At 43.9% G+C, this 72,089-nt stretch overlaps 3 pseudogenes; 1 reads left to right on the forward strand and 2 right to left on the reverse strand.

The window, feature by feature from the left end:
- The first annotated feature begins 13,464 nt into the window (after positions 1 to 13,464).
- Positions 13,465 to 18,239, forward strand: LOC136510827 (RNA polymerase II C-terminal domain phosphatase-like 4; annotated as a pseudogene).
- Positions 18,240 to 24,756: 6,517 nt separating this feature from the next.
- On the reverse strand, positions 24,757 to 27,455 carry LOC136510828 (uncharacterized; annotated as a pseudogene).
- A 33,231-nt stretch (positions 27,456 to 60,686) lies between these two features.
- On the reverse strand, positions 60,687 to 61,921 carry LOC136512340 (uncharacterized; annotated as a pseudogene).
- Positions 61,922 to 72,089: the final 10,168 nt, after the last annotated feature.

The raw sequence follows: 72,089 nt of genomic DNA on the forward strand, positions 1-72,089 counted from the left end.
GAAGAAAAAGGAGAGGGGAAGGAGGGGGAGGGTCTAGTACAGGAGTGAGGGCGGGGATCGAGAGCCGACAGGGTTCCAGGAAAAGGGGAAGCGCACAGTGCATGAGTACGGTGGATGCGGCATAATGCCGTGGTTATGCGAGGACGGAGTGCTAGTGGTCCCTAACACTAATGGTGTCCATAGGGCATGCGACAATAGTGACCGACGTGCATAGCGTGGTCGAGCAGGACACAAGGCTTGTGACATGACGTCCACTCAGGCTTTTCGAATCACTCCCGACTACCCATGGCTAACTTTTCTTTGTTGTTCTTCTTTTCCTTCCCTTCCTTGACCACAATAGGCACCAACCTTTTGTATGAACTGAGATCGCGACATACATGCTTCCTCCAAAACCACATTCTCTTGTTTACTTTGAGGGAACACAATTTCATCAACCCATTGTGGATTTCCCGTTCGAACACCCGAATATTTCCAAGAAGAGTATTTTGTATCAAGAGCGGTATGGCGGTGTAACTTAGTAAAGGTACTTGGTCAACAACCTCAATACTAGTAGGTGCCGAGCAGCGTCACCATGTGGCAGCTGTTCCACAGGGGCCCTAGGTTTCGTTGTAGCACCATAAGCTATTAACCAAGCAACTATTACCAACTTACATGCAATGAAGGCAGTGGGGTCATAGACCACAGAATCACAGGAGTATTGCAAGGGAAGATTTAGACAACAAGGGTTCCTTTCGCAACAAGGGACAAGGAATTCAAATCCCACAATGAATTTGATTTAAGAGATTCAAGTGTTCTGCTGGAACATCCATAATTAGTCGATACAGTGACCTATGTTATCCCATCATGGCCAGTCTTCTCGTACCTAAATAGTAACTTCTCTTGTAACCCACTTAACATCGCCCTTGAAAACCCTAAGCACATCTAATGAGACCTAAGGGAAAATGGATGCAATAAACATAATGAAATAAATAAAATGCACATTCCAAACGTCCTTATACTAGTACAACGTACAAGCACTTCCTCTCCCACTCTCGACACATTGCCTACCCCTATGACCAGATGATCATAACAACTACGGACAAAATACAATGGAAGGATTACACACTGGAGGATAGCGATGAAAGGCACTACGAGTACATCTCCCCTAGGACGACTAATCTACTTCGTCAGACCACACAACCTCACTCCTAGGCTCGGTGGTTTCTTCTACTGCCCGGCTATGGATCTGCCTCCTCTCTTGGCAGTGCCTGAGTGAGGGGAAGCAAGGGCTCTCCTTCTGACACCTCTGAAGGTGGGGGTGCTGGCGGTACTGAAACACCGATTCTCTGTCTTTCCAACGGGTAGACATGGATTCCCTCCAATATCAAGGGATCCTGCCTTTCTATGGCAATCGTCCTATGCTTGGCCCTTGTGACAAGATAGACATCCTCTAGCTGCTAGATGTGCTGATCTTCGGCGTCCTTCAGAGCTTCCGCTTTGGCAGTTTCATGACTCTCTGCGGCTGCCACACCGGCATGTGCTTCAGCGAGTTGCACCTAGAGCATCCTGGAGAAGATCTCGGCTTCCTCGGCTCACCGGAGGCACTTCCTTAGCTCCAAGGCTTGCCGGTCATATTGCTCATCCAGAGCAAGCAGGTACTTGGTCAAGTGCACCATGGTTGGGCTCTCTTCTTGCGCATCCTACCCTTGCAAAGCCTCCATGCAAGCCCTCCATACCCGTTGATTCTTTTCCAAAGGTGGAAAGAACCTCTTGGGGGTACGAGCAATGGACTCTTCATAGATCTAGCAAAGGTGCCGCAAGGCTTTGCGGGCCATAACTTGGTAGGTGTTGACAAAGCGAAACCCGGTTGCGGTCACATTCCAGGCCTCAGTGATGTCGGGGAACTCCTCACTCTCTCCAATATAGACAGTGACCTCACATCGCTCAGTGCCATGCTTCTCATACTCATGGCCCTCATACTTGGGACAATCTTTGACTCCAAACTTTTGCAGGGTGGCATATAGAATTTTGGGAAACCCCTCAGTGTTCAGGTAGTAATTATTAACCCAGGCTCCTGCCATCCCTGGTGGGTGGTTTCAAGGGAGGATTGAGCGGAAAGCTTGCTCAAAAGGAAAAGCTAGGCGAGTTGGAGTGCACCGAGTGATGGTACCAATGGTTAGGCCAGGCCCTGCTTATAATGGCAGAGCGATCAGTGATCCTAGCATAGTCCACCTTCGGTTCCTGCGTGGGGGCCACTACAAATGAATCGACCGAATTTTTTGCACGTTCGAGGCGAGCGATGTCCAAGGCCATTAATGACTAGTACGACTGTAGGGCAAGGGTCCGACAATAACGTAGAAAGGAGTACGGGGAGACGTGGGTCACGGCAGGCGTGAACCACCGGCAAATGCGAAGTACGAGGCCACAGTTCAACAGTAATTCCCAAACAAGGGCCGATCAGTCGTGCATAATACGACTCGCATGACATCTATGAAGGGAGCATCTACCACCAATATAGTCACGATGACTAAGGCATTACTAGCATGACTGACTTAAAGATTGTATACTATGCAAGAGTCAGTCCACCAGAAAAAACCTAGTTAAACCTATTCCGGATGCTTAACCATAGCAATAGGGCTACTTATATATTTCATAGTTAACGCCCTAACTTTTTGCAAAAATAGGTTGTCAAATTTTAGTTTAGAAAAGAATTTTGAAGCTTTATTTCTTTATTTATGCTCTAATACCACCTATGGCAGAACTGCCTAATCTAATGCCCTCCTAAGAGTACTTGTCTTCCATTAGACACTAAGTACCCAAGAGAGTGCACTAAATCGTATTGTTCCATCGAGCATACCCCAAGGGAGAACTCAAAAATCCATATTTTTCCATCAGGTTTATAAATGAGAGAATAAAGCTTACAATATTCTTAAGCCATTTCTTGCATCACTTTATTACAGTAACAGAATATTACCTCAGTTGATTATAATAGTGGAATATAAAAATGTTATCAGAGTTATAGAGGAAGCAAAGATTAATTTAATGACATGGTGGAGCATTTTTTATACAAGAGATGCTAGCAGATTTTACATCTTTTCTTATAAAAACATTTAGTGAGGGTTATAAATAAACACTACGATCGTAGCATGAAAGGAATCCTCTCTGAGCCCACTAGAAGGTTTCCACACACAAGAGTCAGCTCTAAGTATCCTCCAATCACCTGCAACAGGGGGAATAAAACCCTGAGTACTCGATTGTACTCAGCAAGACTTATTCGATAGGAGGAAAATAAAAGACTCCAAGGATATGCAAGGCTTATTTGGCTTGTGGGTTATTACATCTATGGAAGCATTACTAAACGTGCGTCCTTATATTCAAGTTTATTAGCAGTCATCATTAGTTCATTAACTAACCATTCTATGTAAGCTCCTATGCTACTTTCAAGCAGGTGGTAAGCAATTAGAACCATTTTATCACCTTTTAAGTTCCAGTTCTTACTATGGTGCTAGACCATAGCCAAGTCGTACCATCTCACAGAAATGGTGATTCACGAACCAATGTATCCCAGCTGGGTACCCCGAAACACACGCCACGCTTGTACCCCAGGCACAAACAAGACCAACACATTCCACTCCTGTCACGGGGTCTAGGTCCCCGTCCAAACTTGGACTCCAAGCCCCCACACTTGAGACCCGATCTCAATATGGTGCTTAGACCTCCATCTTTCACCACCTCCAATCAGCCGGTCCGGAAAGAGCCGAAACCCACGACAATAGTGTAACGAGCCTTCCCGCTCCCATAAGCAAGTATGTGCTCAGGATAATAAGTCTATGACCTGACTACCATCCACAACAACGGACGGTCCTCAATCGACACATGCGGAACAAGTGCAATTTGAGCCTCGCTCGAATGCCTAACCAAGTCCAGATCCAAAGTACCATTCCGCCCGGTCTCCAATTATCCTCCATATATTTTCCATGTGATAGTAATATAATAACAATAATAATATCTTTCCTATCTCTCACGAGTGACAGGTAATCACTCGACTTCTACCGGATCATATAGCATAGCAATCTATACGATCCTAACATACTAGTAGGACTCATAGGATAAGAATATATATATGCAAGTGGTTTCATTCAACTCCTTAAAACTTAATGCACAAGCATAAAATAAAGTGCAGAATAATAGGGGTTATGCACCGGGGCTTGCCTGGGTAAGATATAACCAAAAGTTAGCATTCCATCATGGTGACACGATCATCAAGGCACCATCTTTTCCGCTACTTTGGTCGACTCCATGATCCATCGTTGTTCCTATTACAATATATGTGGATGCAACGTAGAGACGTAATTAATCAACGGTGACCGCAACTCTTAAAAATACGATTACGCCTCTCAAGCCAATGAGCTAGCTCAAATGACCAACGTACTAGGCTACATACCACGTTATCGAGCAAGGCTTTGTCTCCGGAAAATGTTCTAGTTTTAAAATCCCAAGGTGTTTTAGCATTTTATTGATTAAATATATATTTTCAGTGAGCACCTAATAATGTTAGGAATTTACTGTGAAAATGCTTAGAAAAGGAAAAAGGGCCGGCGGTAATCAATTTGACCCGGCAACCCAGCGTCCCAGCGTGGGCGTGGTTGCGTGCGCATCACGGCGACCCAGTACGGCCCAAGGCCGAGGGCGCTCACGTGCGGCGGCAGTTTTGTAGAAAAGCCCCTGGGCTTTCAGAGATTAATACGACTACTATGTGCACTATTCCTACCGTCACAGTTGAAGCAGGGGAGCGCTGCGATGGTCTGGACACATGCGAGCCGCCAGGGCGATGGTGCTTCGGGATGGACACCCTTGCGTCACCATGTCGCCGACGAGTTCCCTGCCAAAATAGTGTGAGCCCTGGATGGAGGGAGTCAAGGCGAGTTCGGGGTTACGATCAATTGAACTGCTGTTAACCCTATGGGCCTTACCCCCAAACCTACGGCTCGACGGCGCACATGACCAGCGGCGAGCAAAATGCCCAATTTCCGGTCGGTAGTGCTCGGGCGGGCTTGAGGAGGAGGGGATGCCTAATTAATTTCTTGTACTACTTTATGGCATGAGGGATTGGGCTGGGAGCCCGAGCTATGGATTTAGAAGGGGATGGTGCGTTACCGCTACTACGTCGTGACCCACGGCCTCGACTTAACGTGGGTCAGCCAAGACATGACGAGGGCACAGCCATGTGGGGACATGGCCGTGCGAGCATAATAGAGGCGCGTCGGTTAGTGAGGGGATAAGGACGGAAACAGGACAAACAAGAGCGCCAGGCATAGCGTGCTAAGGCGACAATGGCGCGTGGGCAGCAGGGCAGCGGTGCTGAGATGGTAGTGCTACAAGGCAACCAAGACTTCGGTGACTCGGCGAGTAGGTAGAATGAGTGGCGAGACGGGTGCCACAACGATTAGACGACGACTGTCGTGGCGTTGGCTTGGCCCCGCACATGGCCCCGCCGACAGCGCGCACATGGTAGCCATGCAGCAGCAACACCGTACAGACCCACGAAAGACGGTTGGGGTCGACACAGCCCGATGTGCGGCCGGTAGCCAACGAGGTCGGCCAGCAGAACAGCGTCCACGACTAGGAGCGTCCCAGCAGCAGCGGCGTGCTCACGTGGTGACCGTGGGGCTCAGACCGAGAGACTAGGAACGATGCCATGCACGCTTTTCAAAGCAAACCAAAATCCACATACTAATTCGATGAAAGCTCAACCAAGTCCACGAACCCAAAACCGGCACTAATGGCTAGCTAACGACGCAATTCCTTCCACAAGAGGATGACCAAAGAGGAAGTTGGAGAGACGCCAAGATAGGTTCGTCGCGCCAAACGCCGGTTCGCGAACCAAGCACCAAAGCATGGTTCACAACGCGTTCTAAGGAGATTTGGACAATTTTTTACGAGTGCAACGTGACACCTAACACAACAACCACCTATACCATGCCCAAGTACTCACTTTGATGCAATCAACAATACCAAAACATGCAACTAGTGTTTAAACATTTTTGTTAAGAATTAAATACCAAAATAACATTGTCTTACTACTTTTCTCATACTTAGAAAAGTTAAGGTTTAGTTTGAACTAACAACCATTAACATTTTTGTTACAATTTTTAAAAGGCCTAAACCCTATTAACTCCAACCCACAAGTATTTCATTCAATGGTCCATACTTCATACTAACCCATATGAATAAAATATTTAAGCATTAATTAATTAATCATTTCGCCCACAATAAATCGCCAAAAATATAGTATTTTAAACGTAAGTTCAAGTGTTTGACGCCTTAACGAAAAGAGCTTATCTTAACTTTAAAATTGATTTTTGAGCTTCCAAGAGCACTAGTTAACAACATTTGTTTTCACAAATTAAAGTTACATCTTCAACTATACCACTTGCTCGTCATCTTTACTTAAGTATTACACACAAGTTATATTTTATTTTTGTTTATATAAATTGTTTCTCGTGCCTAACAATTAAAATGATTTATCCCATGTTTCTCGTTAGGATTTTCATTAGCACTTTTACGCACCAAGTTAACTTGGATATTTATTTGAGTCCACAAAAGTGAGTCACATAAGATTCACTTATCATTTCACGTGCGTTATAAATTTTTAAAATCCAAAAACTTGTTTGGTTAATCCCTCTCGGACCTAAATCTCGGTGCTAAGCAAGCTCGTAACACCAGGGGTGTTACAGCGTGGCTAGCGTCTAGACGTCTGAATGCTAGCCCCTGTCCGGACACCCACGCCTGTCCTATCATACCGTTTGTCTTAACTGCTGCGCCTCACCACTTCCTATGTGTCCGCCCCAGCGTCGAGCTTGCACGCCCTACTCCGAGCACCCTCTCTCTACTGATGCAGCTGTAGGAGTGGCAACAATTTTTCCTCCATATGCACGGTTCCCATGTGAATGCGCTCTAGTCATGAAGAAATGGAACGGCGCCTGCCCCACCTCCAACTATTGTGCTTGCACACTTGTCTTCGCATGTCGCATGCAACTGGTGCACCTGCACACCTTGCATGTACGCAGATGAAGTTGCGTGTCACATGCATGTTGATGCGCATGCAGGTGGGGACCGCACCACATGCCTGCTGACGTGCCACACGCCCGCTTCGCTTGCCGCGCACGTGGGGACCGCTACGTCCGTGGGGACTGCATCTGCATGCGACCGCTTCCTACGCATGATAATGTTGCAACATGAAAGCACTTCGGCAACATAGGACTAAAACAGGTGAAACATTTACAAACATACATTTACAACATATGTGTATAGCAACTACAACATCTAGATAAACACACTTGCAATATACGTTTGAAACATATAAAACATTTTGAATAAACACCTGCAACATATGTCTAAAACATATGCAACATCCAAATAAAACACTTGCAATATAGGTCTAAAACAGGTGAAACATTTGGAATGGACACTTGCAACATACATGGATAGCCACTGCAACATATGTAATATCTAGATAAAACACTTGCAACATACGTTTGAAACAGCTGAAACATTTGAAACATACAATTGCAACATACGTGTATAGCCGTTGCCACATATGCAACACCAGATCTACTTTTGCAACATCCAGATAACATTTGCAACATACATCTGAAATGCATGAAACATACGATTGCAACATGTGCTCATCTACTTGCTGCCATCCAATGGACTCTAGTTGACGCGGCGTGAGGCAAGAGCAGGGGCGCGAGGTGCGGACGGCGCGAGGCACGGCTGGGTGCGCGGCACGAGGCACGGGGCGCACGCGGCGTGAGGCAGGTCTGCTGCGACCGTGCTGACGCGAGGTGCAAGGGCGCACGACACGAGGCGGGAGGCGCAGTGGCACGCGGCACGAGGCGGGTCGGTTCCATCCGGACAGACGTTCTGATAGGAGCATTAGCGTTTTTTTGAGGGTAACATAACACATGAGCTAATGCGGTAGTACTGCTATAGTCCATTGTCCAAAGTTTCGAACTATCATCCAAACATTAAAATGGATCACTGGATCACGCCACAAAAACACCTAATTCTAACAGTTCACAGAAGCTCCTTTTTATGGCTAATATTTAAGCTAAATCGAACGAATAAGGCTAGTCTCAGTGGAGAGTTTTATGTCGTGTAGAATAAAATGAAACATGGATAAAGTTCCCACTCTCGATTGAGAGTTTCATTCTATAGTTTTATAAACATTTAATTTCATGACTTATAAAGAGTTGATAATCGTGTCAGAGAATTTTCTTCTCTCTTCTTAAAAATCTTACCACATCATCAAAGCGCTTATGTAACAGTTTACTAAATACAAATAAAACTCTGATAAAACTCTCACTGAGACTGACCTTAGGCTACTTGTACCTGTTTTTTTTTCAATCGGCGATCATTCTGGTTTTGTATTGTACGGTCCAGACACCATTTCCAGCAAAAGCAACAGGTCGGACAAGAAAATCTTTATGCGCTTGCTGACTAGCCTGTTGCTTTTTGTCGATCTTGGTTGGTTCTTCCATGCTTAGAGCGCCTTGCTGAGAAAAAGAATAAGATGTTAGGTGTGGTACCGTATCAACTCAGAATAGGGAGCACTATGATTTTGTGCTTAGAATACGGACCATGAACAAACCTGGTGAACTTGCGCAGGAGCCACGAGAGAGGCACAACGGGCTGGCAAAAGGCGAAAACATATGGGGTTCCCGCGTCACGTCGTTGGAATTCTTCCCATGCCTAACTCCACTGCCTCCCCGGCCGCTTTCTGTGCTCGGGTGGGGCGGGATCTCACGGCGATCTCGTGTGTGTCGGACGCGAGCGTGCTGCAACCGTCTGCCCTGCTCCGCTGTACACTCCGCACGGGGCAAGGCACGGTCCGGCGAGGTCTGGCGGGCTGGAGAGGAGAGCGACCGCGCCATGCCAGGAGCTAAAAGCGAGCGAACGGCTGAACACGGCTCCGGCGGGTGTTCACGGGATTCAAATCCAGTGAATGATGAAGCAGCTTCGCAACGGAAGGTTAGTTATACCCATAACTTTTATCTATAATTTATTATCATAACTTATATTCACAACTTTAATAATATAATAATTTTGTACATAAACTGTGTTTCATAACTTTGGCCATGTTCGGTTTACCCCATATTCGGCTTGTTCGGCTTCTTTTTTCAGCCGGAACACTCACAACAATTCAGCCGGAACAGTGTTTTCAGCCAGTTTCAGCTAAGTTTCAGACCAGCGAACGGGGCATTTGTGTTTTCAAGTTTTGGCATGAGTAATAAGTTAATTTATTCTTTTGTGTTTAATAACTTTTGTGTTTGTAAGTTTTAACATAAATTATAAGCTAATTCGCTCATTTGTGTTTAATAATTTTTTTTCGTAACTTTCTTTTTTAAAAAGTTACTAAGTTATACACATAATTTATTACCATAACTTATATTCACAACTTTGACAATATAACCATTTTTACATAAGTTGTGTTTCATAATTTTTTGTATTTTCAAGTTTTGACATAAGTTTAAGTTAATTTGTTCATTTGTGTTTAATAACTTTTGTGTTTTCAAGTTTTGACATAAGTTATATGTTATAAGTTCATACACATAAATTGCTAAAAAAATATATTTTTTAAAATATATGTAAGTGTGGTCTAGTTTTGTTCGCCTCGTCACGTGTAACACATAGGTGTAAAATAGAATTAAAAAAATAATACACCGTTCAGAAGTTATAGCAATTCTAAATAAATATTTTGTTTTTTTCTCGCTTACGTCAGGTGGCGTCAAAGTTGGCCATGCAGCCCGAGCCCGTCGGCCCGGCCCAAGACCCGTTTTTTGGCCCGGCCCAAGCACGGCCCTGCCCGAAGGAGCTGGCCGTGCCCAGGCCTTACCCCAGGCATGTAGGTCGGCACGGCACGGCCCGCTGGCGGCCCAGCCTACTCGTCTGCCATAGCCGCAGGCCCGTAGCCTCCTCCCCCGTCCCCCCGAGGCCGCGAGCCCCACGCTCCTAGAGTCCCAGACTCCCAGTTCCCAGTTCCCAGCTCCAGCTCCCCCTCCCCGCGTAGCCCCGAACCGGCGAACCCTAACTCCCTTCCCCTCTCTCTCGGCGCAACAACGGCGCCCGCGCCCCTCTCCCTCCCTCCCAACGGCAGCCCCTCTCGCGCGGCCCCTGCAGCGGCGCTCCACGGTGGAGCTCGCGCGGCCCCTGCAGCGGTGCTCTACTGCTCTAGCGAGGAGGCGGCTAGATCTGGCGCTCCCCTATAGCGGCTCTCCTCCGGCGGAGCTCCCCTGCAGCGGCGGGATCCGGCGCACCCCTGCAGCGACGGAGCTCACGCGGCCCCTGCAGCGGCTCTCCTCCGGCGCGGACGTCTCCGGGCAGGGGCGCGCGCGGATCCAGCACGGGACGCCGCGGATCTCCTCCTCCGTGGCGGATCCGCTCCCCATGTCCTCCCTCCCTCCCTTCTCCGACGGATCCAGTGAACAACGGCGGTGGCGCGTGGATATGGGCTCGGGAGCGGCGGATCCGGCACCGGTGCAACGACGGCGAGCGGATCCCCTTCGCGCTTCCCCTCTCTCTTTGTTGGCCGCTTGCGAGCGGCGTCGCCCTTCCCCTCTCTCTGTCTCTCTGTCGGCAGCCAGTGGGCCACGGGCTGGCACGACCCGTGATTCTGGCCGTGCCTCGCGGGCCGGCACGGCACGAAAATCGGCCCATAGGGCCATGCCTGGCCCGAAGGCTAGACCCGTGGCCCGGTGAGGCACGGCTCGGGAGGCATGGCGTGCCGTGCCGGTCCGTTGGCTATCGGGCCATGCTTTCACGGGCCCGCGCCGTGCGGGGCCAGCCCGTTGGCCATCTACGGGTGGCGTCACAGGCTCACAGCTAGTTGGGAAGGGCGCATGATGCAGTGGGTGCATGCAGGGGAGCGCAGGATGGGCATGTCCATAGAGGGAAAGGGGTGAGGATTTTTTTTTCCAAAAATGAAAACTGCTACATATCGAGAAATCATTCACTGCTTTTGAATTGGATGAGCGTTCGTGAATTAGTTGTTCTGCCTGCTACCGCCTTTATTTGAACGTAGAACTCCAGCAGCTCTAATAAGGAAAAACAACTTCACTCTATCAATTTCAAGACAAAACACTAGGGATTTCTTTGAATTGGTACCATTACAATTTTACAAGTTTGGAGAAGTATCATTACTATTCATTTATTTGGAAACTTGTCATTATAATTCTTCGTCAGCTTCCAATCGTGTCATTTTCTACGTATTCGACAGCGTTAGACTCACGTGCAGATGACTAAAGGCTAGTGTATTTTTGTATGACCCAAAATACCCCTACAGCTATGACCCTTCCTCTACTCGCTGACCTATGGGCCCCACACTTCAGCTTCTCCTTCGAGTTGTTGCCGACCTCGCCTCTGGTTCGGCCGCAAGGGGGCCGATTGGCCTTGGCATCTCTGAGATAGCCCTTGCAGCACCAGTAGATGCCCTTGGAGCCACCCAGATTCGAGCACAAGTAGGTGCACCTGAGTGGCTGCAGTCATGTCACACATTTCCTAAAGCAGCTTGACTGCATGAGCTCCGCCATTTCTCCCTGCGGACGAGATTGCCATGGCCGCAAGCGCAAACCAGATTGAGGTGCCCGTGGTGTCCTCTAGCTCTAAAGTACTTGTTGCCGACCACGAAAGCGCCGCCAGAGGGGACGGCGTCGAGCCCCGCACGCGCATCCGCTGGAGCCTGTCCTCCCCGCCGTCTCTCGTCATGGCCCGCGACCGCTCGTGCCTCACCACCGGAGCCGCGGCTCCTGCTCGCGAGCCTGGCCGCCCGTTGCAGCCGCTCGCGCTGGCAAGCCCGGCCTCTTGACATGGACGCGTGGGAGCTCCGCGCCGCCATGCTCAGGCCACGCCGCGCCTACCGCCCTGCTGCTCCGTGCCACGTCGCCCCACAGCGTGCTGCCGGGCGCACGACATTCGTTGCCACGGCTTGGCATGGCACCGCCGTCGCCGAGCAGTCGAGTACCGGGAGGTGACTGTTGAATGTTTACCGTGGCTAGTGGTCGAACGAGAAGCTGATGTGTGGCCCTATGTCAGTTGAAGGGAGAGAGAAGCAGCAGGGTATTTCGGGCCATTCGAAAATACACTTGCCTGTGTTTGGGCCTAGTGCTGTTAATAAGTATAAAATGGTAAGTTTCCAAATAGACTAATAGTAATTGTACTCTTCAAACTTGCAAATCATAATGGTACCTATGAAAAAAACTCAAAAACACTGGCCTCGTTCGTTTGGCTGGTATCGAGGCTGGGAACTATTCAACTAATCTATATCTATATCTAATAATAAAGAGACAAAATTTTAGCCTATTTTTTGGTCATCCAGTTTTTTTTTCTGTCTCCATCTAACTAGCTAACGAAGAGTTTCTTCCGTCCCGACTTATATATATAACTCGTGCTCGTACGAGTTAGAATAGCTCATTTCTAGCGCGTGATACGAAGTTCGATTCCAAAATATATTGAGTAAAAGCTAAAAAAAATTGTCTAACCGAATTTTTTATCAAGTCCAATCCTTCTACCCGTCTATATATCAAATATTAATTAACAAGGCAAAAAATCTCTCCAAATTTTTTTCTCGCACCATCAGTCACTCTTTCCCGTGTGAATGTAAGCCTCAAGAGTACAAGAAAGGAAGACATGTGTACATGCAAAATTTATTGCCCGGGAAAAGATGCTCACAAATAAACTTATTGTCCGACTAGAATACATAGTTTGGATTATGAATTCTAATCAAACAGATCTCTCCGATCCTAAACAACTTCAATTGCAATCCTAATCCAACAGAAAAGGAGTTTCCAGTTCCTTCTCTATTTTGTAATCCACGGTGGTTTCCTATTCTTTTTTATTTTCTGTTTTCCCCCCAATAGCACAGCCTTTTCTGTTTTCTCCAACACCAAATCTCTTATTTCAGATTTATTTATTTTTTCCACCGACAAATTTTTCTTTTCCTGTTTCAGATCTATTTTGTGTTTATTTTTTTCAACAGCTTCCGTGATTTTAGATTTGGTTTTTGTTTTCCGTTTTTCTTCCAACGGCAAGTTTCCTTTTTCTATTCTATTTTTTATGTTTTCTTTTGTTTTTATCTTTCTTCCCAGCAATGTTATTGAATCTAATTTCAATATGTTCATTGAAACAAGTGATTATCATTGAATAAATCTTATAACCACAAATCATTTAGCTAACCGCACAATGTTTCCCGTTACAATGTACGAGTACATTCGCTAGTTAATACAAATAAGCCTGTCAGAACAATTCCACGGCAACTATTCCAGATTAAACGAACGGGCCCTAAGGCGCATCCCGCGCAGAAACGGAGCCGTCTTGGCTTTTTTGGAAGCCCAGCTAATTTACCCGGTACTGTCTGCAAGAAAAGCCCAGCTCGATTCTAATACAGAAATGGTCCTTCCATTTTTGGTTCCCCTCCCTTCTCCCAACTCCCAAGCGCTCTTCAGCCCCACCCACCCCCTTCTGCGGTTGTGCCCTCGGCGCCGCGCCCATGAGCCTCGCCGAGTCTCCGTCGCCGTCGTCGTCAAGCGGGAGCGACGACTTCGCGGCCCTCCTCGCCTCCGAGCTCGAGCTCGCCTCCGGTGCTGATTCCGCCTTCCCTAGCGACCCCTCCTCCGCTTTCCCCGCCACCGACGACGAGGACGAGGATGAGGATGAGGATCCGGAGGAGCTAGAGGTTGAAGCCATAGAACAAAACGGGTACGTGCCGCCTTCCTGCTCCTCCCTCCTCTTAATTCACTGCTAGACGACTCCATGGGTTTGGCGGCTTCGGCCGCGCGATTATAACCTTGAATTCCACGCGCATTTAGAGGCGCGTTTAGAGTTGGATGATCGGCCTTGCTGTTGGATTAGGGTGAGCAGATTTTCCCCGATTCAAGCTTATTAGGGTTTCGTGCTTCATCATCGGGTAAACCATATGCTTCAGGGTTTTTGCTTGCTTTTTACATGCCTCGTGGTTTATTGGACAATGTGGATCCTCACTGCAGCAGTTGTGATTCTATAAGGATTTTAACACCCCCCCGCCCCCCCTCCTAGAATTTACTGAAGTTCCTACTGCTCCTGTACTGAGCGCACTTGATCATATTGACTCGTGAATCGACTGTTCTATTATGTGAAATGCCAAATCTGAAATTCGTAGAACCAATGGATTTGATAGTACTGCTCTAATCTTCAATCCCCATTTATAGAGTACCGTGAAGGCATCCATTCTCTTGTGTTATGCAAGTTTGATGTCTAGCATGTGCTGTAGATCCTCTCTGTTGTGGTAAATGAATAAATGATAGAATTCTTGCACTCATGTCTGTCATGTTTTCATATTCAGCTTATGGATACAGGCTGAAATTAGGACAAGACATGCGAGCATGTGCCGTAGCTTATCCTCTCTGTTGTGGTAAATGATAAAATTCTTGCACTCTGTAGCTGCAAGGCCTATTTAACCTTCTATTTCAGATGAAAAGAAAAGGAAAATGACAATCCTAGTGAGAAATGTGAATCCTAGTCAATTAGAATCCAAAAGCAAACAAACTTTCCAGTGTTCCTAGCTACGTCTGTTCCATCTTTTGATTCTTTTCCTTTAAGAAGTGTGTACCCTGCTTGATTTATTTATTTGGCTTATGTAAACTTGTGTTCCTTCATAGACCCCTTCCCTTGCCTTTGATTTTGGGGCGTAGTAATTGTAATATTGAGAATACATTTTTTCAGGTGCATCTAAAAATGTTCAGGTCGGGGCATGTCCACATCTTGGATACATAAATGGACTTTGCTATACATGTGGCAATCCACAAGACGAGGAAGATGTTTCAGGAGTTGCTTTAGATTACATCCGCAAGGTACTCTCAAACCAAATAAAACAAATAATTTTAGGATTATTTAACATAGACTTCAGGATGTGGTGTTCCCTTATGTCACCTCGCTCATATAACACACATAATTGCAAATTTGTGGGCGCTGTATTGCCATTTAATTTTTCATTTCCAGTTGCACTTGCACATTGCCTTGTCTCTAAGCAGTTTTACAAATTTAGGAGGATTATTAAAATGCAGGGCTTGAGGCTAGGTACCTCAGAAATTGACAGACTTCGTTGTGCTGATTTGAAGAATCTGTTGCGTGAAAGAAAATTAGTACTCATTTTGGACTTGGATCACACACTGATCAACTCGACCAAACTCCAAAATATTTCTTCTGCTGAAAAAGATTTGGGTATTCAGACTGCTGCTTCAAAAGGTAATATTGTATAATTGTATTTTAAGTTTTGAGAACTTGTAGTCATCTTTTGTTGAAGTTATATTTTGCTACCATGAGCATAAGGTACCACCTCTGATTGCAACTCTATAGATGCTATTATGTTGTCATGATATATTTTGTCAACTTTCGATTTTTACACGATTTTATTTGAAAGTATTAGAGGTCCCAGGAAAATGACATGACTAACATTTTCTCTTCTAAGTCTACTACATCATAAAATTTCTATTTGTTTACAGAATTATGTTTGAAAATAGAGTACTGGGTAGTGACCAATGTTGCCTCTTTTGCTAGACAATGGAAATAAAAAGATGGCATGTATGTTGGAATGTGGACTGGAATGCATACAGTTTACTGAGCGAAGGGCAGAGCCAATATGTTTGTATAAGCAGCTAGCATTTCACGATAGAAAATAGAAGTTGAATGCCACTGCTCATGGCATGTTTATATGCTTTAGTCTCTTCCTGCATAATGTGGTTTTAGTTACAGATTGAAATTATTAAGAACTTTTGGACCCTCTACTCCCTCTATCATTCGTTCTCAGACAAACATTTTTATGGCTCAGTGCAGTTAGCATCAGTTGGTATTACCCATAAGTGAACTTTATATCTTTTCTAACTTCTATCCTATTATGCAGAGTAATTTTTTTAGGGTTATTAAGCAGAGTAATAATGATTAACAACTTTTATATAATTACAACTGATTATTTCCTTGCAATTGTCTATATTTCATGTCCTTTGACCATTGCTGAAACTGTTGTTGCTTATCTACGAATGTATATAACATAGCAAGTGAACCCCTCATTTTCTAAATGCAGATGATCCAAACAGAAGCATCTTTGCACTAGAATCAATGCAGTTGCTCACAAAGTTGAGACCATTTGTCCGAGAATTTCTGAAAGAAGCAAGCAATATGTTTGAGATGTATATATACACCATGGGTGACAAAGCTTATGCAATTGAAATTGCGAAGCTTCTTGACCCTAGTAACATCTATTTTCCTTTAAAAGTGATTTCAAACTCAGATTGCATTCAGCGGCACCAGAAAGGTCTTGATGTGATTCTTGGAGATGAAAGTGTTGCAGTGATTCTTGATGACATTGAGTTTGTAAGTGTTATTGTTAAATGACTGTTTTCAGAAGTATGTGCCTTTTCTATCCAATAGGGCAAGCTGATTCAGAACAATTTTATTTTATGCAACCAAAAGTCACATTATTTGACATGAATTCATTGGCCAAGCTAGGTCTTAATGTCTCATTATAGAATACTCTGGTCAAGTGTTCCTGGTCAGTAACTGCTCTTTGTTTCCGGTTTGCTTCCAACATACAGATTTAAAAATTGAAACATCTATCCTCAATTATCAAAGCATAATGATTATCCTCAATGTGTAGAAGCTGGTAGGACCCTGTTATCTGTGCTTAGAGTGATCAAAATTTCTATTTTCTCTTGTCATTTGTCATTCATGGCTGGCCAGCCTGAAAATGGAATTTTGTTTCAGGTATGGAAGAAGCATAAAGAGAACCTGATTCTGATGGAGAGATATCATTTCTTTGCTTCAAGCTGCCGCGAATTTGGTTTTGGTGTTAGGTCTTTCAGAATCGATGCAAGATGAAAGGGAGAGTGATGGTGCTTTGGCTACCGTTTTAGATGTCTTGAAGCGCATACACACGATTTTCTTTGACATGGTTGGTTTCTTCAGTTCAAAGTTTTATCACATTTTATCACTCTGTTTCTTTCTACCGTCTATTCCTCACAGTGGATCGGAATCTTGTAAGAACAAAAGTTTTTCATTTCTAACCATTTGTCCTTGTACCTCTCTTATGTAGGCTGTTGAAACTGATCTTTCTTCACGGGATGTAAGACAGGTAGGCTTTGCATATACCCTTCATGCTGCCTTTTATGCTTTAATAATTATTTATGTTTTTCTGAAGAGTAGATGAGTTGTGTTTATCAATTTTAATATAACTGAACTATAGCTTGCTTAATACATCTTCTACGTGGCGCGGCTTATAGATTTCATTTGTAATTGGCTGTTTCTTGTGTTTGTATGCCCACTATACAGGTGATCAAGGCAGTACGAAAGGAAATACTGCAAGGTTGCAAAATAGTCTTCAGTCGGGTGTTCCCAAACAATACACGCCCACAGGAGCAGATGATCTGGAAGATGGCCGAGTATCTGGGTGCCATTTGCTCTACAGATGTGGATTCCAGTGTCACCCATGTTGTAACTGTGGATCTGGGAACAGAGAAGGCCCGGTATACGATCGTGGATTATAAGCTGGAGCAGTAAATAATCCACGATTGTTTACGACGAAATAAACAGGCTGAAGAAGTTCTTGGTCCACCCACGCTGGATTGAAGCAGCAAATTTCCGGTGGCATAGGCAACCGGAGGAAGATTTTCCTGTCACTGCCCCGAAGGAAAAGGGCGAAGAGAAAGGTAATGCTGTGGCTGGCAAGAAGGAAACGAGCAAGGATAAGGAGAATGCTGCAGCTGGACAGAAGGAAACGATGAAGGACAAAGAAGAAAATGATGTGTCTAGCCAGAAGGAAACGAGGAACGATGAAAGAAGTGTAGCCGGTCAGGAGAAAGATGATGCCAAAGAAAACGTTGTGGCCACATCTACAACAGGCCCAGCTGACTCGTAATCTTTGTTGGGCTCCAAAGGTATCTGACACATAGTGTAGGCGTGCAGGCCCAGGACGTTAGCTCTGGTCCATTGCAAATTTTGCTGCTGACCTCAAGCTGATTGGGCCTCCGGCCATATAACTTAGGCTACGATGAAACTATAGGAGTTCAAGCAAAATGATGTGGTTATTATGGCACAATTGTAGGTGAATCTATGCGACTATGTGCGCAGATGGACTTTAGCTTGTATACCTGCTTCTGTAGGTACTGCCCCCTGATTGAACTACAGTGAACATTCGTGATAGCTAATGGAACTACGGATTCTTTAGTTGAAAATGGTCCACATGAATTAATTCTTGTGCACTGGAAAAGGTATAGGTGTAGGCCGCTATGATGGTGCCATACATTGAGTACGACGTGATATGTTATCCGATGGAGTCGTAGGTCTTTTCGTTATAGTGATGATGATGGATTGATGATGACAAGAATAAATCCCGGCATTTCGTTTGTCGTCAAAGGAGCAGGAAAGAATCTCTTCTGCTTTTCCCGTGATTTTCGTGTGATTGTGACGTCAAACCTGCATTATCCGGAACTCTTTTCGTGACCTGATGTCCCATAATTAAAGCCTACGCCCTAGTTGAAGGGCCTAGATAATTTTGCTTCCATCAGAGCAATGCCATTTTTTTTATTAGAATTTTCATACAAAATTGATCAACTATGCAGGGATCAGAAAGAGTTTGAGCACTTGAATGGGCAGCTCCAGTCCAGTCCTGGTGCGTGCCACTGCCATCCATCGGGCTCCGGCAGCTGCTGCGTCTCGTCGGGCCGACCGACGACGGACCCCAGCAGCCCTGCCTGCCCTTGCCTTGCGGTTGCCTCCGAGTTCCGCCGGACGCCCCTCCCGCCGCGTGCGCGCCGCACACATGCATGCATATGTCATGTGACCGCCCCACCTGCCCGGGCCGGCCGGCACATGCGGCTGCCTGCGGAGCATCTTGGTTCTCGGTGCCCAGGTTCGTCGCTGGGGGTTCAGAAGCTCGCGTGGCTGCCTCGTAGCCTTGCGCGCCGCTCGGAGCGACCAAGGCGGCCGGGCGGCGAACCTAGTCGGTTCGGCTTGCGCAGGGGAACCTAGGCGGGTTTTAGCTGATGTCGTCCACACGTCACCCGGCTCTCCTTTTCATTCTCTTCCGAGCCGGCTGGGCTGGGCATATGACCACCACAACCGGGAAGTTGGGTAGTTAATGATGAGTGATCCAGGGAGGGGAATGCCGCCGCGCCAGGATCATAAGCCAGCAAACGGTGGTGGTCGGCGTTGCCTTGGATCCTTCGACCATGCATGCATGCACTCTGCACGGTGAGTCGGTGACGGATGGAGGTGGGAGATCAAGAGCATCACATTGCGCACCGGTCGCGTATGTAGGAATGGGTACAAGCATGGTGTTGGCGGCACATGCGAGATCGAGTTTGGCCAGGGCAAACACAACCTTGGCGCTCAGGATCATCATCAGTATAACCTGTTTTGTTTTTTTCCAATCTTGTTTTCTAGACCGAATATCAAACCTGCGGCTAGGCAGATAGCTTGGTCTATGGAGTTAACTTATATGGGCTATATGGCACGCACTAGGAAAAAAAAAGCAGGAACAACACAAAAAGGGCTTTTATCCTTTTTTTAGGAAAGCCATGTGACGCACTTTATTGATTATCAAACATGATTATATCGTTTACCATAGCTTCAAAAAGAAAATTTGGGGTTCATCGACCCAAATACAATTATCTTTCAAAGATAAAGCCACTCTAGCTATTTCGTGCGCCACCATATTCGCTTCCCGATCACAATGCTCAATGGAGATAGCTTCAAAGTCTTGCCATAGGAGGAAACAGTCATCATAAATTGGTGCACCTGTAGCAGACGAGATCCCAAGTCTTATAGTTTCCACGACTTCCATGCAGTCTAAGTGTATGATGAAGCCGTTACATCCAATCCGTTGTGCTAACAAAAGTCCCTCCTTTAATGCCATTACCTCTGATGTTGGGGCGTCCACCACATGTTCCATATAGTTACAAGATCCTGCAATGAATGTTCCTTTTGAGTCTCTGATGACCACGCCAGTACCTCCACTGTTGCTTTCCTCTCTGAAACTTCCATCTATATTTATCAATAACTTTCTTTCTGGCGGTCTCTTCCATCCCTCTCTTTGTTTGATAGACTTCTTCATAGCAGTTTTATAGTTTGTCATCAGAGAAGCAATTGAGAGAGCTGACTGCATCGGTTGCTGGATGGCCTCACCGTGGACGAATTTCCTACGTTCCCACCAAATATACCAACCTCCTGTCAGTATTAGTTCAGCAAGACCAACCTGATTTAGATTCATAACTGGTCTAGAGTTATTAATGAAATCTGCTAGTAAAAAATGAAATCTGCTAGTAAAACAGACCCCGATCTATCTGATGCCAGAACTCTCTCCATCTTGTTCCAAACACCAAGTCATTGCCATATCCCTTTGACACGATTGCAGGTGAACAGAAGGTGTTTAATATCTTCACATCCCTCATGACATGCTGGACAGCTGCTTGAGTTCTCTATATGTCGGTTTGCAAGAATCCCTTTGCATGGTATAGCGCCATGCAGGACCTTCCAACCAAAAATTTTGATCTTGCTCGCAACTTGCAATTGCCAGAGTTTTCCCCTAACAACAATATCACCCACACCACTTGCATGCACCTGTAGCGTGTTACCACCAAATTTACGTGACCATTGTATATGATATGCTGAACGGACTGAAAACAAACCATTTCGGTTATAATGCCATGCCACAAGGTCCTCTCTACCAATAGATAATGGTATTTGTAGGATCCGGTGAACATCGACTGGCCAGAACAAATCTTTGATCAGGTCCTCATCCCAGTAACTTGTCACTGGATTGATTAAGTCCTCCACAGTGGTGACAAATTGTTTTCCCTTGGTGTCAAATTTTAAGATTATGGCTTGATGGAATCCAACAGTCCTCCCATATATTAATCTGAGAACCATCCCCCACTCTCCAAATATATCCATGTTTAAAACACTCCAATCCCGCCAGGATACTTTTCCAAGTATATGCCCACTCTTTAATTTTACATTTAACAATTTTCCATCAGGATAGCATATTGCTCTTAGCACTCTAGCACAAAGTGAATCCGGTTCAAGCAACAGTCTCCAAATCTGTTTGGCCAGAAACGCAATATTAAAGCTCTCCAAATCTCTGAAACCCATACCTCCTCTCTTCTTAGGAATGCAAAGCTTCCACCATGCCTTCCAATGAATCTTCTTATGGTCATCTTCATCACCCCACTAGAACTGTGATATGGTGTCTGAAATCCCTTTACAAATGCTTTTTGGGATTTTGAAAAACATCATTGCATAGATTGGCACGGCTTGAGCGATAGGCTTTATAAGAATTTCTTTTTCGCCCATACTCAACAACTTTTCCTTCCAACCCTTTGTCTTGGCTCGGACCCGATCAATTAGACGTTGGAAGCAATCACTATGGTCTACCCCTACCAACGTCGGCAGACTCAAATACTTGTCATTCAATGATTCTATCATGATATTCAAAGATTGACATACCTCCAGCTTATCTGATACAGGAGTATTTTCACTAAAGAACACACTAGACTTTGCATCACTCACCATTTGGCCTGAGTTTATGCAGTATCTATCAAGGATGCTCTTCAAATTATCTACATTCCTTTTGTCGGCGTGCATCAATATCAGTGAGTCATCTGCAAAGAGTAAGTGAGAAACCTCTGGTGCATCCTGACATACCCTCACTCCTTCTATTTCTCCCCTTGCTTTAGTTCCTTTTAGCAAACTTGAGAGTCCTTCAGCGACAAACAAAAACAGGTAAGGAGACAGAGGATCCCCCTGACGTATACCACGTGTTGGGGTAAACACTTTCGTCTCCATGGAGTTAAACCTGACATTGTATCTGATTGAAGACACGCAAGCCATGATTAGCTGGACCCATCTCTGATGAAAACCCATTTTAAGCATAATCATCTCAAGAAAATTCCATTCAACTTTATCATAGGCTTTATGCATATCTAGCTTTATAACACAGAGACCTCTTTTACCACACTTCTTTATTTTATGGATGCTTTCATAGGCAATGAGAATGTTATCCAGGAACAAAGGCACTTTGGTGATTGCTAATAATATCAGGTAGGATCCCTCTCAATCTATTGGCTAGCATTTTAGAAATGACTTTGTAGACCACATTGCATAAACTTATTGGACGGAATTGAGATACCATAGTGGGATTGTTTACCTTGGGGATCAAGACAATTGTTGTATCATTCCAACCATCCGGAATTTTACAATTGTTGACTGCATCCAAGACCTATGTCACATGGCTATCGCCCAAGAGATCCCAAAATCTCTTAAAAAATACTGCATGTAGACCATCCGGCAACGGTGCTTTAAGGTCTCCTATTTGAAATAGAGCTTTTTTAATTTCCTCATGCGAAAAGGGAACTAGCAGCCCCGTATTCATATCCTGTGACACACATCGTCTAACATCAAAGAGAACGGCCAGATCAGGTTCGCCTACCTCAGAAGTAAACAGGTTACCAAAGTATTCCTAAACAATGCTACGCATCGCTTCCCCCTCCTCCTGTATTACTCTATTTTGATTGGCTAACCCTTTTGTTGTACTCTTCTAACTCCGCTTTGTTGCATAATTGTGAAAGAATCCGGTGTTTCTATCCCCATGTTTCAACCAATTCGCTCGCGCCCACTGAACCCAACGGATTTCTTCTTGTTCTAGCAACAATTCTATGCGGATCATGACTTCCTTCTGTGCCGCAATATTATTATCATTCATTGGGCCCCTCCGCAGCTGCTCTAGGTCCTTTTCAAGAGCTTGAATTCTCATTGAAGGTCTCTTTAGAAGCTCCTTATCCCATCTATGCAACTCTACATGCACTTCTGAAACTTTATCCATCAGCCTGGGCCCTTCTCCACGAGATGATGCTCTTGCCCAGGTCGTTTTGATGATTTCTTCAACCATCTCCTCCTGCAACAATCGAGCCTCAAATCTCCTCTTTACTCCGCTATCACTTCCCTGAGTTCCTCAAAAGTAGCTCATGTCTAGCAAGATCGGTTTGTGATCAGACCTGGGCATCTCGCTATTTATCAATGCTGCATGAGCGAACATGTCAACCCACTGAGGATTAGCCAAAGCTCTATTAAGACTTTCTCTGATTTGTCCCCTCCGCCATGTGAATCTATCCCCCACAAAACCCATATCATTTATATTGCATTCTGATAATACATCATGGAACGCCTGCATTTGTCTTTGTGGCCTTAGCCTGCCACCTTCCTTCTCTATATTATACAGAATTTCATTAAAATCCCCCATAAGAAGCCATGTAGTACTAAGATCACCTTTGATTGAACGCAGAGCCTCCCAAGTCACATGTTTCTGGTTCCACTCAGGTTCACCATAGACTCCTGTAAATCTCTAGGAAATTCCATTCTCAATAATGACATCAATGTAGTTCCTCCTCACACCTTGAACTCGAACATTAATATCATCCCGCCACATCAACACCAGCCCCCCGCTACGACCGTCACTTTCATGAACAATCATACGGTCAAAGCCAGCTCGTCTTCTCGCATTTTCTGCCTTAGTTGTATCCAAATGTGTTTCAGACAAAAACCACACATCTGGCTGCAAGCGCCTTCAGACTTCCAGAAGCGCGCGAACTGTCCGGGCTAAACCCAGCCCGTAGCAGTTCCATGCTAAGAGTTTCATTGTTCCCGGCGACCCTCCTCGAGGGAGGACGCCGATAGAGAGAGTTGCTTCACCACTTCCTTCACCTTGCCAATGCTCGCCCCATCCTTCCTTTGCCTCTTCTTTTCTTGAATTTTCTCTATACTGTCAATAACCCCAGCCGATGAACTCGGTATGCGCTAAAGGTTGGTATTGGTCATCTTGTTCTCATATATCTCCATATCATCCCCTTCTACATCATCCTGGGCCGAGCCCCTTCCTCTTCCTCACCCTCGATTAGCTGCACCATCTTTGCTTCCCCCTCCACGACCCGAGCCTCTTCCGACGCTATTTCCTCCAAATTTCACCAGCAGCCAATCTCCCCACTTGCACTTTGTGATATCATGCACACCATCCCCACATTCAGTCATCTTATGTCCCATGAGTCCGCAAAAATAGCAGAAGATGGGTAGTTTTTCATATTGAACCAAGTAGCGTTTGCTCTCCTTTATTGTAACTAGGTAGCGTGCCTGTGCGTTGCTACGGAATAGCTAATATTTTGTACTAAAAACACATGGATCGCATGATAAGATAACAATACTGTAAAAATTAAATACCAATATTAAAGTGACATTTAATCCAAAAAGCAAAGTTTATGAAATTAACATAGTCACGGAGAGCGCGGCGTCGCAGGCTTACAAACTCTACTTTATAGACCTTTCCGTGATGCGCCTAAGATAATGTTTTATATCGGCAGGAAGAAATCTCCGATATCCATTTCTTTCGTGCGCCAATAAATCCACGAATAAGTTCCGCAGTATCTCCATACCATCCTGTACACAGGCTCAAGTATATATGTCAATATTAGTGCCTATTGCATGGGTAATACTGCGTCTCTTAAAAAATGTTCCACAAAAACTTAAAACAAAGTGTTATACTCGCCATATAAATATGTGTAGCTTTTGGTCTATTCCACGTATACATATACTGTAGAATAAAATATCCACTTAAGTGTCTGTGACAAAATTCACGATCAACAATATATAGAAATAGTTAAATTATAGGTATTATTATTGCAAGCCACAATGACTCTGAGTTAGTTACCTATCTATGTCCTCTGCAATGTTTTCTTCTCGTCTGAATTTCCATTTGAAGACATCCTCTTTCTATCCAGGAATATGTACATTCACTGCGGTCGTGTACTGCAAGGTAAATCCAAAAGTGTACCTGACATACATCAGCACTGTCTTTACACCACTCTTCAATAGGTCTAGGTAAGCATCTTCTCCTTCTGATCGAAAGCATAAAGCATATATTTTCGAACATGTAGCCATGATAAAAGAAACTGCAAACATGGTAGGGTTTAGAATAGTATATAAGAAACAAGTAATAAAAGCAGGAGAAAGCGACTTACGTATCTGCATTGTGGTAAGTTGTATTCTATATCCTCACATACACCAATCGCAACAGCCATTTCTTTCGTAGTGTATTTTTTACGGAATTCTAGCATTTTTATTAAAACACACATTTTCTGAAAGAGAAGGATATCGACAGTCAAGATTAGTATAACTTGGCCTACTTTATATAATTAGGAGAACAACAAATAAGACAATATAATATAGCACAATAAGAATTTTAAAAATGTGCTTAATTACACATAATCTTAGGTCCATGTGATGCTTCGTAATACTATTGTATTTTTTCATTGTATTGTACTCTCAAGCTGCCTGAAAACAGACACCTAAGTTGAAACAATTCTCAGAGATGTCTCGATTGTTCATTAACAACTCTTGTAGGTCCTTGACATTTAGGGCAATCATGAAGGGATGAAAACCTTTAACCCAAGGCCTCCTACAAAGCATTAGACACAGATGATAGTTTTCGTCATATAAGATAGCACACTATTATTAGTAAATAAAGTAATTAAAAATAAGCATGTAGCTTACTTCAACGTCGCTTCATCCTGAATTGACATGACGTAATCACACAGTAACTCAGTCATCTCTTCCTTATTTATTGGCATATCTTTCATGACCTCAAATGCCCAAAACTCATCATGGTCTTGGTTGGCATGGACTTATGAGGATTTATTCTGAGTTTGTATGTGTTGAGGGGTGTCCGTTTGAACCACTAAGCATTCAGCCTCCTCAGAATGTTTCCTCTTTTTTGTGGACGCTTGATCAGTTATCTTTGGATTCTCTATTATGGTACAGTCACTCGGGCTTCCAATATTTTCATCCATATCAAGATATGGAGCACCCTTTTGTTTATTTAACTCTGACGATAGCAAGATCGCCTTCCAATATTTTATTCCTATCAAGATATGGAGCATCCTTTTGTTTATTTAACTCTGACGATAGCAAGATCGTCGCAAGCTTCAATCTACATTCTTTCATATCATCCAGCACGATAGTATGAACCTAGTTAATTATTAATTAAAAACTCACAGCTAGTGCACACTCATGACTTGTGGTAAGGCGCATAGTTTACCTGATTGAACTCGTTTGACAAATTATTCCTGGTCCAATACTCCATAAAGGTTATTAAGAATAAACCGCATGAAAAACTACATACAACATTAATAGAGGTTCAGGCACACATTAGATCAAAAAGGCAAAGACACACAAAATTCAACTTACATGACGCCACTATTTCTGACGTACCCATCTTTTTATAATAATTTGCTACGGAAAATCTCCCTAACCGACCAGGTATCAACCTCAACATCTGGCCACTTGTGGTCTTTCCGGCCTGTCTCCTCCAATATGAAATCTATCTGTTTCCACAATCCACCTCACTATTTATTCATAGAAGAATGAATCAATTAGCATTTCTAAAAATATAAAATGTGTACAAATAGATGTGCTAGAAAATATCCATAATTTTATTGAGGTCAGCACGTCCGAACATCTCGCCCAAAGAGTCTAGCACCTGGATCTCACGTTTCTCGACGTTTATAACAGCAAGGTACCAATGTGTATATGTAAGATTTATTGGAAGGGACACCTATCAAAACAAATAATAAACATTTTGTTAGGCATAAAAAATTGATAATAAAAGACCAATAGATCGTTTTAAAAAATTGTTACCATATCATGGTTCAAATAAGCTAGCACCCTTTGAACTAAATTAGGACGCTGTGAAGTGCCACAGTTAGGGTAATTGGATTCAATGGTCTCATTCTTTTTCTCCATCCTGCTTCATGATTGCAGCTAAGCACACATTTTTCAAGATAGACTGTACCTCCTGACCTCTTTTTTCAAACCCTCCTGAGCCTTCAGCAGGTTAATATAAGCATCTATGACCTTCATACATTTCACCATTAGAGAGAAAGGACATTGAAGTTGCTGATGTTTGATTGAGTATTATGACTTGCATCTATTACCTCGTTAGACAAATATTCATATGGCCGAAAAAGACATTCCATGTAGTTTCTCGACACCGGAACATCATCTATGAGCACAAGCTCCTCCTTCCCAGGTGAAGATGGAATTTTTTTTACAGATTCAATTATGGCTCTATCAGTTTCGGTACAAACATAATCTGAAAAAGAGAATTAAAGTATACAACAATAGTTAGGAGTTTTTCTAGTTTAATCCATCATAGAGAAAATACCAATACCTTCTTAGGCAACCGGTGACGACATAGATTTTTTAAGTTTATTTTGTACGATTATGATTTCCGGAAGTCCCTTTTCTCCCGTCAGATCTACCCGAGAAGTTGATAGGGCTTTTTCATCATGGGTCGTGCTAAAGCCCTGGTCATCTGGTAGAGCTCCGTGGGTAACTTCTGTACTCATGCTCTCTTGCAACCATTCAAAATCATCCGTAGGCTGAGAGGAATTTTCTGTTTGTACAAGATCTTCTAAGGGGCCTCAGTTTTCCTTCGAAACCTTTGCATTTGAATTATCCATCGAGACCTAAAAGACGAACATATTATTTTTTTTTGAAATAATTAAGGTATATCAAACATGGATGTCATTAATTCAGAATTGAAATGATATATAGGTATATAAAATTGTATTGTCTTTGTTCTACTTTGTTTTCTAAAAAAGTATTATATACTCTCAGTTTAGTTTTGTAAGCACTAATAATGAAATCATTTAGAATTGTTCTGTTCAATTGAATAACCAAACAAAAATAGTGATAATTATTTAGCTGATTTAATCAAACCGTAATTATGATGTATTTTTGTATTTGTACATGAATAAATTATATGCTGCTACACACACACACACACACACACATATATATATATATATATATATATATATATATATATATATATATATATATATATATATATATATATATATAAGAAACAATTCTTATGGTTTTTATATCCGGTTAGAATAATAAGAAATAATCAAAGTCCAGGTTGGTTGGTGAGCCTAGTGATAGGAGACTATCTAGCTTGGTTCGGAGAGCACTTGTTGGGTTTAAGATTAGTTTTTTGCTAAATGTTACGGCCTAAATGCTGAACTATTGACCCTACTTGTTCGGATGGGTGTTCACCCCAAAGTGTTCCCGGACTGCATGCATACATCTGTAAGTAACTTAGTGCAACATGGCAAATTTCATTGAGAGGAATCAGCAAAGAAAAGAAATCTTCTCCGGGTGACTGGATCGCCCCGGAACCACAAGAATCTCTAGAATGAGATTCCAACTCAGCACCTTTTGTTTTGATATATATATATATATATATATATATATATATATATATATATATATATATATATATATATATATATATATATATATATATATATATATATATATATTGTGCAAATATGGTTTATAGCCCCAATATAACAACCAATTCTGGCAGCCCACAAAGGAACCAAGCCCAAAAAATAGAAATCATCACGTTTCCATGTGTCCCGTGACTCTCGTCGTCGCTGAGTCGCTCGCGTGCAGCCCAAAAAGGTGAGCTCCTCTGCTTGACTTTGATTGGGATTTCTAGATTAGTATTGTGCAGCCGTGAACGTGAAACTGTGGCAGAGATACTCCCAGGATCTGCGTAGGCTGCAAAGCACTCCAACATGAAGTTTAGTTCGGTTCAGCCTTCTAATCTGAACCAGACACCTAGTTAGTGCTTGTGAAGCGTTACTCGTATGCTTGTGCTGATACTCCTAGGCTCCCGAAATCGGATATCTAGGAGCAGTGCTCACACCAGGCAGCTTTGCCTCCCCGTAAAGCAGACAACTCCAAAATAAATAAGAACGGTTTGGTTCCAAATTAGTATGAATGGTTAACTGATTATCGAACTAAATAATTTAGTTGAGGAATATCAAACATGGATATCTACCTTAATTAATTAAAAACATATTCAAAAATTTTAAAACTGCAATCATGCCATGTATATAGTATCAGGTTTTTTGATAGAGAAAGGAATGGTAAGGAGGCAGATCTGGACTGCAGGTAGCCTTGGCCAATGGTGTCGTGACCAGCCCTGAACGACTTGCTAGCTGCTGATGCACCGTTGCCAGCGGTAGGTTCGTGGATGGCGAGGCTTGCATTGGAGACGGCGCAGTGATGAACCAGAACCGCAGAGCCTGCAAATCTGGGACCTTAATATATTAGAAATCACACGGCTGATAGATTATATAAGCAAACAAAAAAGTCCTGCAATCCGAAATTCAGATGCCATTTCTCCAATTAACATCTCATTACCATGACTAATGGTAATTTCAGATTATTATATATAGTGCATATACCAAATCACCACATTTTTAAATAAAATATCTAAAACATCATCAGAATACTTTGGCGGCATTATAAGGAAATAAGGTACATATGAAAACAATTTTCCAGCGCACAAGTGAACACATGTGAGGAAAATAAATAAAAGTGAAAATCCCTGGCTGGCTGTTCCACAGACGGTCAGCTTTGCTATTGCCAAAAGGTTCATACCACATGAAATCCAATAGAATTCCAACCCTATCAGAACCAACTGCTCAGGTTCCTACCAACTGCAGGCGCGCTAATATTCAGATTGTAAAATAATAAGACAAATACTCTGTTTCTAGCATATACATAGCACACACCCTATCATAACCAACTGCAGGTGGGGTAACAGAATATATATTGAAATGGCTTAACCCGTACACAAATAATGGTTAGTTCAGTGTAAATAAAATTTCCTCAAAACTGAAGTACACAAAAGCTAATAATAGACTTTTTAGTTGTAGAGACTTGGAAACATGCAGCTACTACTATCTTTTCAGGCATGCTCTATTATAGTACTCCCTCCAGGCAAACAAAGCCCAAGTGCACAGAAAATTCGAATGAATCGTCTTACCTAATTCATCAACAAACAAATTGAATAGATTACCAAGAGCATAGAAAATTCGAATAAGAAAACGTTCAAGACTCTTAAAGAGGCAGTATTCCAGATCACACAAGCATGAACTGGAGGCAATAACAATTAAAGAAGATTCACTAACAGGGTGGACGTCCGTGGAAGACAGAAGATGTTGGAAGCTCCTCGTGGCAGTCCGCAGTCCTCCTCGAGGGCACAGCAAGACAACGAAGGTGATGGCGGCAGGCGACGACGATGGCGATGCGCTATGGCGAAGCACAGCCGGTGCGCGAGGGAGGGCATGAGGGCGGAGGCCGGTGCGAGCGAGGGGGAGGTCAGCTGGCGAGGGTGGGTGCTATTGCGAGGCCATATGATTTATAGCGGAGGATTGATAGCAGTCTCTCTCTTTCCTTTTGTGTTGGGGGCGGCCGGGCGGGAGTGCAAGACCGGGGTCATCGGGGGATTGATGATTCAAATTCTCTTTCCTTCTGTGTTGGAGCAAGGCGCAGGGAGCCAGGAGAGGCTCGTTGCCATGTATGCTGGTGCCGCTGATGCTGCTTGGCGTCCATGCATGTTAGCCATCCGACGACACGCCACAGTTGTTGTGCATGCAAACATGCAATCTGTACGAATAACACAATAATTTCCTACTTCCAATTTTACCGTGATCGACTCCGTTAGTTTAACATTTCTAATGCCAGGTGGGGATCGCACGCAGATCCCATTTGGTCGATAGAGATTGCGAGATTATGATTTGTGAACACCTATGTTTTTTTTTTGTAAACAAAGCGCTAGCATGCGCCATAGACTGCGAGCGATGGCCTGTAGCGCATCATTTGTTGGGCGCTTGTCGACGACGGCCGCGACTGCAAGCGATTGCCTGTAGCGCATCATTGTTGCGAGCTTGCCGCAGTCCACATAGTTTTTTTTAATTTATTAATCTCACACGTAGTTGCCATCAAGCGTTCAGATGAGCGCCATGCACAAGCGGCCATATATACAAACTTAAATGTAATATTCGAGTAAATATAAACGTGTTACATGACATTTTTCTTAAAATGTAAATCTAACAAGGAATATGACTCAAAATCACATGGAACATAAATGATCATTTTATTATTCTCTAGCCAATAATCCTGTGATTGAGTCCTACGCAAAACCGGAGGATTAGAATATGTTTTAGTTCAGGAATGATGAGACCCGCGAGAAGAACCCAGAGTACTCGTGCCTAATCCTGTAGCCGTCGCTACAAAAGACAGCGCAGCCGCCGGTCCATCCTTCCGCCACGCCGCAGCCGCAGCCCTTGCAACCTACCTCCGGCAGTGGCACAGGCACTAGGTCCATCATTCCATCCACCCTCCATAACACCTCTCGGACCGCGTCGACAGCTTGCTCATGGCATCACGCACTCTCGGTTGGTCCTGTTGGCCTCCGGCTTGCACCCGTGGGCGACGCCCTCGCCCTCCACCTTCCTAATGTACTGCTCGGCCTCGTTGTCCCCGTAAAGGAGGACGCCGAGCACGTAGGCTGCCACCTTGTGGTCAGCGGCGGCCGCCTGTTTGAGGCAGGCAGTGCCGACGGGGTCCATGCGGCACTGCGCGAAGATGATCCTGAGCCCGAGCACGAAGCAGGCCTCCGGGTTGCCGGCGGTGGCCAGTTTGTTGACGAGGGCGAGGTGTAACACCCCAGGTGTTTGTCACTAGTTAAGCAATGGGTTTAAACTCAAACATGACATGTTAAGTGGTGATGAAAGTTTCAAGATCAAATCTACAAAATGAGCGACCACTTAAACATTGGACCATGCACCATTGCTTACATGTTGCCCTTTCCAAAAAGTATGCTTGAGTAATGTTGGATCTACTTCTTTCATGTGCCCCACATCAATTTCCACCCACATGGATGATTGGAAAAGTTTCGTGAAGTTTGGAATCAAAAAGTTACATGAAATGATAAGTTATAATCTTTCTTGATTGCTTTATTAAGTGAATGGAATTATAGATCGTCAACCAAATCTTGCTACCTTGCCCAAACGACTCAAATTGAAATCTACAACAAAAGTCATGAAGGGTTCGTGTTGAGCGGAGGACAAGAAAATACCTCCATCGGTCTAAAACTTGGATTTAAGCTTTACCGCGATGCTACTTTGACCGATGTTGACCAATTGCTTATAGTGCTTGCATGGAGTTACACCTTAAATAAAAGTTGAAGTTTAAGTCGAATAGAGCCAAATTTGTTTGATGCTCAAGAGCTAGTTCAGTGCATAGCTAGGTCCAATGGAGCTCACAAGATTCAATGAACTGCTGTTTTTGGAACCCTGAAATTTGGCTAAGTGTAGATGACGAACTTCCCGTTTTCAGTTTCAATGTACCCATATTTGGCGAATTTTAGTTTGCAAACCATTTCGAATTTGGGAAAACTCCTTTAAGGAAAGTTAGAGTACTCTTGTAGCCCTACACAACGGTGTAATCGGTGGAGCAAATAATCGATCGGTTTAGGAGATATGAGGGGAGGAAAATGGGATTTCAGCTTGTATTTTCGCGGTGGAATTGAAATTTTGAAATTTGATGAACAGTAATGTTCATGGCCGACCGCCTGCAGCGCTTCATTGCCGCGTGGCCTCCAGTGCCCGTACCGTTCGCCAGCTCGCCTCCTTCCTGCTCAACTAAAAGACCGGCACCCTGCCCTCTCCACTCTCTCCCTCTCCTTTCCCCTCCCTTCTCCTGCTCTCTCTCCCAACCGGCACTTGCCGTTGCCATGGCCGCCGAGCTGCCCTCCATGGCCGCCCTGTTCCCCTGCCCCTCTCCTCCTCCTTCCTCCAGCTGCTCTGCCCGCCGCTGCTGGCCACAGCAGGACCGCAGCCAGCCACCACGGCCTCGCCTCGTCGAGCCTCGCCGTCCTCTGCACCGAGTCGGTCGGCCGCAGCTGGGAGTTGCCGAGCCGGCCAGCCGCGGCCTGACCACGGCGTCGTCAGGCCAGCTGCCGGCATGCCTCGTCGACCGGAGCACCTCGACCTTGGCCTGCTCCTCCCCACTGGACAGCCCGGCCACCTCCCCGGCGACCTCACCGGCCACAGCCGCCATTTTTTTTGTTCCTGCGTCCAGCGTTTCAGAGGAAGAAGAAGAAGGAGTAAATCGGAAATAGAAGCTCTTTCATGTGTTCACTTTGCATAAATGCCAGACACATATATTTACATATATGGGCTTTGTTGGTTTCTAAGATTTCCAGGGTTCCTAATGCAAAAGTACTTTCCTTTTTTCGGATTAATCTTTTCTTTTGCAGATTTCTGTGCTGAACTTTGGAAAATCGTAATAATCAGTAGAAAAATCGTAAAATAACAAATGTAGACTTTTTGGAATCCTTGTGAAATTCTCTATGCACTAGATCTATAATATGGTATGTTTTAGTTTAAATATTGTGCTGTAAAAATAGATCTATGCAGCTAGGTTCTTGATACTTGCCATGTCTTGTCTTTTTCATAACTGCAGTTTTTATGCTCAAATAAATGTGAAAATTTTGTGGAGTGCTACTAAGGTGATTGTTGTTGTCTGGTAAAAATTTCAGGGATTTAGGATTTATAGTTTAAGAGTTATAAAAATAACAAATGCCCTGTTTTGATTTGCTCCTATTCTGAACAGTTCTTCATGTTTGAATTAATTGGCTCAGTTAAGTTATGAATCATGACTTGATAAAAATACATGAGTTGTAGTACTTTTCTTAAGATTTCCAAAAAGTTAAATATAATGATTTTTGGCTAAGTAGATCTTGAGTTATACTTGCTTAAATCTCTGTGGCTGTTTCTGCCCAAACCCAGATAGGGTTTCCTTGTTCTTACTGTGGGGCCTTCTTAATTGTAGAATTAGCTTTAGGTGTTTACAACAAAGTTGTTTAGAATTTGCTAAGCTTTCTAAAAAGTCCAGAACCACATTTATTGGACATGTATAACTCCACTTATAGCTGTTTAAAGTGGCATGTTAGTTTCTGTCTATGTTTTGGACAGAGATGCAATTATTGGATTAGTTGACCCTTCTAACTGTAGAATCATCTTAATATGAGAATAAGAAAGTTGTAGGTAACTTCCTAAGCTTTTCAAAAAGTTATGGTTCATGTTTGTTGGAGGTCTAGAACTCCAGTTATGCTTCTCTGAAGTTTCTATCCGTTTTCTATACCACTGCTGTTGGGCTGGATTTGCAGTTTTGCTTGTGCAATTATTTTCGTGGTGTAAATGATGTTTGCTATGGTTGTAGTGAATACAAAAGTTGTAGCAAATTTCATAATCTTGCTTGTGTTCAAATTGTAAGACCATAGGCCTGATAGTTTAGGAGTTACATGACTTTTAAGTCTTTTATCAAGTTTTGATTTTATTCTGAGCAGATCTGAAAGATGCTAGTGTTTGATCTAGTTAGGATTTGAATGAGTTTTTGGTGATAATAACAAAGTTGTATATAATTCATGTATCTAGATTATGTTAAAATTTGGTGGTATTTGGCCAAGTAGTTTGTGAGTTATGCCTGTTTAAAGTTGGGTTACCGAATTGATTATTCTCTGTCTTGTTTAGACTAGTTTCTGTAAATGGGTGTATTTGACTTAGTTAACTTGAGAATCATGCTAAGATGATTAAATATGAATTGTAGATAATTTCATAAGCTTTCCATAATGTCTTCTTGCAAGTCATTTGGATTTGTGTAACTCCAGTTATAGCTAAATCTTGTAGCTGTTGTTTGCATGTCCAGAAATTGACAGATTCCAATTATAGTTGTTTGCTTGTATATTGCTAAGTGTGGCTCATACCTTTGATGATGGTTGAGTTAAAGTACCTGAGATCTTGGGAAACTTGTGTCATGCTTGGTGTTGTCGTCTTCTTTGCTATCGTGGCATGATAAATTGTGCGATATTTATAGTAAGCAATGCGAAGTGCTTGTGCATGTTAATGTAACCTTGTGCTTGTCTTACTTACTGCATGCGATGCATTGCCTATTGCACTTCCATGTATTCATACACTTGCATCTTGCACCTCATCTAGGTACGCTAGATGCATCACGGAAAGGATGAGATGTTGGAGCCAAACCCGAAGACGGCGTTTGATGGATATGTCCCGAAGATGGAAGGACTAAGCGAGTGCTAGGACCGTAGATGTCACCAAGTCGGTGCAAGCTAACTGAACTGACTTGTGTCGGATCCCAGGCAAGCCCCGGAGCATTTTAAGTCTCCTAGTATTTTACAAATGATTACTTAAGTACTTATGATTGATGCATTAGGTTATAAGAGTTGAATGGAACCTCTTGATGCATATAAATTCCTTGTCCAGATATTACACCTTTAACCGGTATAGGTCCAGGATCGAATATATGCTTAGCCATGCTTAGACCGGTAGAAGTCGGGTGATATCCTGTCACCTGCGAGATATAGGTGGATACCGGAGCACGGTTGGCTATATTTGCTATCGTGGAAAAGAACCATGGGGTAAAAGTAAATCAAGGCCGGGCGGAGTCTATGTGTAGGTTGACTCATGTGATTCCGTCTGTGTCGATTAAGGACCGTACCGTTGTTGGCGCTTCTGACAAGATTGAACGCATGCCTATCACTTAGCTGGCCGGATAACTCGTTCCGACCGTGAAGCCGAGTAGCTCAACTCAGGCCGGGACCCGTTCTGTTGTGCGCTCCTTGCGGGGGGCGATCAGACTGAGCCCAAGGGCAGGCTAGGCCTGAACGTCCTGGCATCTGGTGTCCCAGATTGTACGGCGCGGTACGGACCCGCGAAATGTGTACCTGAGTTGTACCAAAGGTGACCTAAGGTGACCGTTGATCTGGTCTGCCTGGGTTTGTGTTAGGAATAAATTCCCAGCTGGTTGAAATCGATTCGAATCGCCGTCTCTCCCGGATAGCGAGAAACTTGGCTAGTCCCAACATCGTAGTAATTGGATTATGGAATGTGATGGTTCGGATAAATATGGAATTACTATACCTGCTATGGTTACTATTGTATGCTCTAAAAAGATATACCACATGTTTGGCACAGGATAGTTGCTAATCTAGAGATGGATAGTTCTAATTAACTTGATGACAGAATTATAATTGTATAATTGAGTTAATCGCTTTTATGCAAAATGTTGTCAAGCTACCTCCACTTATAAAGCCTTGCATACTCCTTGGAGTCAATTTTATTTCTAGTTATGACGGGTAAGTCTAGCTGAGTACATTCGAGTACTCAGGGTTTATCCCACCATGTTGCAGGTGAGGTTTCGGCCTGTTGAAGATGGTGGCTAACCGCCGGTGGGCTCGGTGACTCTATATTTATTCTCATCTATATGCTTTTATCTGAGGATGCCACTTATGCTAGCAATGTATTTGGAACTCATATTAATGAAATCCTTCAAAAGCAATGTTGTTTTCACTAATCGGTTTTGAAATCCAAACTTGTATTATTATTTATGAATCTATATGTAATATTATTTCCGCTGCAACTCTGCGTATGTGATGTGTATTTGCTTAATCACGCGATCTTGGTTGTGATGTTGATTTACCGAGGTCCTGCGTGACACTCGGCGGACTACCGGGTTTATATAAGTGAGAGTATGCGTGTGTCAACGTGTTAAGCGGGGACAGCCGTATTTGATCTTGTATAAATTGGGCGGTTCTGTCACAGCTGGTATCAGAGCGAGATTAAGCATAATACTGTCAGGTACATAGTTTTAAAAGCCAAGTTTTGGTTTTAAAAAGTCTATTTTAACTAAAACTTTAGCTATAGGCAAATTTGTTAAAACTTATTTGCAAAACTATGCTAGCGACATCCTCCTTTATGCCCAGTTAAGGACTATTAGGTGGCTATCTAAGTACTAACTTTGGGGGTTTACTTCTTGCAATTTTTACTTTCGTCGTCCATACGGCGTGCTATTGTATGGATGCTGTTCACTTGAATGGTAATGTATGGATCAATTGCCTCTACGCACAGGTAAGTGTGAGTTGTGAGAGCATGACCGTCCAACTATTGGTCTAGGGGAGAGTTAGATATGGTTACTGGAATATTTACATGTTACACACATGTATATATGAAGGTACTTAATTGTGGGTATATCTACCGGGTAGCTATGGATACCGAAGTATATATATCTGGGTATGTATATATGGAAAGTATCTTAGTTTATTGCTTTCATTGTGTGCTTATTTATCTCTTGTGGGACTGGGCTGCAATGAATTTGCCTGCAGGTATGCTAACCACGAATGCGTAGATTGAATGTAGCTGACGACTAGCTATATATCGAGAGAGTACGTGTTATGCCACCGACATAGAACGTGATTGCCGCTTTAGGCTGGCAATTTTGTGAGAACGAATAGGACGAGCATGCATCATGATTGTGCTTGTGCATAAATATGCTTCCCTCACCTTGTCCTAATAATAAGTAACTTGTGATCAATGTGATGCTACTATCTTCCTTGTGTGAAGCTAGACAAAGTGCCTTGTTCCATGCCGCTTGAATAGCTGTGCTTGAAGATAGTGGGTGATTAGCTTTGCCTTGTATGTTTGCTTCCAAAGGAAATAGATGACAAAGTTAATAGTTAGCAAAAGGTTCACCCCTTTGAAAACTAAATTGCTAAATGTAAGTAAAACTTGTTTTGTAGAGATATCCACCTACTCAGTAAAACGGAAATAAAAGATAACAATACTTTACCACCATGTTTTGCATGATATGTATAGCGGTGTTGTTGTAGGTGACTAGTTGTTAGGTGTGAGCTTTGTGCTTAGTAATAGTCGCTTAAGCTAATTAGATTGAGTATTTCGAAATGCTTGCTGAAGACCAGGATGTAGGTGCGGATGCTCATTATTTAGGTCGTGCCGTAGTTGTCATCCTTTTGTCCTCGGAAAGCATATGAGTGTTGAAGAGCGCTATCCTAGAACAACGTCCAAGTTTTGGTAATCTCATGGTTGTCGTCTCCAATTAAGTTCTCTCTTAGGAGCCTAAGCCTGTACACGAGGTTGTTAGCCCTTGAACGTTGCGCTACGAAGACCTTTGTCCATGCCTTTGCTTGACCTTAGGCCCAAGCTTAGCCCCCTTCTTTGCTCGCATGTTTTGTGGTTGTCCCACTCTTGTGTGGAAGGACCTTGCTCCAAAATCCTTGTCGGACTTCATTGCTCCTTCTTCTACAGATGATCTGGTGCAACACTAATCGCTATCTACTCTGGCTTTGGAACCTTTTCCTCGTAGATCCTATCATTGCTTTATCAACTAAATCCCTAGTCAGTGCAATGGCTCTGTCCCTTGAATCTCATTTGTTTGTCCCCAACTCTTTCAAGTCTCTGAATATTTATCAGTCTTGACCTCATGTTGCTACTCGACAAGACCAAATCTCATGTTAATCTTGACCTGGTAATCACTTGGTGGACACAAGGCGTATATGGAAATTAAGCAAGAGTCCCCTGCTCAGTTGTCTTTGGGCAATTAAGCTATGTTCTCTTGCGTTGTGTTTTGATCTTCGGATCCCCTGCTTGTTGACTCCTAACCTTGTAACTACCTTTGTTGCTATCCCTCCTTCACATAGTGCTTGCTCCTATGTAACCCAATTTGTGCCACGTGAGATTTCTTGTGGGTTGTATGTTCAGTAATGGTGCCACGATTAGCAATCTACGGTGCTGCGACGAAACTGAGGGCATCCTGTGGACTGCAGCCACAAGGTTGTGCTGCTCGACACGAGCTGGTATCGAAGTTTCTAGTCATGATCCATTGCAGGACTGCATCGATGTGTTATTTTCACGTGAGCTCCTCCTTGATTATCTCTCCTTCTCTTGTCAAAAGATCTGTACGTCGAACTAGATACCATAGGACTTCCTTCTAGAGTCGTCCAAAGGATAACCTTTGAAGAACAGGTCACTGACATAAACCATAACAGACTGCAAGACGGTAGACAAGTGACTCTACTTGACGGTCCCTGTAATGACGTCGATCATCTAGTGAGCAACTTATGTCATTCTCGTTGGATTGGAAAAGGAGGCTTCAATGTCCAATGTAGTTCAACAAAGCTAGTTTTGCTATAGTGTTAGTCAAATCAACTTACTGCGCCACTGCACTATAAAGTCAAATTGTGCTCAACCTGCTTAGTAGTGTACTATTTCTTCGGATGGTGAATAACTACAACCTTTGTTGCCTTCCAGACCTCGCTGTCATCCTTCTTCAGCAAGGATTTACAAGACGGACTTGTTCTTTGGTGCCTTCCAGGTGTTTTCACCCAAGAGGTTGCATCAGATTCAACCCAGATCACTGTTGCAACTTGGATCCAAAGGCTCCCTAAAGAATGATCATCGAGAACATTGGGCCAACAGAGTCAGCTATCACATTCACCGCTCACTCAACGGACTCAGATAATACGGTGTGGTCATCAGAAAAAGAGAACTGCACACATGGAACAATTGCAACGAGTATCCTTCAAGAGATTATGATCTAGTGCAAAGTCCATATGGTCTGTGCTATATCCACTAGGGAAGTAGATGTTACAAGAATTTAGTCTACGCTTGTATCACTCTTCGTACATCGAGGATGAAGTACGTAGGACCGTGCTATCTTGGATTCCTCCCAATGTAACAATGCTTTATGGACACCAACGAAGAAAATTCTTCAGACCAAACTTACTGCGAAGAGCAAGTATCAAAAAGTGTCTTGACCCAATTAGCCTCTCTGATACTCCAAACTTATGTAGCCTAAGGCTATCACTGATATTGGAAAATGAAGGACATGCTTCTCTTCCCTTAAAGGTCTTTCGCATCGAATCTCAGGGCGAGATTCCTATAAGGGGGGAGGGCTGTAACACCCCAGGTGTTTGTCACTAGTTAAGCAATGGGTTTAAACTCAAACATGACATGTTAAGTGGTGATGAAAGTTTCAAGATCAAATCTACAAAATGAGCGACCACTTAAACATTGGACCATGCACCATTGCTTACATGTTGCCCTTTCCAAAAAGTATGCTTGAGTAATGTTGGATCTACTTCTTTCATGTGCCCCACATCAATTTCCACCCACATGGATGATTGGAAAAGTTTCGTGAAGTTTGGAATCAAAAAGTTACATGAAATGATAAGTTATAATCTTTCTTGGATTGCTTTATTAAGTGAATGGAATTATAGATCGTCAACCAAATCTTGCTACCTTGCCCAAACGACTCAAATTGAAATCTACAACAAAAGTCATGAAGGGTTCGTGTTGAGCGGAGGACAAGAAAATACCTCCATCGGTCTAAAACTTGGATTTAAGCTTTACCGCGATGCTACTTTGACCGATGTTGACCAATTGCTTATAGTGCTTGCATGGAGTTACACCTTAAATAAAAGTTGAAGTTTAAGTCGAATAGAGCCAAATTTGTTTGATGCTCAAGAGCTAGTTCAGTGCATAGCTAGGTCCAATGGAGCTCACAAGATTCAATGAACTGATGTTTTTGGAACCCTGAAATTTGGCTAAGTGTAGATGACGAACTTCCCGTTTTCAGTTTCAATGTACCCATATTTGGCGAATTTTAGTTTGCAAACCATTTCGAATTTGGGAAAACTCCTTTAAGGAAAGTTAGAGTACTCTTGTAGCCCTACACAACGGTGTAATCGGTGGAGCAAATAATCGATCGGTTTAGGAGATATGAGGGGAGGAAAATGGGATTTCAGCTTGTATTTTCGCGGTGGAATTGAAATTTTGAAATTTGATGAACAGTAATGTTCATGGCCGACCGCCTGCAGCGCTTCATTGCCGCGTGGCCTCCAGTGCCCGTGCCGTTCGCCAGCTCGCCTCCTTCCTGCTCAACTAAAAGACCGGCACCCTGCCCTCTCCACTCTCTCCCTCTCCTTTCCCCTCCCTTCTCCTGCTCTCTCTCCCAACCGGCACTTGCCGTTGCCATGGCCGCCGAGCTGCCCTCCATGGCCGCCCTGTTCCCCTGCCCCTCTCCTCCTCCTTCCTCCAGCTGCTCTGCCCGCCGCTGCTGGCCACAGCAGGACCGCAGCCAGCCACCACGGCCTCGCCTCGTCGAGCCTCGCCGTCCTCTGCACCGAGCCGGTCGGCCGCAGCTGGGAGTTGCCGAGCCGGCCAGCCGCGGCCTGACCACGGCATCGTCAGGCCAGCTGCCGGCATGCCTCGTCGACCGGAGCACCTCGACCTTGGCCTGCTCCTCCCCACTGGACAGCCCGGCCACCTCCCCGGCGACCTCACCGGCCACAGCCGCCATTTTTTTTGTTCCTGCGTCCAGCGTTTCAGAGGAAGAAGAAGGAGTAAATCGGAAATAGAAGCTCTTTCATGTGTTCACTTTGCATAAATGCCAGACACATATATTTACATATATGGGCTTTGTTGGTTTCTAAGATTTCCAGGGTTCCTAATGCAAAAGTACTTTCCTTTTTTCGGATTAATCTTTTCTTTTGCAGATTTCTGTGCTGAACTTTGGAAAATCGTAATAATCAGTAGAAAAATCGTAAAATAACAAATGTAGACTTTTTGGAATCCTTGTGAAATTCTCTATGCACTAGATCTATAATATGGCATGTTTTAGTTTAAATATTGTGCTGTAAAAATAGATCTATGCAGCTAGGTTCTTGATACTTGCCATGTCTTGTCTTTTTCATAACTGCAGTTTTTATGCTCAAATAAATGTGAAAATTTTGTGGAGTGCTACTAAGGTGATTGTTGTTGTCTGGTAAAAATTTCAGGGATTTAGGATTTATAGTTTAAGAGTTATAAAAATAACAAATGCCCTGTTTTGATTTGCTCCTATTCTGAACAGTTCTTCATGTTTGAATTAATTGGCTCAGTTAAGTTATGAATCATGACTTGATAAAAATACATGAGTTGTAGTACTTTTCTTAAGATTTCCAAAAAGTTAAATATAATGATTTTTGGCTAAGTAGATCTTGAGTTATACTTGCTTAAATCTCTGTGGCTGTTTCTGCCCAAACCCAGATAGGGTTTCCTTGTTCTTACTGTGGGGCCTTCTTAATTGTAGAATTAGCTTTAGGTGTTTACAACAAAGTTGTTTAGAATTTGCTAAGCTTTCTAAAAAGTCCAGAACCACATTTATTGTACATGTATAACTCCACTTATAGCTGTTTAAAGTGGCATGTTAGTTTCTGTCTATGTTTTGGACAGAGATGCAATTATTGGATTAGTTGACCCTCCTAACTGTAGAATCATCTTAATATGAGAATAAGAAAGTTGTAGGTAACTTCCTAAGCTTTTCAAAAAGTTATGGTTCATGTTTGTTGGAGGTCTAGAACTCCAGTTATGCTTCTCTGAAGTTTCTATCCGTTTTCTATACCACTGCTGTTGGGCTGGATTTGCAGTTTTGCTTGTGCAATTATTTTCGTGGTGTAAATGATGTTTGCTATGGTTGTAGTGAATACAAAAGTTGTAGCAAATTTCATAATCTTGCTTGTGTTCAAATTGTAAGACCATAGGCCTGATAGTTTAGGAGTTACATGACTTTTAAGTCTTTTATCAAGTTTTGATTTTATTCTGAGCAGATCTGAAAGATGCTAGTGTTTGATCTAGTTAGGATTTGAATGAGTTTTTGGTGATAATAACAAAGTTGTAGATAATTCATGTATCTAGATTATGTTAAAATTTGGTGGTATTGGGCCAAGTAGTTTGTGAGTTATGCCTGTTTAAAGTTGGGTTACCGAATTGATTATTCTCTGTCTTGTTTAGACTAGTTTCTGTAAATGGGTGTATTTGACTTAGTTAACTTGAGAATCATGCTAAGATGATTAAATATGAATTGTAGATAATTTCATAAGCTTTCCATAATATCTTCTTGCAAGTCATTTGGATTTGTGTAACTCCAGTTATAGCTAAATCTTGTAGCTGTTGTTTGCATGTTCAGAAATTGACAGATTCCAATTATAGTTGTTTGCTTGTATATTGCTAAGTGTGGCTCATACCTTTGATGATGGTTGAGTTAAAGTACCTGAGATCTTGGGAAACTTGTGTCATGCTTGGTGTTGTCGTCTTCTTTGCTATCGTGGCATGATAAATTGTGCGATATTTATAGTAAGCAATGCGAAGTGCTTGTGCATGTTAATGTAACCTTGTGCTTGTCTTACTTACTGCATGCGATGCATTGCCTATTGCACTTCCATGTATTCATACACTTGCATCTTGCACCTCATCTAGGTACGCTAGATGCATCACGGAAAGGATGAGATGTTGGAGCCAAACCCGAAGACGGCGTTTGATGGATATGTCCCGAAGATGGAAGGACTAAGCGAGTGCTAGGACCGGAGATGTCACCAAGTCGGTGCAAGCTAACTGAACTGACCTGTGTCGGATCCCAGGCAAGCCCCGGAGCATTTTAAGTCTCCTAGTATTTTACAAATGATTACTTAAGTACTTATGATTGATGCATTAGGTTATAAGAGTTGAATGGAACCTCTTGATGCATATAAATTCCTTGTCCAGATATTACACCTTTAACCGATATAGGTCCAGGATCGAATATATGCTTAGCCATGCTTAGACCAGTAGAAGTCGGGTGATATCCTATCACCTGCGAGATATAGGTGGATACCGGAGCATGATTGGCTATATTTGCTATCGTGGAAAAGAACCATGGGGTAAAAGTAAATCAAGGCCGGGCGGAGTCTATGTGTAGGTTGACTCATGTGATTCCGTCTGTGTCGATTAAGGACCGTACCGTTGTTGGCGCTTCTGACAAGATTGAACGCATGCCTATCACTTAGCTGGCCGGATAACTCGTTCTGACCGCGAAGCCGAGTAGCTCAACTCAGGCCGGGACCCGTTCTGTTGTGCGCTCCTTGCGGGGGGCGATCAGACTGAGCCCAAGGGCAGGCTAGGCCTGAACGTCCTGGCATCTGGTGTCCCAGATTGTGCGGCGCGGTACGGACCCGCGAAATGTGTACCTGAGTTGTACCAAAGGTGACCTAAGGTGACCGTTGATCTGGTCTGCCTGGGTTTGTGTTAGGAATAAATTCCCAGCTGGTTGAAATCGATTCGAATCGCCGTCTCTCCCGGATAGCGAGAAACTTGGCTAGTCCCAACATCGTAGTAATTGGATTATGGAATGTGATGGTTCGGATAAATATGGAATTACTATACCTGCTATGGTTACTATTGTATGCTCTAAAAAGATATACCACATGTTTGGCACAGGATAGTTGCTAATCTAGAGATGGATAGTTCTAATTAACTTGATGACAGAATTATAATTGTATAATTGAGTTAATCGCTTTTATGCAAAATGTTGTCAAGCTACCTCCACTTATAAAGCCTTGCATACTCCTTGGAGTCAATTTTATTTCTGGTTATGACGGGTAAGTCTAGCTGAGTACATTCGAGTACTCAGGGTTTATCCCACCATGTTGCAGGTGAGGTTTCGGCCTGTTGAAGATGGTGGCTAACCGCCGGTGGGCTCGGTGACTCTATATTTATTCTCATCTATATGCTTTTATCTGAGGATGCCACTTATGCTAGCAATGTATTTGGAACTCATATTAATGAAATCCTTCAAAAGCAATGTTGTTTTCACTAATCGGTTTTGAAATCCAAACTTGTATTATTATTTATGAATCTATATGTAATATTATTTCCGCTGCAACTCTGCGTATGTGATGTGTATTTGCTTAATCACGCGATCTTGGTTGTGATGTTGATTTACCGAGGTCCTGCGTGACACTCGGCGGACTACCGGGTTTATATAAGTGAGAGTATGCGCGTGTCAACGTGTTAAGCGGGGACAGCCGTATTTGATCTTGTATAAATTGAGCGGTTCTGTCACACGAGGTAGCGGTTGGGGTCGAACCACCTCATGGATTCTTCCCGCTCTAGCACTATGTGGCTCCTGACGACGCGCTCCATGCACACCACGCGCATGGTCTGGCAACTACAAAGACAAGGACGGTATAGGTAGAGAAATTAAATTTGTAAGTAATGGACTCATGCGTGGGTGGACTGCGGACACGTACGTGCCATGGAGGCTGCAGAGGTCCTCCATCAGGTGCGGCGAGGTTGCGGCGACAAGCCCGGCGATCTCGATGACTATTTCGTACGGGAGCACCAATAGCATCTGCCGCGTCGCCATGCTCCTCGTGAGCACCATGGCGCCCAGCCGCTTCTAGTTGCCGCCGGTCGGCTGTGGCTGGACTGAAAGCAATGGGTAATTTGTAATGCCGTGATTGACCAAGAAGAGGAAAAATTAATATGGAAGGGCATACAGTGATTGACATTGAGGAGGGGAAAGAAAATCCTAGCCCGGCCAAACCCTTCTCCCTGCCACAGATCGAGCACCACCTTTCCCTCCCTTCTTTTTGTTCTTCCTAACGCACTTCACGGAGGAGGTTGGTTTGCCACTGACCTTCAAATCTCCATCGTGTAATCATTTCAACTCGATTAAAGTAGTTCTCATTGTGTTAGTTTCGTAGCGTCGAGCTCTACGTAGCACTGCTAACATTCTTCATGTCTCTTAATTATTGATTAAAATATTAATTTGATTATTATCCAATTAATTTCTAATTAATCATATCAACACATATTATAGGTGATAAAGATCAATAAGTGTGTTTTATATTTTCTATGTTTTTAGTCTTGTAGATTTCATGAAAAAATTCATGACCCTGGTGCAACATACGAGCATATATCTAGTAAATAAAGGGAAATACAAAGAGCTATCCTCCTGAATGCGCGGAACCAGTGCCACTATGATCATGCCATCCCACGACCACGCAAGAGCCGTGCAGGACTCGGACTTGCCTATGCATGAACCAAACACATGTGTTAGTCTGACTATAACCTTAACTGACGAAACTGAAACAAAGCTAAAATCTAACGAAACTAAACTGAAAGGGAAGACATTCTAATGAAACTGAAACTCTAAAATGAAAACAGAGTGACGGTGAACAACTGGAGTAGATCAACACTGGTATGGTGTTGTTTAGCACTATTGTTCATTATTACCGTTAACTTGCTTTGTTGATTTTATTCAAGTAATTTATTTTTGTAATTATGCAGGTGCTAATTCGGTTGATCCCACATTGACACATGAGAAAAGTGGGGGAAGTCAACAAAACTCATGGTTTTGAGAACATACATGTGTAATAGCTATGAATGGTTACAAAACAAAATATTATGAACAAAACACTCAAAGTGTCATTTTTATAACAATAATACAACACATGTTCAATTTTCATTATGCCATCACACATAGTTTATTAATTTAATAATCTCACAATGTCACACATAGTTTATTAATTTACTAATCTCACACATAGTTGATTAGCCTTCAAGCGTTCAGGATGAACACCATGCACAAGCAGCTGTATATACAAATGTATATACAAAATTAAATATAATATTTGAATAAATATAAACGTGTTACTGACATTGTTCTTGAAATATAAATCTAACATGTACGGATGATTTTCAAGTTGGCATGTAGTGTGTATACAACATCTCTGTGTAGAGTCTGATAACCCATTTAAAAATACCTAGGAACATCAACAAATATGATGTTAGTGAGATACTATTTGTGCAATATTAAATTGAATGAAAAAAATGCATTGTATGCATTAGTAATGTAACACCCTAGGTGTTTGGCTCCCACAAAATTGCATTTCATTTCATAAACATGTGCATCATCTACCTCATCATGTCATTGTTACTGAAACATGTATATGCAACATTCTCAATTATTTTGTTTCATACTTGATTGCTTGTGAATGGTAGTTAGTGCAACATGTGGATGCAACACGATTTTCTCATACCTTGAAACATGGCAACATGGTAGTGTAATATGACAAGTTTAACATTACAACAAAGTCATGAAACATGTGAAACATGGAATTGCAACATTAGAGTAAAATTGAGTGTTTTGTTGCTTCATCACATGTGATACTTAGAAGTTGGTGTAGCACTTGTGTAGAGTGGTTAATTATGGTCTAATACACCTTAACTACACTTAGGGTAATTGATGGGACATTGTTCATGTGGACCAAAATGACTAAATTACCCTCTAGGTGGAGGTTTGACTTAGGATGACCTATAGAGTGCCACTATTTGACTGATTCAAAAGTCTAACCTTGAGATCTTGCATGGATGTGCACCCTTTACCAAAGTTGTAGCCAATTTATCAAGGAGCAAAAGTTATTTTATGACCAACTCATAAAAATGTGTGGAACAATCTCAAACATGGCCCACAAGTCAGATTTGGGGTTGAATTCTACACTTAGAATTTTTCTAAGTCCAAGAGTCGATTTTTAGTTTCTTGTATCATTGTTTGGAGCCTTGTATCTCCCTAACCAGGCCGAACCAATTCGAGCTCCAATTGACAAAGTTGTAGTCCTCACTTAGATCTTCAATTTTGTCAACTATACCATGAACCAGATCGCCATAGTTTGGGAGATATAGATCGCCAAAGTCACGCTGTCAGTCATGCCATCGGACTTCGATTCAGCCGTTTCAGAAAACTATCAGAGCACGCCGTGGCCGACCGGTTCAGGGGTTGACCACCGCGTGGCATGCATGCTCTGCTAGCGCCTCCACGTCGCGCGTCCGTGCTCCCAGATGAAAGCCAGCGCCTCGCTCACTCGCTCTGCATCTCGCCATTTCACCCTCTACCATCCTCTTCCACGCGAGCGCGGTGACCAGGAAGCCATGGCCGCCGCCGAGCCAAATCCCCCTCAACCGAGCGCCATTGTCCGATTCCTCTGAACCATAGCACCACCGTGAGCTCCTCCACGTCCTCGACCCCACCGTCAGCTCGTTTTCGCCTCAGGTAGAACTCACCGCGAAGGCGGCTCCACCAGGTCGCCATGACCGTCGCCGGCCGAGCTCGCACATGGCTGTGCCACTCGGGCCTCTTGCTGCCTCCTTTTTCCCTTGCTTTAGGCCCTGTGAGTGATGCTGATGCTCGTAGGGTCGACCACTAGGGCCGTGACGCCGTCAGCTCGCCGAAGCTGGCCAACCCGTGGCCGTGCGCCGCCATGGCCGTCGCCATTTCCCTTAGCCACCGTAATAGCCGTGATTGATGGTACCCCTAGGTGCGCACGGGTGAGGCGAACACGTTGGTATCGATGGCCTTGCTGGAACTGCCACCGGCGACGAGCTACGCCGTCGTCCTTCTTTCCTCCCCTGTCTGTCTCTCTGACTGGCGGGCCCCGCTTGTCAGCTGACGCGCGTAGGCGGGAGCTGGCCGTGGGCCGCGCCGTGTTCTAGGCCGCGCTGAGCGCTGACGCGCGTGCTTCGCGGGCCGCCGTGTTCTTCCGGGCCGGCCCAGCTGTAGTGGTTAGGTTTTCCATTTTATTTTGTTTTATTCTTTTTCACAGATTTGAGTACATATTCAAAAATGTGTATCTCTTAGTTGGTAGATCCAAATGATGTGGTTCCAATTTTGTTGAGTTCCTGATAATGTCTAGTTTATATTAAAAATATAATTTATGCCATGTTCTGTTATGAAAAATGGAGTTGCTAATAATCTCTTTTAATCATGTGGGAAATAGGGGTAATTATATCTTTTTCTGTGTAGCTCCAAATGGCATGAAATTTTTATGGTGTACTGCTCATATCATGAATAGCTTGTAGTTAAATTTTCATACACTTTGGACACTGTATGTAGGAGTTAGGTAATTCTCTTGTTTGCATGGATGGATCTTGTGTGAATTTTCATAATTTTTCTATAGATCCAGTAAAGGTAAAATTTGGTGAGTGCTATTCTTATGCTAGAAAGATACTAGGAAAAATGTGAAATCTGTTGCTTGACACTTTTCAATAGGGTTTCCTAATTATGCTAGAAATAGCCCTGCCATCTGTTATTTTTGATACAGCAAGTTTTGCTTGTCCAATTGCTTTGAAATTTGTATGGTAGTCTATAGGAAGCATGAGGTAGCTACTGTAATTTTTGTAGATTTTTCTGTACAATTTTACTATATGTTGCTTTAATCACCTAATTAACTAAATAAATTAGAAAAGGACATTAAATAATTTATTTAGAAGTTGACACTATACTTTCTGATGTTCCTCTGGTATGCACAACAAGTTGGTAAACTTGGTTGGGTCCAATTATGCTTTTGCATCATCACTAAATATTTAATTTAGTAAACCTGCCATTTCTGGACAGATTCTATGTTTACTTTAATTCGATTTGGTTAACGTAAGAATCATGCTTTGATGTTTATAAATGATTTATAGATAATTTCATAAGCTTTCCAGAATGTTCTCTTGCAAGTCATTTGAATTTATAGAACTCTTGTTGTGATTGAATTAAGAAACTGCTCGTTTGCATATGAAACCTTAACTGTTGATTTAAGTATGCCTTTACTATTCCTAAGCTTGTGGTAAAGTTCCTAGGTGTTAGGCCTTTAACTGAAGATGAGCATCTTTATTTTAGGTTATGCAAGTTAGGTAAGTTGATCTTGTTCTTCAAGTTAAGTTAGATACATGTTTTAAAGTGATTTGAATAGAGCTATTCTTAATCGGTAAACGAGTGTCCAGTGATGTTTTCGTTAAACACTTACTGTGATCCATTCATCATGAGCATCATGTCATTCCTTATGCATCCATGATATTTATCTTATGCATCAGCATGCAATAGGTGTATCGGAAGGAGTGACACTGCTGGAATTCGAGGAACCGAGCGGGGAGCAGCAGCAGCCAACACCGGAGGTTCAGGAGGTGCAGCCCTTAGGAGAAGTGCCAGACGAGGTCACCGTTGAGTGCCCGGATCACCGTCCGTGCAACTTTGTGAAAGGCAAGCCCCGGAGCATATTAAGCCTCCTAATTTCTAAAATGCAGTTAAAGTATTATTGTTACATATATATATTGTTGCATTAAGTTTAGGTGTTGTTTGCAAACAGTTGCTGCATTGGTTATCCAATCCTTGTCCAGATATTGATACCCTGAATCCTATGTAGCTCAGGCTCGTGTAGTGCTTAGCCCTGCTTAAACGCGGTAGAAGTCAGGTGATTTCCTGTCACCTGCGAGATATAGGAATATACATATGGCACGGTTGGCTATATTTGCTATCGTGGAAAAGAACCTGTCTTAATTTGAAATGAAGACCGGGCGGAGGCTTGCCGGTTTGTAGTGACTCCGTCTGTGTCGCTTAAGGACTGAATCTTGGAGCCTTTCCTGTTCATGTTGAATGCATGGCTCTCTCTTAGTTGGCCGTGTCTGAAGACCGACCACGAAGCCGAGTAGCTCACCTCAGGCCGGGAGTCGATAAGTATAAAGTACGCCTCGGAAGGGAGCCGTAGGTGTGAGTCCAAGGGCAGGTGATTTAAAAGTCCTGATCGTCCTAGCAGAAGGGTAATCCCTAAGAGTGCTGGCGCTGATTGAACCCACGAATTTGGTTCCTGAGTTGTCCCAAAGGTGACCCACAGCTACCCTTGCAAAGTATGCCAGGGTGAGAGTTAGGAATACCCCCTCAGCTGAGTTGTAATTCGATTCGAGTCACCGTCTCTCCCGGTTAGTGAGAACTTGACGGGCTTATCTCCAAAGTAGATACACTAAATAACATAATGGTTCAGAAAAGATGATATGATGATGACAGCCTTATTATACCTGCTATGGTTAATATTGATTGCTCCTAATAAGTGAGTGCTCTAGTACAAGTGCTAATCTAGTGGACAGGTAAATGATGATAAACTTGATGCTAAGTTTAAATTGGTCACTATATTCATAAGCTCTTTTATGCAACTGTGTCAAGCTTGCCCACCTCATAAGCCTTGCATGACCCTTGGTGTCTTTTATTTCTGGTTTTGATGGGTAAGTCTAGCTGAGTACCTTCTCGTACTCAGGGTTTATCTCCCACCTGTTGCAGATGACCAGTTCTACTTTGGTTGCTGCAAGTATTGCCTTCTCTCGGCTGGGGATGAAGACTAGACCGTTGGGTGCGGTCTCTCCTAGTTCTCGTACCTAAAGATGCTTTTGTGGGACATGACTAAGACCTGGCAATGTATTTGAAACTATGAAGTTATGTACTAAACTATATTGCTTCCGCAAATTTGAACTTAGTTTGTAATATTTTATTTACACTCTGATGGATGTAATCCGGATGCCACTTGCGAAATGTTGTAATGAATGATGTGTTGTGTTGAATCCCTACGGTCTTGGTTTGTATGTCGAGAGTTGTTTTGAAATCCTTCGTGATTTCCGGACTACCGGGATTATGGGAGCTTAAGTATAGGAATTTGATCACTTCGGTGATTGTTTTTGTACTTACGTTCTTATAATTTGGTCGGTTCTGTTACAAGTAATGTTCTGTTACCTCACCTATGGCGTTAGAACCTCCTTAAATACAATATTCTTCGTGAAAGTTCCATCCACTATTGGGTCTTCTTATCCTTACCTTTTTTTATTTGACGCATTCTTATTTTTCCCTCGGTATTCTTTTTAGCATTTTTCTTCTCCATCTTTTTGGCCTCCTCCTCCTATGCATCCACATTAGGCGGGAGGGTAAAGATCTTAATATTCGTTCTTGACATGGCTCTAAACATCGCAACATAGAACTGATCATGAGAGAACACCGGTGCGGGCAGATACACACCCACATTTGGGATAGTTTGGCCCTATGACTTGTTGATCATCATGGCAAAGCTCAGCTTGATAGAAAAAACTGCTTCCTCTTAAACTAAAATGAGAACTTCTCATCATCAAATGAGCATAGCGGTATTCGAGGAAGGAATACCCGCTTCCCAGCATGCTGCCCCACCATGATTTCCGCATTGACTGTATTTCTTCGGAACCCCCACACCACCAGCCTTGTACCGTTGCATAGCCCATTGGTAGGGTCAATATTCCTAAGCAATATGACAGGACACCCGAGCTTGAGCTTCAAGATGTGTGGAGGCAGTCCGTTGGGGTCCGACAGTTAAGGAACTCCGATGGATAGTAGTTATGTGGATCATCTACCGCAGAGTCAAAACTGTGATACACTGTCTCGCCATCCTAGAACATATCAATCATTTTCATATTGATCATGTCAACCCAATCATTACGTGTAGATAAAATTGCTCTTGTGGTGATGTAGTCTTTGTCCACCATGTTTGCATTTAGATCTAGAAAGATGATGCCGATCAATCTATGAAGATCTTTCTCAACATCGCTAGAGTACGGGGCACAGATCTCGTCTAGAATATGTACACTACCATCTTCGTTAACCTCTTCTGTTCCACCACCAATGCGCAACAGATAATCTGCAAATCATGGGTCACCCTGAGCCCTCATGTTGTGGACGAGCTTTAGGTGGCGCATGGGTTCCCAAAGATATGACCTTCATAGAGAAGCACTGACTATTTGAGCACAGGATCCTTTCCGCACAATAGGGAGGACCTGTTTGAAATCACCACTAAGGACAACAGTCTTCCCACCGAATGGTAGGTCTGACCGGCCCATTATATCTCGTAGGCTATTGTCTAGTGCTTCCACATTTTGCCTCTTTGTCATAGATGCCTCGTCCCAAATTATGAGAGCTGCTTGCTGCAGCAACTTGGTAGTACCACTCTGTTTTGTGAAGCTACAACAACCACCCTCTTCAACAGTGAGGGGTATCTTGAAACGCGAGTGGGCTGTCCTCCGGCCTGGCATTATGGACACTGTGACTCCAGATGTAGCTGTAGCCACGGCAAGCTTGTCCTGGCTACATAGTTTTGTGAGAAGTGCCCTATACAAAAAGGTCTTTCCTGTCCCACTAGATCCATCCATAAAGAATAGCCCACCTTGCTTGCTGTAGATAGCGGCCATTATCTCATCGTAGGCAGACCTTTGCTCGGCGTTGAGTGAGACTCACAATAGCACATCGTTGGGATTCTACTTGATGCTAGCTTCCTCAAATATCTCAAGAGAAAATGACCTTATGTCCTTCCCCATAGACTGAAGCATGTTTCTAATGTCTATCAAAACCATCTGTTGCACTAGATCCGAGGATGGATTATTGTGGCTGTAGTCCTCTGACATTGCATCGTAGTGTTTTTTCCACAACCCCATCACATCATTCGGCTCGCAGAATACCAATATTGTTGACAATAGCCTTCGTAGAGAGGAAGGCATCTGGAAGAAACTAGCTTCAATTAGACATTCATCCACTGTATTATCTTCTTTGATTAGACCCCTCCTTTCTGTAGCTTCATGGAACGAAGGTAGTAGCACGCCATCAACCATCCTGAGGTGTTCGTATGAGGTAGCACCAGCAACATTGTTTAAGAGAACACGAAGAAAGTAGCATTCTCCCTCAGCAGGATGGGCCAAGATGACTGCCAACATGGAAAATGGAGTTTTTCCTTTTTTGCCAGAATTTACCATCAGATTGCCAGGTAAAATGCTCTGGGAAGTCCCGATACAAAATTCCGCGGGCTTCCTCATGCATCCTATTTGCCTCAAAGTATGTTGTCAGCATGGACTCTTCTACACCTGGCCTATTAATGATCCGTTCGACCTTGTCCCATTTATGAAATGCCACCATGTGCATGTCGGGTAGATGAAGCTGCAGCTGCTGTAGTGGTGTATGGTTCTTGCTCAAGTCAAAGCCATATATCCTCCATAGTGCTTCTAGAGGCATCACCCATCGAGTGTCTCTATACTACTTGATCTCATCAATGTTCCCTTTCTTATCTGCTTTGTCAGTCTCCCTCATCACCACCGATGTCCTATCATGTCCCTTGTATATGTACTTGAATAGATACTTTACTGATTTAATGCTCCCATAGGCCTCAACATATGGCAGTTGAAGGTACGTAGCAGGCAAGGGTTGTAAGAAATGACCCATTTGTAACACCCTCTGTGTTACACCGTTAATCATCTACCAAAACATGTCATGAGCATCATATTTGTGTGTTAATGCATGTGGTGAAATGAGTAGATGAAGTGTCATAACATAGAAGGATCAATAGAATGTTAATCAGAAAGTTATTCCATGATGCGTGTAATTATCAAGTAGGGCTGTAAACCAATTTTTATTAAACAAAAATAATATAGAACTAGGGTATGAGTTTGGAAATGCAACTAGAAATAGAAAGTCATTCAACACTTAGAAGATTTCATGAACTTTTGGTGAGCTAGACATTGCGATGTTTGGTAATTTTTAAGGCAATCTGGTTAAGAACTAGGGTACGGGTTGTTTTAGTGGCCTAATGTACCACCTAGGTGATGGCATAGGTGGTTTTGGAAGGGGATCAATGGTTTAGTTTTTGTGAACACTTTAAAAAGCATGCACGACACGTCTTCGGTCGCTTCCCTCGCGTGGGCACGATCACCGTGTTCCCAAGCTGTGATGTCGCCGTGTTGGACGCCCATGTGCGTGCACTGACGTGTTCAGTTGGCTGTCGTGGACGGTCGGCCGGCCCGCATAGTGTGAACGCTAAATAAGTCCCCTACCCTCTGTGTTGTGCTGCCCCGCTGTTGTGTTGCTGTCGCTGCGGCCGCTCTGCCTCGCTGCCGCTCATCGTGTCACACTGCGGGCTGTCTCATCGCTGCTCACTACGCCACTGCCGTGCGTTGCTGGCATGCACGTGGGGTGCTCTCATTGCGCTCGCGTCATCGCCTCGCCTTAATGGCGCTGAGGCCGCTCGGGCCATGCCATGCCATTCGTCTCGCGCGTGCACATGGCCGATTGTGGAGGGCGCGCTCATCGTTTGCGCCTTGGAAGGAAGCACTCGGTCGCGACATACGAATCTCGCCAGGACGCACAGCCGCGTCACTGCTAGAGCCATTTTTTGCCCTACTGCACCTTTGCCCGTCGTGGTCACGTCACAGCCACCGAGGGCCCGAGCGCGGGCACTAGCCATAAATTCTTCGCATTCGTGGGTGCGCCCGGTCGCCAGCGTCTCAATCGCCACCTCGCCATTTTGATTTGCATCGCGACGAGCCCCAATTTGGGAGCTTCCTCTCCACCATGACATTTTAGGCCGTGGCCAGGAGCAGCCCCCAGCTCACCATTCTAGGCCAATCTAGCTATGCCTCTAGTTTAGCCTCCATCCCCACTTCGCCCTACGCCCCCACATACACCTCTCCGCCTCGCTGTAGCCACTGGCGTGGCCGTGCCATCTTAGAGTGCCACCGCATCCCACCACCTGCACGTGGCTAGCCCTGTTTAGGGAACCTCTGGCCAAACCACCACCGCAACCACAACTAGGGTAAGATAGTGTTGCTATAGCGCTAGCTAGTTCACCCCGTGGTGGCTTAGGGTGGCCGGCATGGCCACGCCACTGTCGCGCATGGCCGCGCGCCGTGGTCACCACTTCTGTGAGCTCCACCACTCCTGTAACCTAGGCTAGTGTAGGCACTAGGGTTGTAGATGGGGTCAGCCCATTAGTGGAGCCAGCGTGGGTCCTAGCTGGCCGACGTGGCCGTCCAATGCCATCGCCGCCGTGCCGCCACACATGGGGTGGTCGGAGGATCAAGCCGTTGTAAAGGAGAGAAAGGGGAAAGGCTTATTTGCATAGGAGCAGTCTATATGAATAGTGTTTTGGACCTTGGGTTGAATTGCTGGTAGCTCAAGGGTGTTTTTGCGAAGATGCCAGTGCGTGCGGGCTTCCCCGCCGTGGGCTGCCTCGTGCGTGGGCCTTCTTTGCGTGGGTCACGCCTACAAGCCGCGCGTGCGCACGCATTTCTTGCATGTGGGCCGCGTGGATAGGCCACACGAGAAGTGGTTTTCCTTTTTCCAGCAAATTTGCAAATGTTTTTAATTTAGTTTTGAGGTGATCTTTGGAAAATTATAGCAAATTCGGTAGATGTCCAAAAATTGTGAAACCAATTTTGTTAGGTTTCTAAAATTGTGCTCTATCTGTTAGTGTATTTAGTTCATATATATATATATATATTTGTTGATACCAGCGGCTATTAAATAATTTGCGAGTGTTTAGTATTATTTAGATTAGTATTTGTAGAAATTTTTGTGGCAAATTGGTAATAGCTTTGACCATGAAATTTTTATAGTAGATTCATTGTATTATTATGTGCTCACTGTAATTTTTATAGCCTTAGAATAGGTCGAGAAATATGGTAGCTAAGTACTCCTTGTTGTAGTATATAGGAAATCGCTAATAAGAGTAAGAATATATTTTAGTTGCTAAGTAGCACTTATAGGTGAAACCCTGCTGGTTTGATGGGAATGATGATTAGCTTAGTATCTTAGTCATTAGAGCTAGCTTAGTGGCTTAGTAGATGTCTTCTTATTTTAAGAACTGTTGTTGCCTTAATATTGAGTGTTGCATCGTCATTGCATGCATGTAGAGAACAAGTTGGTGGAGTTCATTACCGTGGGCGAGCAAGAGTATGAGGAGGTGATTGAAGAGTACAAGGAGGAGATCCTCTTGTAGGAGGTTCTGGAGCTGCCACTGACTGACTGAGCTGACACCGTGCCTGCCCAAGGCAAGCCCCAGTGCATAACCCTTATTTTGAATAATCACTGGATATATATGTGATGTGCATTTACATTATAGGCATTTTATGGAAAATACATGCATAGATAGTCTACCTATGAGTCGTACTAGCATAGGTTGAGTAGCTGCTATGCTTAGGCCATCTGTAGTGTGAGTAACCTGCCGTTACTCACAATAGGTGATTATTATTACCACTCTCATGATAAAATGGTGAAAGGAAATAGAGACCAGGCAGGGATATGGTACGGGTATTGGTGGGTGTAAGAGGTTGTGTCCTGCGGCCAACGGGGCATAACTTGGTTACACTGTTTTCCCTGTCCATGTCGGTTAAGGACCGGCTGTTGCATTGGGTTCTAGTCAAGTCACAGACTTATTATCCTGAGCACATACTTATTTATGAGAGTAGGGAAGGCTCATTGCTCTCTTATCATAGGTTCTGGCTCTTTCTAGACCGACTGATTGGAGGCGGAGATGGTGGAGGTGTAAGCACCACACAGAGTCTGGGACTCAGGTGTGGGGGCTTGGAGTCCAAGTTTGGATGGGAACCTAGACTCCTTGATAGGAGAGTGATGGGTTGGTCCTACTTGTGTCTGGGGTACAAGCGGGGCATGTGTTTCGGGGTACCTAGCTGGGCACATTGATTCACGAATCATCAGGTAATCCGGTACGACTTGTCTACAGTCTAGCACCATAGTAAGAACTGGAAGATGAAAAATGGTGAAATAGATCTGTTTGCTCAACTCTTGCTTGAAAGTAGAACATGTGCTTACATAGAACAGTTAGGTAATGAACTAATCATGACTGCTAATAAAAATCATACATAAGGATTCACTACTAGTATTGCTTTCCACAAAAAGGAAACCCAGCAAACCATAAAGCTTATCATATCCTTTGGAGTCGAGAAGTTATTCCCACTAGTCAGGTAAGTCTTGTGAGTACATTATGTACTCAAGGTTTATTTACCCCTATTGCAGGTGTAGCTTGGAGAGTAGCTATTGTGTGGAGGATTCTTCTGGTGGGCATAGACAGATCCTTGTATTCTACTGTTACATGTTTGTTGTAATTCCACTATTTAAATTCCACACTCTGAACTTGGTACTGTAATAATATATTTCTAAGAACTCTAGTTGTATGAAATGGATTAAGTATTGTAAACTCGTTCTCATTATTGGATCCTGGAGGAAAAACGTGGATTATTTGAGTTCTCCCTTGGGGTGTGCTCGATGGACCCATTCGATGTAGCTTGTTTTCAGGGCGCTTAGTGTCTGGTGGAAGACGAGTGCCTCTGGAAGCATTCTATTCTAGGCGGTTCTACCACACCATTGATTGTCTAGGTAATGGACTCGAACTTTTTGCATATGGCCATCATTGCATCGTCGATAGATTGGGTATGGATCCTTTCCCTATGACGTTGCCTCACAGCGCGGGTAACAGTTCTTTCATGACCCACGGCCCACTATGCACGGACAGTATGGATTAAGCGTACCACAAGGACCATGCATCATATGCTTCATGACCATCTTGTATAGCTCAAGGTACTTCTTCTTGTTTGGTAGCTCTGTAGTGATAATCATGTCATATTGCTCAGGACATGTGAGCTTGTACTTCCATTCCATTATTAGCAAGAAGTGTGCATGCGGCAAGGCCCTCTTCTAGAACTCCACTACATACATGTAGGCCTTCACCTTCCCAAGTATGTCTTTCTCCATCAACATTTTCCTCATCACCTCTAACTTTGCTTTGAAGACTCGTGTGACAAGATCTAGGCGGTCCTATGGTGTCTGGCCTTGATAAAGTTCATTCTTGATCTCATCCCAGTTAGGGTTACACGTCATTGTGAGGAAGATATCTGGTTTACCATACTTTCACACTAGAGCCATTGCATCCATGTACCGGCGCCTCATATCACGGGGTCCTCTGATGAATGACAAAGATAGGACAGTATGCCTTCCGACATTCTTAGCAGATCCTTCACCCGAATGCATGCTGTCCACCAGGCCTTGGTATAGGTCAGCCCTCAAAGTATCTTGATTGTTCCTCATCTAATCTAAATGCGAGCTCTCAATCTTGATGTAGGTGTCTATGGCAAACTATTAGAAAAGACGCCGACCATAGAGTATTTGGATTAAATATCCCTGGCCGCATCTGGAACTTGTAGTAGTAGTAGTCATGCATGGAGACACATGTATTTGCAACATGTTCTATAGGGAGACATTGTTCGAATTAATATCATGATTTAACAGAAAAGAGTTTATATTGCATTATTGAAAAGAGTTTAAGTTACCTCCATCATCATCACCACCATTCTCAGCATGCTTTTTGTGGATTGCTCGAGCTCGCTCAACTTGAGCCATAGTCACACCCACTTTTGGAATACAATTGTGCCACCCGAGCTCACCCATTGGAAAGAACACTGGGTATGATAGTGAGTCATAGCATGCATTATATGAGCAGATGCCATGTATAGATTGATCCTTCCCTTGTAGGAGATCACTATGCTCAAATTGGCCGTGATGCTCACTCCCCTCAACCCAGACGACAGCCACCTCTGATGTCAACGGCACGCTATATGTTCTCTGGTCGAGCCGTTGGTCAAGGTTCAACTCGACCTGATAATCCTTGAGGTTTTCAACGTGTCCCATACTCCTTAGTTGTTGAGAGTAGGGATTCCCATCAAAGATTCTAACCAATTACTCTATAACTTCTTTGTCTTTTTGGGCGCATTGCTCATGGCACTTGCTCATCCGATGCTCAAGGGACAGATCATCGTCGTAAAAATAAAGCTCGAGGTGTCTCTTTTCGACACCCTCCTCTTTACCAAATGATCATATGTTATGGTAAATATGGCCATGGGCACGGAACATGTAAACAATGTAGATTCGCATGTTAGTGGTGATATGATCTAGGTGGTAGTACAGAGAAGTGAAAGAGAAGTGGTCGTTGAAATATCTGATGTTTGCATGAAAGTGCCTAGCATTAGTGTCCAAGCTTGACCACAACCTCATGAGCTCTGGTGATGTCTCAGGAGTTGAAAGATGAACCTTTCCACCCCGACAACAGAATCTGGGCAGTTCACCCTCAAATTTCTTTGCGTTGCGGTGCTCGCATTTCGGCATCGACGGTAGCATGTGTGACTCTAATAGGACATTAGTGTATACCCTGTCGTATGGATCTGGGACATTAGGCTCACTGTTCTCTTGCTCATCCATGTCAAGATTGTGCTTGAAGTCGGTTCCCTCGTCCTCGTCTTCTAACAAAATGTTGATGTGTTACGCGTTGAAAGAAAGTTTGTGAAAGAATGTTTTGACTATTACACGGTGTACCTTGTCCGACGCCTCATCCTCTTCTTCGTCCTCCTCAAACATGACATCCTCATCATAGTATGTGCAACATAGCTACATATATGATGAGAGAAACATAATGGCATACAAAAAAGGATAAATTTAATAAAGAAATTACCATCCTCGACCATAGAGTCTGGCGTATGAGCTTGTGCACCATTTGGAGGCATTGAAGAGGTACCGTCAACTATAGACGGTTGTGTATGTGTACCTGTGCAATTATTAGGTTGTGGAACCAGAGATTCCTAGGTGACACCATCTGTAGTAAGAAATGGTACGAGTTTTTGGAATAGAAGAGTAAATGTGAAAGTGCCGACAATATATATAATATATATAATTACCGTTGTAAACCACCCTCGGTTCAGTCGGGTCGTTTGAATCATTGCACTTTCCATCTGCAAACCCTCTAGCCCTTCTTCTAGTGGTCACTCGATGCCTATGTATGGTCTGTGCCGCAACCAATTTAGGGGTCTGGACTTTTGGATTTTGAACTACAGACGGCGCGATGTTAATAGGCGTGCCTGTCAATTCATGTATTTCCATATCGTGTGAAGGCATTTTAGGCGATTGAGGTGAAGAAGGGAAAATAAGCTGAGGGTTAAAGTGAGGGCTCTGCATGGCTATTGAGTTCGGATGCAAATTATTGGCTCGGTATTCTCTCACCATCATATTGTAGTTTTTGTTCATCTCTTTTCGCTTCTCCTTCTTCTCTTGTGGAGTCATTTGCAGTTTTCTTGCTGCATTTTTTTTGCCGCATACAAGTCACGCCGCCTCTTGTTTATTATCGCCTTTTGTTCAGGAGATAGTGCAGCCCATCGTGCTCTATCTAGTTCACGCTTATTACGCTCTTTTGGACACGTGACAATATTGTCGAGGGAATTGGATGCATTTACAACACCTATATGTAATAAGAAAAAGTACGATCTCAACGTCTCATCGATGAAGGACACACATTAATTCAAATTCTATGATAATAAAGTTTACACAACAGTGTCAGCTATAATGGTGTTCAAACTCCTTTTGTAATTAAAAATAAAGCCACGATTCTATAAAGGCATACCCATTTCATAAACATTGTTGATATCCGTCTCGGTTAAACTGTCGTCAATATCACTAGGAGGGGGTGATTCCTCGTTTCCTTTGTGCTTAAAGGGATAGGACCGTCTAAAATTTTATTGATATAATAAGTATCCTATGGCACCACATAATTTTTTGCTGTAAAGAAATCAATATTACTGCTATACCTGATGACTGGGAAGTCTCCTTTGGAGTCATTTGTAGCATCTTTGCAGACTTTTTTGATGCATTTTTGTGCATACAATTTACGTCATCTCTTATTCAGTAGCGCCCTTTGTTCAGGAGACATTGTAGCTTTTCGTGCTCTATCACGATCACGCTTACGCTCTTTTGGACACGTGACAAGCCGGTTGATGGGACTGGGTGCATATCCAGAACCTATATATATCATGGAATGACATCTTAATCAACGCACGCTAGGACGGCGTCTAAGCACAATGGTAGGAATCTAACACATGCACGATTCACAAGGATATCACGCAATGGATACAAAAATATACTCGTTTCATGAATAGTACTAATATCTTCCTCACTGTCAATGTCATTTACGTCATCAGTGCCACCAATGCAACTTAAAGGTTCCGTACCATCTACAAATATAACCATATAATTAAAATTGAACCATACAATAAGCAAACTATGTTGCCACGATAATTTCGGTCGCCGTACCAATAAATACTTTTATTAGCAGAATAAGTAACCTGATAATTGTTGTAAGCCATTACTATAGGTTGACTGCCTATGGAGCCAGTCACTATTTTCATCTGTTTCATTATTGGAATGCACATATGCAAGTTTAAACATAGTAATTGTTATTAGTTATAACGCGTATGACAATTAAAATGACACTCAGCAATACTATCATACCTGTTGAATGGGCAGCCATATTGTTTTCAAGATCAACATTCTCTTGGTTACTCATCTTATACCTCTGACAGGGTTTCTTGTTTCTTTCACTCCCATTTTCATCAGACATTGTTGCATACCGTTCTCTCTCCCTCTCCCTCTTTGGCTCATTACGATCCCCATCTAGTGGCACCAACCCCGATTGGGTATGATTCCCTTCAATAAAGTTTGGTGAGGAGTTGAAAACATATAAACATAGAACATGTAGGGAGGCTATAAAAGTTTATATACCTCCATGTGTTGTATTTGTAAGGTCCCCCAAAGGTACCCGATCATAGGTTGGCCTTGGCGTGTCCATCAACACTATCTGTACTGTATATATCTATACTCTGAAAAAATTTATAGGGAATAATTAGGAATTTTTCAAAGTTCACAAAGCTCTAATTAATATGAGGAATATTAAACCGAGAGGTAATTGAGATGTACTACACACAAGCAAGATAACTCACTGAAAATAGCTCTAGCTAGATGCCCAACCAAAGCACTAATTACCGAGCATGGATTCAAATAAAAGCAATAGAGAGGTGTCTAGAAGTTGCCGAGAATAAATACAAAGAACTTGCTGCACTGACAACTACCTTGCACCCTGCAGCTAGCGAACACATAAAAATATACTGTTAACCAATTAAGCTTGTTCTAACACAAATAACTGCAACTCAAGTATTTGACAAAGGAACAATGGTTAAACCAAAGCTCATGCTTGCCACTGCATATCAACCAAGACAAAAGAGCAATATTCAAAGCAATGCAATGGTTGAATTACTGTATTACGAAAAAGACATTGCCCATAATAAACTAAACGCGCACCTGCAACTCTAGATGCAAGTGCACAAGAGCAGTGCAAACCTGAGAGTTCTACTGTTGTCAACTTGCTGTGCCAACCTGTTGATGATCTACACCACTGATATTGCTGGTGCTACTGCAAGGAAATAAAACGTGTTTGTCACAAGAAATCGAAGAACCACCTACAACTCTAAATGCAAGTGCACAAGAGCAGTGCAAACTTGAGAGCTCTGCTGTTGTCAACCTGCTGTGCCAACCTACTGATGATCTACACCATAGATATTGCTAGTGCTACTGCAAGGAAATAAAATGTGTTTGTCACAAGAAATTGAAGAACAAAGCAGAGTTGGTCTGTGATTAATGCTGTAAACTCTAGCCTGCAGAGCAGAGAGGGCATAACTCCTCTTACTGAATGAACAATTGCTGCAGCGAAAACTGCTGTTCCTAGGCTAGCTGCGGCTGCTACTTGACCTGCAGATCAGGACATGAGATGATTGCTGCTGTTGGCACAAAGTGAAAGAGCAGAGAGGGGTCTGGTGCTGCACTGCTGCCTAAAAACAGTAAAAATGCATTGTAAAATTTTGGCCGGCCGTGGCTGCCTAGCCCTGGTTTTAGGGTTTTGGCCGGCCGCTGGCTAGCAGTAGCCGGGCGGGGCTGGCCCCTGGCCGGCCGGGGGTGTCTGCTGACCGGCTGTGGCCTAGCCAGGGACGACTGTGGCCTGGCCATAAACAGACAGTGAAAGCAATTTGCATTTAACTGAATCCTCTATCCTTCCGAAAGCAATTGCCGGACTACAAACATTAGGTGGGATGCAAAACAAAATTGAATTGTTGGTTAATGAATAGTAGGTCAATCAGCAACACCTGCAATGAGCGGCGAGCATTCACGATGGACTGCGATGCTCGATCGACGGGTGTTCGTAGGTCCACGTCGGCGACATCGGCTCCGTCTCCGATGCGTAGGAAGGACGGCAAGCCACCACAGACACCGATGGTAGGGCTGCCTGAACGCCGGGTGATGGGCGGCGATGCCTGGTCGCCAAGGTGTCCTCGCCAGTGATGCAGGCTCCAGGTCAGATGTTGGCGACGCAGGCATGCACGATCATGGCGTGCTGGCCCGGCAAGGGAGATTGCAGAGATGGAGGGGTCGTTGGCTTGGTTGCAGAGGCGGTGGGGCACATGTCGCGGACGATGGCGGGGTCTCATGGCGCACGGAGTCTCATGGACTTGGTCACGGACGGTGGCGGGGTCTCAGGTCACGAAGGCCGATCGCGGAGGCCGATCATGGAAGAAAGAATGTCGCCGAGATGTACGATGGTGATTGGGTCACGGAGAAAGAAGGTGATTGTGAGTCAATAAGGCAAGGAGTCTCAAAATGGTGATTGGGTCCCACCTTCCTTGTATTTGCACGGAGTCACAATAGTGATTGGGTCCCACTTTCCTTGTATTTGCACGGAGTAGATCCTTCCTTGTATTGGGTCATGGTGTTTACGTGGCATTTTTATTCTACGAAGCCGCGGGATCGCAAGAAGAGGGAACGACGACCCAAAACTTTGTCGCACCAAAAAGTGTCCACGTTTTGTTCTTTTTAGTTGTGGGAGATAGGAACAACTCTGACCAGGGCCTTGTCTAGCTCCATGAACACCCGAGCCCTCAAATAGGATGAGGGATTGATTCTTCCTTCATTGACGATCACCGTAATAGGTGGATTGCTGACTTTCCTCGCCACTTTCTCAGCCAACTCCTTTTTCTTCATCAAACCCTACGGTAAGCCCTAGATGCGTGCCCAAACTGGGATCTTATTTAGTTTGTAATCCTTGACATTGGTGAACCCGTCATACTCCTCCAAGACCACCGGGGTGCCACTGAAGAGCCAAGGACCTCCCTCCATAATTCTATTCCAGTCGCCTAAACACTGAGCTTGCACCAAGAACAGGTTTTCGCCCAACACCTTGAAAGTCACTTCTTTTGCTGCTACCCGTGCAATACACATGGCAGTGAAGAGAGCGGCATGGCTAAAGGGTTTTGTAGTATGAACCCTAAATAGAGCAAGCCAGCGAACCTCTTTGATCAGCCCATCCAACTCATCCGAGAAATCAAGATCATCCGCCTCCTCTCCTGCTAGCATAAGCCCCTTCGGCCGACCTTCAATACTCATCTCTAGGTCCAGATTATCATCCGCCATCTCCTTCTCATTCAATCCTTCCTGGGCGCTCGCCATGAAGGACGATCCAGAGTAGCAGCCCACAGGAACACGTAGCCCTCACCGAGGCGTCAAGAACATGATGTTCCCAACATAAGTCCGGTAAGTTTTGGTGGATAAAGTGGACTCTCGCTGAAGGTATCGCCGCCACCGCCGCCAAGAGGATACGAAAACCCTAGAAAAAAGGGGCTTTTATCCTTTATTGAATGGCGCATGCCGATCCCCTGTGTTTGTAGAGCACGTCATCACTCACCAGGAAGTCCGTGCCGTGCCCCCAAAAAAAGATGGGACGCGTCATGTGCGTAGGTAGCATCAAACACATATACGTCCTTGGAGGCTTAGACCACCCAATGACCCAATCGAGAGACCGAGATGCACGACGTCGTGGTTAGCGATCCGATGAACTCCGTTAGGTCATCCACTAGCCGGCACGCGGCACGCCCTCGCCTTGATGAATCTCCTACTCCATGTTTCCATCGCGCGGTCGCGACTGCATGCGGCTTGCTACGAGAGTGCCATGCGCCAGTGGCATGCGGCTTGCACACGAACTCACCAAAGGACAATGGACAAAGCCGATAGCAGCACGTGAGCGGATTGCACACACGCCACGATCTCTCCGACTGGTCCGGTGGGCTCCCCACGCTAGTAACGTTTGTTTCAGTGCACCCCACGGCTGTGACAACCTCTGAGTAGCTGAGCACTCCACATGGAAGCCGGGGCCTCACGCACATGACAGCCGCGCGCCCAGATCGACCCACATTGGGAGCCCTACGTGCGCCGCTCGCCACTCACCACCAACGCGTGGCACACGAGGCCATCCATGACGAGTCGATGACTATGTATGTGCTCTACTCGCCGCTTAGTGCCAGCGCCTATTGGAAATAAGTGATCTCTGACCGGAGCCGTTACGAATGGATACGGAGTCGAAAATCATTTTCCCTAGCCGAGCTAGTCGGTTCACCGTTTCCCCTGACCGAGTTAGTTGGTGGAAACTCCACACGCATGACGATCGGTAGCGCCCAAACCAACTAATGGTTGCAGTCCTGAGTTGAGTAGCGCCATATTAAAAGGGGTGGCCCGACTTCTCCTTTGACCAACGCACAACTAAGAAACAAACCACCCTGACATTTCTTTTCCCGATCCTAAGGGGGCACTGGATCGACCCAAAGGCCGCCGCCCTTCTTCTCCAACTCCAGCACCGACCATGGTGATTGGCTAGTGCCACCGGCGTCCTGAAGGTCGACACTACATCAACGTACCACACCAACCTCATCCTCGCATCCCTACTCCACCGATGGCGGACTGCCAAGGCCTGTGATCATAATGTTCTCAATATTATGTGATGTGTTCATTTGACTAGACTAGATCACCCTTCATGTTGATCTCGATCTAATATTGTGGCATCAAGAGCCAAGGCAGTCTAGTCCTGGACCCATCATTTTTGGATCTACCTCGATTTGGATAATTCGAGGTTGGTTTTGATCTAATTATGCCCTAATCACTTAATGTTAATGATGATCACCCATGATGATGCATGATTAGGCCTTAATTGATCATGTTTATGAGTTTTATGTCTCTGATCTATGCCTATAGTGATCAGGTAGATCTAATTTCATCATGTTTGGGGCTAATTATTTTTGGGTAATGATGTTTATGTTTCAGATTAACAAGGATTTGCCATGAATTAGGCCTAATGTGTCCTCTATTAATGTTAATTTGATGCAAATCAGGGCTAGGCTTTCGGATCAAGCAATCAGAAGGAGGGTATGAGCGAATCAGTTCAAATTGCGATGAAATCCCCAACTACCAAAACCCTAGATGAAGTTTCTCCCCAAATTCTCATGAACTCGAACCCTAATTTCCTGGTTTGAGGTCCGGATGACTCACCTTGGCCGGGGGTCGCCGTTGCCCTTAAGTTTGGCATGACGGCGCCATTAGAACGTCAAGGGGAGGGCTGCCGCCACTACCACGTAGCCTGGCCACCTCGGCCTGAGGGCAAACCCGCGTGCTGGCACTGCGACAGGGCCATGCTAAAAGGTCCTTGTTTGGTTTTGGTAATTGAGTGACAACCTTAGGTGGACTAATATGTGTTTGAGTGAGATACACATGCGATTAGTCCATAGGTACATGTGTGTGAGCAATACATGCCATGACGGTGAAGATGGCTTGGAGATGTTGCAAAGCTTACACATGTGATGATGAAGGAACTTATTGCACATGAGACATGACATTGAGTCATGTGATCAAGGTGGAGAAGATTAAGACATGACTTGGCTCGACAGACCAGTTGCAAGTGTGAAGGGCAAGTTGAGTGATGACTTGGCCTTGATGGACCGAAGCAACAATGAAGAGCAAGTGAAGTCAAGATCGATGAACCAATATGGTCACGTGATGATATGGAGTGGATCATATCATTGTTGATCATGTTGGTGCATGTGTTGCATTGACTTTAGAGGAGATGGAATAGAATACGCAAGGCAAAGGTATAACCTAGGGTATTTCATTTCACTGGTCATAGGTGTGTAGACAAGTTTATGACCGGGTTTAAGATAGATGGCCATACTACTATGAGGGGCAAACTTGTTTGCATATCGGTCATCTAGTGCCACTCAAGTGATCTAACTTTGCATCGTTGCTAGTATCGACTGGCATGGCAAGATGAGTGGCTAACTCCTTAAAAATTTTTGTGAAAAGTTAACACACATACACATGGTGGTGTACACTTGGTGGTGTTGGCATATTTGCAAAGGAGTAGTTAGAGTTGAAATAGATCAACTTGGCGAAGAAACAGAGGCAAAATGGACGCATGCCTCGACTAGACCTACGCATCCGGTCATGCTCTAAAGTGAAGGAGCAGGCATCGGTCTTCGACCGGACGCTGGCTTTGGTGTTGACCTGAAGCGTAGGAGGTGAGTCCAGTCACTGGTGATGTATGATGACGTAGTGGCGTGCGGAGTGGAGAGAATGAGAGACTAGACGCTGACCACGTCAGGTCACCGTTGACCAGACGCGTCACATAATGATTTCTCCTCTCTAGACCATCTCTAGAAGCGATCGGACGTGGCTTAGGGAAGCGTCAGGTCAGGGCAGCGGCATGTCTGGTCATGGTTTGGTGAGGGTGCGGGTTTGCGCGAGCGGACGCCAGGTGGCTATGTTCGATCGGTGTCGTGCACGTCTGATCATCACTAACACGTGAACAAAGTAGCCATTGGAGATCAACGCGTGAGGTTGAACCACAATGACACGTGGCATGATCTGAGTGACTGGATGCAGGGCCTGGCATGTTCGATCATCCCAACTGACGTGTCCGGTCGCTGTGAGTTGTACCCAGTGAAGGGGTACAACGGCTCTTTTCTCGTGGGGGCTATAAAACCAAGCATTGGTCAGCCTTTGGCCTGCAACTGAGCACCCTTAAGCCTTGGTGGCTTGTGTAGGTGTGCTTGGATGCCCTCTAACTCACTCTTGCTTGATAGTGTTCATCCGATTGAGTGAGTGAGTGATTCTAGTGCGATTGCATCATGAGGTTGCATCGAGTGGCACTAGGTGATCGAGTTACAAGCCGGTGATGCTTGTTACTCTTGGAGGTTGCCACCTCCTAGATGGCTTGGTGGCTTGTGACTTCGTTGAAGCACGCGAGAAAATTGTGCGGTGCTTCGGAGGAGGATTTGTGAGGGAGATTGTGCTCACCCCACAGGAATCACGAAGAGCAACTCTAGTTGAGCATGTCATTGAGCTACCCTTCTTTCGGGGGAGGTTCTTATGGTGCCCGATGTCCGGGCTTGGTGGGTGATGCCAATTAGCCACCAAACCACCAAGTGAGCGGTTGACACAACGGGGACATAGCTTGGTAGCAACCAAGTGAACCTTGGGAGAAAATCACCGTGTCAACATTGTCTTCATCATCTTCTCGGTGGTTTGCATTCCGTCAAACACAAGCTTGTATTACTTTCATTTACATTGTGCTTGTGTAGGTGCTGTTGTGACTAGCTTAGCTTTAGTAGCTTGCTAGTTGCCTTCTTGCTTGTGTAGCATAGAAGTAGTTCCTTGAGTGGCTAATTTGGTTTTAGTAAACTTGTTAGTCATATTGCTTAGTTTATGTAGCTAAGTAATTTATGCTCTCTAATTTGGCATGTGTAGCCTTATTGCTAGTGAGCTTGAGCTTTGTGCTTTTGCTTGCTAGATTGTGTAGGAGCTCTCCCGGTTGCTAAAGTACTAGTTGCATAGGTTTGTGTGACCTTGCAAGCTAGAATTGTTAGGTGAGCTCTAGCTAGCCCAGCACCTTTGTTGCCAAATTAGGATCTTTATAAGGTGATCATGAACTTAGATAGAGGGGTGTAGTCTTGGCTTGACCGATAGTTTTAATTCCGCACTTGTATCGGTTAGCCGGCACGATTAATTTTGGAAAGGACTATTCACCCCCCTCTAGTCCGCCATCTCGACCCTACACGCATGCCACCATGCAGCCGCACTGCTATGTCACTATCGAGCCACCATCATTGCATCATGCCTCCACGTGTTGGTGTGCTCGAGGTCATGGGTTTCCCCACCTCCCCGCCGTGTGCGTCGCCCTAAGGGAGCCAGCCAGGAGCCGCGCGATGGCATCGTGGTCAACCATGGCCACACGCGTGCTCCTGCGAGTGGGCCCAGGCTAGCCCCACTGTCTTCCATCGTGCCGCCACCACCTAAGCTCGCCATGCGTGCGCTGTAGGCGCCACCGCCGCCGCCCTCTTGTTCTGTTGGCTGGCTGCACGAGAAATGCGGGGGAGGAGAAACATAAATGAGCCTAGGGTTTGGCTGATTTCTGCTTTTGTTCTAGGCGCATGCAATAGCGACCGTACGATTTAGATCGATGGCTCAGGATGCTCAGGCCATTAGTTAGGCCTACGGGACACGTAGGGTCTATGCAATTCATGACCTAGGCCCAGGTTATCGGACCTGAAGCCCATGCGGGAGTGCGAGGAGCCGTGATGGGCTGGGCCGAATATGGCCTGTTATGGGTCACCCTTTTATTTAATGTTTTAATGAATTTTTCTTCTGGGCGCTGATGTTTATGGGTCAAATTCATCATGTTTATGGGCTCTAATATTTTCAGTGCATTATGAATTTCGTTAATTTTTCCTGCAGCACTGACTTATGATTATTTATGTCCATAATAATATCATTTTGCACTGCAAATTATGTTTAAGCTCTCTGATTAAAATGAAACCAATGGAAAATTTTAATTGGAGCTTTTAATTTAAGTGTGGCCTAGGTATATATTTTCTGACCAACATTGATTTTATATGCATATGTTACAAATTTGTGATTATGATTATGGGTTGTTTTTCATTTCTGGCCAACGATGATGCGAATTAGAGCTGTCATTCATGTTTTTAATCAGACTAACAAAGGGTTATTTACATGCATGACATTATTTAATTGTTACTAATGTTGTGTTGGTTTATTTTATTCAGCTAATGCTTCGCCTCTCACCCGTCAGCTCACCAACTTTACTCCTCTCAATGGCACTAACTTCAAGTCATGGAAAGAGGAGCTTGAGATTTGGCTCGAGGTGAATGAATTGGACCTGGCATCATGAGGATGAGCCAGTTGCTCCTACAACTGAGGGTGATAATGATGCCACCCTCGCTGTTAGGACAGCCAAGTATGAGGAAAAATTGGGAAAGTGGGAATGCTCCAACAGGTTGGCCGTATAGGTCATGAAGAACAACATTACTCATGCAGTCAGGGGAGCTATTCCCACCTCAGATAATGCTAAGAAATACCTAGCAAACATTGAAGAGCAGCTCAAAAGCTCTTCTAAGGCTGAGGCTAGTACTTTGATTATGAAAATGGTTTCAACTAAGTACTCGAGGTCCACCAGCATTACAGAACATATCATGATGATGGTTGATATGGCCAGAAAACTTAAGACCATGGATATGACCATCTCTGATAACTTCTTAGTGCACTTTATCATGACTTCACTTCCTAGTCCCAAATTTGAGGTGTTTAAGGTCAACTACAACCTCCTAACGGAAATGTGGAATGTGAGTGAACTCATTGCTAAGTGTGTACGAGAAGAAGAGAGACAAAAGGCTGATAATAAGGATCAAGTTAACCTTGTTGGCCAAGGCCAAAGAAGAAACCATGGGGACCCTAAGTCTAAAAAGACATTGAACTTCCTCAACGCAAAGAAGCATGACTTCAAAAAGACTAATACTGCCAATGCTGAGGAAAGTACCAGCACTGATGGAGGTACCAAGGGGCCCAAGTGCCACTTTTGCAAGAACTTTGGGCACATCCGAAAGGACTGTGATGGGTTCAAGAACTGGCTTGCTAGAAAAGTACTCATGATGTAATTACTTTTGTTGATGAATCCCTTTATGCCAATGTTTTCCCTAATGCATGGTGATTGATTCTGGTGCCACCGTGCACATTACTAATTCATCACATGGATTCCTTACCGTTCGGAGGCTGACAAAGGGGAGCGCAAGCTTAGAGTTGCTGGCAGACAAGAGACTGATGCTGAGGCCATCGACACTCTCCCATTGCTCTTAAGTAGTGGCTTCATTCTTAAGTTGAATAATGTGCTACTTGTTCCTATCATGAGAAGAAACCTTATTTTTGTTTCTGTGTTGGATGATGATGATATTCATTGTAACTTTAGGAACAATGAATGTTTGCTTAAGTTTGATAATGAGATTGTTGGTCTTGTCCCCAGGCATGACAAACTTTATTTATTGCCTCTTAATGATTCCTCCGTGATGAATGTGTGTGATGTCACTAATAAGCGAAAGAGAAGCATTACCAATGAGACCTCGTTGAAATTATGGCACTGTCATTTAGGCCACATTTTGAATGGGAGAATGGAGTGTCTCATTAGAGAAGAGATACTTCATCCATTGGACTTCTCAAACTCAGAGCACTGTATTGATTGTATTAAGGGAAAGTATGAGAAACAAATTAAGAAAGGAGCAATATGGAGTTTGGGACTATTAGAATTAATTCACACTGATATATGTGGTCCCTTCTCTATTACATCAGTTAATGGATTTAGTGACTTCATTACCTTCACTGATGATTACTCTCGTTATGAATACATCTTTCCATACTTGAACAATCTAAAGCACTTGATAAGTTCAAGATATTTAAGGCTAAAGCATAATTTAAAGATCGAAGTGGTAACTTCAGATCATGGAGGGGAGTATTTGTAGGGTCAAGATGGCAGACTAGGGGGGGTGAATAGTCCTTTCTAAATTTAATCGCACCGACTAACCGAAACAACTACGGAATTTAAACTATCAGTCTAGCCAAGACTACACTCCTCTATCTAAGTTCACAAGCACCTTATAAAGATCCTAATTAGGCAACAAAGATGCTGGGCTAGCTAGAGCTCACCTAGCCAATTCTAGGAGCAAGGTTGTTGGTGTTTCAAGTAAACACCAATGAGTAAATTTGTGTTATTACGTGTCTGGCCCGGATGGTATGCTAAAAAGACA

The sequence above is a fragment of the Miscanthus floridulus genome, chromosome 16 (assembly GCF_019320115.1).
Source record: "Miscanthus floridulus cultivar M001 chromosome 16, ASM1932011v1, whole genome shotgun sequence".
In the NCBI taxonomy this organism is placed as follows: domain Eukaryota; kingdom Viridiplantae; phylum Streptophyta; class Magnoliopsida; order Poales; family Poaceae; genus Miscanthus; species Miscanthus floridulus.